The sequence below is a fragment of the Citrus sinensis genome, chromosome 5 (genome assembly GCF_022201045.2).
Source record: "Citrus sinensis cultivar Valencia sweet orange chromosome 5, DVS_A1.0, whole genome shotgun sequence".
Lineage (NCBI taxonomy): Eukaryota > Viridiplantae > Streptophyta > Magnoliopsida > Sapindales > Rutaceae > Citrus > Citrus sinensis.
In genome coordinates this window covers 11,627,782-11,699,870 of record NC_068560.1, presented here as the reverse complement: position 1 = coordinate 11,699,870, position 72,089 = coordinate 11,627,782, and the positions used below count along the sequence as shown (strand labels likewise).

The 72,089-nt window shown below is 34.5% G+C and overlaps 4 protein-coding genes and 2 non-coding genes across 7 annotated transcripts in view; 2 read left to right on the top strand and 4 right to left on the bottom strand.

The window, feature by feature from the left end:
* LOC107175401 (putative disease resistance protein At3g14460) overlaps positions 1–729 on the bottom strand; it is a 2,028-nt gene extending 1,299 nt beyond the window's left edge. The window contains exon 1 of the mRNA XM_015526811.2: positions 1–729. This exon is cut by the window's left edge and continues 1,299 nt beyond it. Coding sequence (XP_015382297.2) covers positions 1–729 — 729 coding nt within the window.
* On the bottom strand, positions 564–4,158 carry LOC102622331 (putative disease resistance RPP13-like protein 1). Of its 2 annotated transcripts, none has more exons than XM_052442514.1 (2): positions 804–4,158; positions 564–707 (listed from the first exon to the last, which is right to left on the bottom strand). In XM_052442514.1, exon 1 carries the CDS (start codon positions 3,378–3,380, stop codon positions 849–851), a length of 2,532 nt encoding a protein of 843 aa, XP_052298474.1. In that variant the 5' UTR covers positions 3,381–4,158; the 3' UTR covers positions 564–707; positions 804–848. The 2 variants fall into 2 exon arrangements, with proteins under 2 accessions (XP_052298474.1, XP_052298475.1); XM_052442515.1 differs by lacking the exon at positions 564–707 and having other exon boundaries at positions 963–1,186; positions 1,312–4,156.
* Positions 4,159–21,376: 17,218 nt separating this feature from the next.
* On the bottom strand, positions 21,377–44,287 carry LOC127902248 (uncharacterized; the record flags this gene model as incomplete). Its single annotated transcript, XM_052441087.1, has 5 exons — positions 44,051–44,287; positions 23,384–23,467; positions 22,462–22,657; positions 21,904–22,260; positions 21,377–21,657 (listed from the first exon to the last, which is right to left on the bottom strand). Coding segments are annotated over exons 1-5 (1,155 nt in total), but the record flags the coding sequence as incomplete, so codon positions are not given.
* On the top strand, positions 25,626–25,729 carry LOC127902886 (small nucleolar RNA R71). Its single transcript, XR_008055522.1, has one exon. It is a non-coding gene; the product is annotated as a small nucleolar RNA R71 (small nucleolar RNA).
* Positions 44,288–44,429: 142 nt separating the features above from the next.
* LOC102609628 (uncharacterized) lies at positions 44,430–44,981 on the bottom strand. Its single transcript, XM_052441086.1, has one exon. It carries the CDS (start codon positions 44,979–44,981, stop codon positions 44,430–44,432), a length of 552 nt encoding a protein of 183 aa, XP_052297046.1.
* A 21,666-nt stretch (positions 44,982–66,647) lies between these two features.
* LOC127902894 (small nucleolar RNA R71) lies at positions 66,648–66,751 on the top strand. The gene has a single exon (XR_008055531.1). It is a non-coding gene; the product is annotated as a small nucleolar RNA R71 (small nucleolar RNA).
* Positions 66,752–72,089: the final 5,338 nt, after the last annotated feature.

Sequence of the window (72,089 nt, the reverse complement as noted above, 5' to 3'; positions counted from 1 at the left end):
GAGCAGTGATTGTGGCAGCGTCACAAGGCCTTGGCAATAACTCAATCCTAGATATTCAAGTTTGCATGACAAATCACAGAGCTGCTGTTGTTCTTGTTCTTCCTCCGCTACCAAGGATTGAAGATTGGGACACCCTCCAATGTGCAGTATTCTGAGAAAGCTTATGTCTTGCAATAATCCATAATGACTCTTCCATATATATGTTTGCTCTTCCATATTATTTATCTCCAATTCTTCTAATTTTGGTAGTTGTGGCTTCAATGGCCCTGCGAGAAACACTTGATTTGATGTATCTCCACAAACCACTAAATTTTGCAATCCAAGATGTTTAGTTGTACTTCTCCACACAACCTTTTTACATCCATCAATTTTGAATTTGCAAAGAGCTGGAAGACTCATAACTGAAACTACCAATTCTTCACAGCTTTGAATGACAAACATCTCCAATGCAGGAAGGCGTTCTGGCAATGTACCTCGCAGTTTAGAACATCTTGAAATATGAAGCTCTCTCAACTTAGGAAACCCTTCAATTTCTTGACTGGATCCACGAGGAATCCATTCTTCCCATTCTTTCATATCTTCAAAATGAAGAGTCTCCAAGCACGGAAAAGGAATTGGAGAATCATTCCCATAGAACTCTAAACTCAATCTTTTTACGCCACTCATTCCACGTACTTCAAGATGCTTTAGAGAGCGTAATTGCCCCACTGACGGCAAGGAAGTACACATGCCACAATATTGAAATTTTAGGGTCACCAACTTTGACAAAGAAGAATCGCCTAACCAAATTGGAAATTTTGTACCTCTATAGCCATTGATACAAAATTCTTCGAGATTTTGATGAGGTTTCAGCATGTCAAGCACACGTGTTTCAGTTTCTGGCACTCTAGAGTCAAAACTGTACGTGCCCATCGAAGCAATAACACTTTAAGATTCTTCTTTCCAGACAAGTGAGCCTCCTTGGCATCACCCACGTGTTTTACATTCTCTAAGTTTGAAATGTCAAGTGTCCCACGAAGATGCATCAAGAATTTCAGCTCCCGTAACCTAGAACCCCTGTCGTTTCCAACAACAAAATTACACAACGTTTGGAGACAAGTCAACTTACCAAATCGTAGTGGCATTTCCTGTAATGAAATTGTATTTGAATTTTTGAGATGATGCAATTTGATGAGATTTCCAATGTCTGCACACAACGTCTTTAGTCGATCACAGTCTTCCAATAGAAGTGTATGCAAATTGTAAAGCTTGGTGATTGATTCAGGCAAATTTCTAATATTAGTTCTGGATAGGTTTAGATACCGTAAATACCTCAAATCACCAATTGAATTTGGTAGCTCATAAATGTAATATCCGCACAAGGAGAAAACCCTCAACTGCTGTAGTTTAAGCAATTGATGAAGAATGCTACAAGCCAAGTATCCACGAGAATTGTTTGACAACATTATTGACAAAAAGGTTCGCAAATATTTGATATCATAGAAGCCCGCAAACCTCTTAACACCATCATATTCTCCACGAATGTATGATAGATGACGAAGATTTCTGGAAATCCTTTGTTGCTTGTTAACCTCCGACGTACCCTCCATTATGAAGTATATTTCCCCCGCAGCCCATCGAGCAAGGTCGTTAACAAGGTCGTGCATCACAAATTTTGATGTATCATTGCTTGATTTTTCGAAAAACGACCTTGAACATAGCTCCTGAAAGAACTGGTGGCCTAACTCTTCCTTTTCCTCGTCTCTATCTTCGTGATCCAAGAAACCCTCAGCAATCCATAACAAAATTATCTCCTCCTCTTCAAATTCATAATCCTTTGGTAACAATGAGCAATATGCAAAACATTGTTTCAAAGGTGGAGAAAGATAATAATAGCTCACTCTAAGGGCTGGTAGAATACCGCATCTATCTTCTGGTAAATCCCATATGTTGCTATTAAGCACGTCTTCCCAGTCACTTGGGCCATGCTTACCACGTAAAAGTCCTCCAAGTGTTTTTGCTGCCAAGGGCAAGCCGTTGCATTTGATTACTATCTTCTTGCCAATTTCCTCTAATGACTTATTTGAACTGAAATCTCTTGAACCCAATGAATGTTGAGTGAATACGGACAAACAATCATCAGTTGACAACCTTTTCAATTGATAAGCTGGAGCAGTCCCCATGATTGCTACAACCTCTTGATTACGGGTTGTAACAATAATCTTACTTCCTGGTGCGCCAGCTTCAAGTGGACGGCTCATGTCAACCCAGTCACTGTAATTCTCATTCCAAACGTCATCTAAAACAAGCAAAAATTTCTTTCGAGATAACTGCTTGTTTAGCTCCTCTTGAAGCAAATTTAAATCACTGTCATCAATAGTCTGCTTAGTAATGCATCTTAGAATTGTTTTTGTTAACCTGATAACATCAAAATCATTAGAGACACACGTCCATGCCTTGAGATCAAAATGATCTTGCACTCGATGATCATTATAGACAAGCTGAGCAAGAGTGGTTTTTCCCAGCCCGCCCATACCTATAATAGGAATAACAGAGAATCCACCATCATTTCTTAAATCATCCCTCAACAACAATTCAACAATTTCCTTCTTTTCAGTTTCTCTGCCATATACTTTGGCTTCATTCACCAATGAGGTTGTGGGTAGCCTTTGCATTGCTTTTTTGGACCCCCCAGCCGAACTTTCTTTCAAATCCAGCAAGTCTTTCTGTGTCACAATTTCTTGAAATCTGTCGTTGATCTCTTTTATTTTGGATATCATGACGTATTCGAACTTAATCGAGTCTAGAGTAAAAGTAGTGCAGCAAGTAGGAATGAGCTTCCGAAACTTAGTTGTGGTGCTTCCACGACTGCTACTGGTTTGATCGTGATCATGAGCAGCAGCAGCTGGTTCTCCAAGAAGCAGCTTCCTCCGGAAAGCCTCAGTTTGAAACTCTTCCAGTAAGTCTTCAACATCGAAAGCCAAATTGTGAAGGTCGCCAAGCCACATCTTGACAGACTGATCAGTTCTCTGCTTCTCCTCAGCATCATCAAGCACCGCCTTAATCTTCACCAACATCCTCTTCCACTTCACTAGATCAGCCTGGATCTGCTCCTGATGTGCAAAGAACTGAAGCCCTTTTGAAGTTAATTTATCGACAAGCAACTCTATGCACGCCTTTAGAATTGCCTCTCCGATGATTGACATTTTTGTTTTTCGGGCAAAGAAAGAAAGAAACAGAATTATGAGTTGTGAATAGCAAAATGAGAAAATTAAACAGGTGAGAAAATGGATAAGCAGAATGAGTTTGTGATTGTAAAGGATTTGTCTAGCAAGCTTAGAAATCCCTTTCCAATAATAAAAGTGAAAAGAGAAACAGAGGCCACCACATTTCTTACTCATAATTTGGCAATTCCGCAATGATATAACTCACTGTTACCAGATTCCAGAAAGGCAGATGTCGGGTCAAGCAAAACGAAAAAGCTTAGTAAAAGTAAACGCGATTAAAATGTTTTCAAAAAAATAGACAAAATTGAAATCACTCTAAAGTGAAAACAAAGACAGTCCATCCACCAATAGCAGGCTTCAGTTGATTACACTAAAGTGAAAACGAAAAAAGACCCCACCACCATCAATAATTTAGCAAGCTTCACATGCTTGTGCGTGTCTGCTTGAGGAACTGGACATGGGTCGATCAAGCATCAATGAAAGAATTAAAAAAGAAAAAAACACATTTTCGACTTGGAGCAGAGAAGTAATTAGTGCTAAAAAGCTACTCCACTAACATTTTCAAAATATTGTTCTTTATAATTCTACAGCAAATAAGACTAATTTTGGGACATTGAAATACTTTCAAACGCAATATTTTGAAAGATTTTAAGGAATCAAGTAAGAGTCATATAAAGAGAAAAGTGAAAAGTGCTAACCATTTTTTAATTTTATTTTTTGGGGAGTAGATGGTAGGTTGGTTGGTCTGCTTTTGTTTTCACTTTTTGTGCAGCAAACGTGTTCTGATTTGTAAAAGAATGCACTTTTCTGATTATTTGCAAGCATTCGGAGGATTTAGAGGTAGCCAATAGACTCGAGCGATCAGCTCAGTGAAAACTCATCGCATAATCCATGTGAGCCAGTTGACTTGGATTAGATCAGAGCGACCAAGAGAAGAATGCTTAATTAGATTTTGCAATCAGTGTAAGAGGAATTCGTAACACTTAAAAGGCCAGTTTGGTAGTACAGTATTTTAAAAATAATTGATACTAGTTGTACTGTAGAAATATTGAGTTGTGAAGAAAATCATTTGAACGTTTGGTAAAATTTCATTTTAGAATTGTTGTGAGTTTTAAAAGCTATACTATGTATTTGGCAAATCTTATTGTTGAACTGCTACAAAGGAACAAATGACTAAAATAGGCATAATATTAAATATAACTTATTTACATATTTATAAACATGTATATATTACTTTTTTATTGTGTATATTAATAATTAATAACTAAAATATTATTTTTTTTATTTTTTTACCTCAATATAATTGATAATAATAATAATCTCTCTAAATTTAATAATTTTATTTCTTAATTGAATAAGGATAATTTTGAATTATTATAATATATGTGAGGATGTATATGGAATTATATTAAGTATAAAACTGATTCACAAAATTAGATTTTGAAAAGTTATTCTTACCTGCTTTTTAAAATATACTATAGGATGAAGTGATTTTACCAATAGTAATTTTTAAAAAATTTACCAAATACCAAAATTAACTTTTAACTTTTCAAAATCAATTTTGAACCTCTCAAAAGCAATCTCAAATGGACACTTATTTTGTGATGAAAAACCGGTGTTATGGATTAAAAGTTTTGAGGTATTAATCATAATATTTATTAAATAATTTTCAAGTGTGAATGTCCACACAAATTTTCGTTTAGATAAGTATTTTTACGGTCTCGCAAAATATTTTTCAGTGTTGTAAAATACATTTGTGAGACCGTAGTAGTGCTTGTCTACATGAAATTTCATGCAGACATGCACACCAGAGGACTCGATATTTATTAGTTGTGGTGATCAATTTATTTAACTTGTCATACTTTCAATTTAGAATGAATAATCAATCGAAAGAGTTAAAAAAAATTCATTGTTTGGAAAAAAAAGATGAAATTTCAATTATAATTGAAAATTTAATTCAGTAAACACTTGTACTTGTAGGGGGTCTTTTTGTTCCTACATTTTGAGGTTAGTGTCCGTTTAGTTCTTATATTTTTAAAAGTACTTCAAAACATTCATACCGTTAAATTATTGACACCCTGCAGTTATTTTTTATTCTTTAGCTTGCTTTATAATATTACCTCTTACAATAATGTTTCTTTTTTTTATTGGACATTAATAAAAAGTTAAAAAATTAAATTACCAATTTAACCCAAAAAATAAAATAAAATAAGAATATATTTTAATTTTTGTAGAAGCTCATGTATGTAACATTTGCACACTTGGTAGTTTGCATACCATTTTTTGAACTTTTAACACGAGATGAGCTTTTCGTCATTCAAAATTCTCACATCTCTAAACCCTATTCAATGAAGTGCTAAAAGATAAACGTATTGGCAATTGGCAAATGAAGTCAATGATAAGTTTGATAGAGCCATTGATTAAATGTCATTAAAAAAAAAAAAAACCCCCCACTAGAAGTTCCCCCCCCCCCCCCCCAAAAAAAAGGTACCACTAGTAAACTAGTTAATAATGCCACAACTTGCACAAAATAAAAGAAACCAATAAACTAAGAGAGGTGGGTTATGTTTGGCTTTGTAGTTCTTAACACTTCAACTTCTCCCCAAAAGCAAATAAAAAGTGGTCGATCAAAGCTGCATCATCATTGTTGCAGTTTTAAGTAAATAAGTTCTCAATTAATATTGTGTAAATGAATTATTTCAGGTTACTATAAAGTGCTAAGGAATTTAAGATATGAAATAATTTTTATTTGCTTCTTATAATGTTGTTTGCATCTGGGTTTGAGAGGGTTGTGTTAGAGAAACTCTTATTTTTTCTTCTGGCTTCTGTCTCATAGGGTTTGGTTGACTTCTTATACTTGTCTTGTACTCTTGTTGAAGTTGTTGCTGAAATAATAGAAAAAATAAAATAAAAGGACGAGCACACTATTATAGTAGTAAATCGAAAAATAAAAGTAAAATTAATTTAAATACCTGCTTGTTTGGTTCTGGCAGAGGATGAACCGACATTGGTTCTCTGATGCTTTTGTCTCTTACCTTTCGGCTGACTTCCACTGGGTCCAGATTGGATTTGACCTCCACTCAAAATAAAAGTCGAAGTTTCAGCGACATTTACTCTTGGCTGGATAGAGACGGAAACTGCTCAAACAAATCGAATCAACAAGGAGAACACTAAAGATAAAATTGGCACTTCATTCTTCTAGTATATATAAGAACAAACTAAGTTTACCAACAGATAGACACAATGATTTTATTTGATTTATTAAGTTAAAAAATGTCTATTGATGTCAACAACGAAAATTTTTAGTACATCTCAAAAGATCTTTTTAGTTGAACTGAACGATATAGACACTTATAAGATTGATAGGCATGTAGTAATACTCATCATTTTCTTTAACTTAGCATCTATAGTAGAAAAGATAAATACTACACTTAACCAGCATGGTCAGAATTTCTTACATATTGACAGACTACAAAAAGATTATTATAGTCATTAGCCATTTCATCAACAAGAGAAATGTCGAGTTTAATAAAAGGAGGAACCCATAAGTAGGGGCGAAGCTAAGAACTTTTACTAGGCTAGACTAGACTAATTTTTTTTTAATTTTTTAAAATAAAAAATAAAGTAATGTTGTTAAATCAAATCATACTATTAAATTAAAACTTTTTGGGTTTGATAAATACCTTGTGAATTAAGTTTATTTAAAAAAATATTATCAACTTCAAAGTTGTGCCTACGATACCCTATGGCCACCAGGCCCATAATCTAGCACCGCTAGATGGTTCTAGTTTATTTTATTTTTTATAATTTTTTAATTATATGATGAAACTTAGTCTTTGGAGTATGGTATCCTTAAGAAATCATAAATAGACCTCAATTTTGTTGTGTGCGGAATGCGTAATGAAGGCAACAAATAATCATAGAAGAATAAAGGACATAAAAATTTTACATGGTTGGACAATATGCTTACGTCCACAAGAGTAAGAGAAAATAATTATATTACTAACAATTATTAGAGTACAATATTTGAGTAGAAACCTCACTTTCTAAAACCTAAATACACCCAGTACTCTCACACATACTTGAAAGGAAAAACCTCCCAATTGCTCACTCTCAACAATTTTACAAATGAATTGTTATTTACTCTCAAATTTTGGGATGCAATGGAATGAATAAAAGCTTTCTATTTATAGGGAAATCAATGGCATTATTGTACCTAACTCCTCTACAATTTGTCAATTTTCATCCCCGTCAATTTGACAAATTTTGCTAACTTTTCCATTTTTCTTCATTCGGTGCAGCATTGTCAAATGTCAAATATTCTACAGCTTGCAATTTTGAATTTGGAAGCCACTTTATTGACTTCTCAACAAACTTTAAAGAATTAAAAGCTAGATAGTGGTAAGTATCTTGTAATCACAAGTTTTACTTGAGAGAGAAAAAGAATTCTAAAAGAAGATGGAGTGTAGAAGAAGTTGGGGAAAATCACAGTGTACTAAAACTGTAATTACTTGCACAAATGATACTCAATGATCTTGTACTAAAACTATTATTTACTTGCACAAATAATTTCCATAATCTTCAATTCAGAATGCAGTCTCTTTTTGGTATAATCAAAAGTAGGTAATTGAGCGTGTTTGTTGTCAGAAAACTGAAAATTATGGAAAAAAAATCTTAAAAGAGATGCAATCAAAACAAAATGAGAGAATAATGCATACACATCACTAGGGGTGTTCGCGGATCAAATTTTACGGATTGAACCTCAATCCATATCCGATCCATATTTTTGCGGATTATAAGTTTTCAATCCAATCCAATCCACAGATTGGTGAAATTCAAATCCAAATCCAAATCCAATCCATACATCTGCAGATCGGATGCAGATTTGACCCAATCTATATCCAATCCACCATTTTGTGGATTGGCTTGCGGATGAAAATTTTTTTTAATTCTGTTTAATACACAAACTAACTAAATAAAATAATTTAATATAAAAATAATTTTACTATCGATCAAAGTTAAAATTAAATAAGATTTAAATTAATTAATTTTTAAATAAAGCTAGAAAATACATTTAAAGTTTTAAAATATAACACACCAAAACGAAAAAAAATATCATTCGTTTAGATCAGTACATGGAAATTAACTATTTAGAAAACTATATTTGTTTATTTAATTATTTTTTATTTTATATTATTATCGGATAAGATATAATATAGTGTTAATATAACTATATTTAACTTATTTATTTACTAGTAAGTTCTAATGTCATATCTACAAGTTTTATTTTTTTGCGGATTCGTAGATTTTTACAGATTTACAGAATTAGATCCATATCCGATCCACCGATTGTGGATTATCAAATTTTCAATCCAATCCAATCCACTAATCTACATATCAAATTTTTACGGATCAGACGGATTGAGCGGATCGGATTGGATTCTGAACACCCCTGCACATCACAGAAATGTTTCATTCTTTTTGAATCTATATATACAAAGCTTGTATTTGACGGCTTACATTTGTTTAATCTGATGGCTATAACATGTGTACTGTCAAAAGCTATATCTGCCATCTTTGTTTGTCCTCGTTGCATCCTTGATCTTATATTATCCTGGCGATTCTTGAATATTCTTCTCAATCTCATGTTCTGAGTCGCCTACTAAGATGATGAATACTCGAGGGTCCTTCCTTGAGACATTTCAGCAAATTCCTGATTCATTCTATCAAACTCCTGCACCACTAATCACTAAATGACGTAAGATAGTTCGGTTTTGAAAAATCAATATAAGTCAATCACCTTAGATTTTCTTAGTCTCAGAGCACAATGGGTGATGATTTGAAGAGAAATATTAATATGCATGCATCCCCTGCATTAGTTAAAGCTAGTTATCATTTTCTTCTTTCTTTTGGGTATTGTTTTAAATTTTTAATTAGTCAAATTCAGCTCCGTGTGTGCTTTTAGCCCAAACCTGTTGAGAAAAATCAGGTTTTTTAATTTTTATAAAACCTTTTGAAGATCGCTCTCATATAATATATAAGAATTCGTATTCTAGAAATCGTACCTTGAAAATCCGAGTTGGCTTTTTCCGCTGAAGTGATTTAGGCTCCTAGATCACGATCCACCACCACCACTCCTGTTAGATCACGATCCGTCACCACCACGCTTGTTAGATCACGAACTGTCACCAATGATCTTCCAGGTTATGACTCAGGTTCGATCTGCACTTGACGTGTGGGCGCCGTTATCACTACCAAAGCAACTAGCACGAGAAAATTTTTCTCTCAACAATAGAGAGAAAAATCTTATTCTCCGATTTGTATAAAGTGGCTTCTTTTTTCTTTAGAGAAAATAAGCCTTATATATCTCCCTTTAGTGAAAACCCTAGGCTCCAAATAATGCCCTAAATAAAACTGACGTTATTTTCTTTTTCAATAAGGGACCCACCTTGTAAAATAACATAAGGCCCCTTATACAAAAGCTAATTAAATGGAGCCTCCCACTAAATGATATATTTAGGCTTTTGACCCAAATAGCTAGTTATCTTACTTATTAGTCCAGTAGTGGTGCAGTCAATTAAATGAGCTAACCCGGGGATCATTTGGGAACATACAATAGTGGCTACAATAATTAGGCCTGTAATTAAACTAGCCCAATTATTTAATTCCAAATCTACTCCACTAAAAGATTGGAACTGACTTCCATAATTGTATGCTCGAATAATAATTCGTCCCAAGCCACATTGATTTCTTTACTGCACAATCCTTTGTACCACATCGTTAATTAAATTGATATCTCAACTGTCCAATCAATTTAATAACATCTTATTCCTTGATCCTTATTGGTTTTCTCTAATGATCATTTTCAACATACTAAATATGTTGACACACTCTGGCCAGAGAATTCTATGATCAAGTGCCGAAAACCCATCAAGAGATGTGTTGTACAAATTCTATATTGTTAATCCATAACTCCAATACTCATAATTGCTCCCACCAAGATACCGGGTAATCTTGACCACAAGGATGTGTCGTGCCCATTGGTAACTCAAATGGAATAACAATTACAATCATGAAATCATAATTAACTCAAGATTAAGATTACAGTAAAATCAACGCCTATGAGATTTAATAAGTCTAACAGTTATTACAAAGTTAATTAAATCTCATATGTGATCCTGTTCAATGTAGTCGTACTACATCAATAAATTCATACATGATTTAGACAAATCATTCAATGAATTTATTACAGTCTATATCTAAATAAAGTGCCCAACTTTATTTATCAACTGCGAACTAAATTTATTTAATCATAAGATAACTTGTATTTATGTCTTCTGTGAATCCACATGGTGATCACATAAATACATATAATATGATTAAATGGACTTTAATACAAGTATTAATGCAATTAAGATATTTGAATAAAATACCTCATTTATTTTATTAATCAGAAAAATAGTTTATTACAATTAAATAAACACATATGCTTTTAAAGAGCATATTTTCCCAACAATCTCCCACTAGCTCTCAAAGCATATCTGGCATATTGCACATGCTCTAGGGCTCTAAGTGCAGGTTATAAAGGTTTCCCACTAATGGCCATTGTAATAAGATCTGCCATTTAGCATCTAATGCCATTTGGGGTACTGTCATATAACCTTTCTACACTATTCCCTTATAAGATGATACTTCCTTTCAATATGTTTTGTTTCTTTTGGTTCCTTGGTTCCTTAGATTGAGCTACCGCACCACCATTATCACATAAATAGTTTAAGGGGTGCAGTTACAACAGGTACCACCTCAAGATTTCGTAGGAACTTGCGGAGCCATATAGCTTCTTTTGCAGCTTCAGATGTAGCCACATATTCAGCTTTAGTTGTTAAGTCTGTGATACAAGATTGTTTCACACTCATCCAACTAATAGCTCCACTTCCCAATGTAAAAACATAGCCGGAAGTTGATTTTCTGGAATCCTTATCTGACATAAAGTCAGAATCAGTATAACCCACTGGAATGAGTTCATCACCAGAATACACAAGCATATAATTTTTAGTTCTTTTCAGATACTTTATAATATGTTTGACTGCAGTCCAGTATTGAGGTCTAGGATTAAATTGATATCTGCTAACCATCCCTACCGCAAAACAGATGTCTGGCCTAGTGCAAAGCATGGCATACACGAGACTTCCCACAGCGTCTGCATAGGGAACTCGTCTCATTCTCTCTATCTCTTCAGATGTTTTAGGTGATTGATCCTTAGAGAATGTAATTCCATGTCTGAATGGTAATAAACCAGTCTTGGAATTTTCCATGCTAAATCTAGCCAATATCTTATCGATATAGACCGCTTGAGACAAGGCTAAAGTTTTATTCTTCCGGTCTCGTAGTAACTTGATACCAAGAATATAACTTGCCTCCCCCAAGTCTTTCATATCAAATTATTTTGCTAACCAAATCTTTATTGTAGTCAATACTCCTATATCGTTTCCAATCAGGAGAATATTGTCTACACAAAGAACTAGGAAGGCTACAAATTTTCCCTGAATTTTCTTGTACACACATGGTTCATCAATGTTCTGAATGAATCCAAGTGATTTAATCGCTTGATCAAATCTGATGTTCCATGACCGGGATGCTTGCTTCAATCCATAAATGGATCTCTGCAACTTACATACCATGTGTTCTTGGCCTTTTTGTATAAATCCATCTGGTTGCTGCATGTAGATGTTTTCTTCAAGATGCCCGTTAAGAAAGGCAGTCTTGACATCCATTTGCCAAATTTCATAATCTAGCACTGCAGCAATGGAGAGTAGAATCCTGATGGATTTAAGCATAGCAACCGTAGAAAAGGTTTCCTCATAATCGATTCCTTTTTTCTGAGTAAACCCTTCGGCTACTAATCTTGCTTTAAATGTTTCCACCCTTCTGTCTACTCCTCTTTTTCTCTTGTAGATCCACTTGCAGCCTATAGGTTTTACCCCATTTGGTGCCTCTACAAGTTCCCAGATTTTATTAGAATACACAGATTCCATTTCTTGATTCATAGCCTTTTTCCAAAATTTAACATCTCTATCTATTAGAGCTTCGTTGTAACTAGTGGGATTTTGTACATGTTCATCTGAGATAGCCATATAGGTTTCTCCTAAAAATATGTATCTCGCAGGTAACCTAGTTACCCTCCCACTACAACAAGGTTCTAAAAGTGATGGTTGTTCAAGGATAATCCTGTGCTGATCAGCTGGTTGTTGTTGTTCTTCCTGTTCTATAACAGGTGTTGAAAGCTGAGCATCAACCTGATCTTTTTTATTTCTCTAATTTTACCTTACTCTTAGGTTATAAGTCATTATAGAGTCTTCCTCAAAGAAAGTAAAGAATATTTCTATAAATACATTCCTATCTTGAGGACTATAATTCAGACTTTCCCTTATTCCTTTATGATACCTAAAACATGCAAGCTTCTGAACACGAATCCATCTTGTCTATCTCTGATTCTAGTAGAAATACTAGTAAACTCCAAATACGAATGTGTCTCAAACCATGTTTGTGACTTTTTCATAATTTCTTGGAGTAGTAGACACCGAGATAGATGAAACTAAGTTCAATAAACTTTGTAGTTTTAAATACTAGTATCTGGAATCAAAAAGGTAAATGATAAACCACTTAGTATATATCTTGTCTTATTCAAAAGAATCTTGTTTCTTCATTTAATTACACTATTGTATTATAGTGTTCATTGACAACCAAATAGTGCTTGAATTCTCCATAGAGATATTCTTTGTTTCGATCATATCGAAGTTCTTTTATGTTCCTGTCTAATTGCTTCTGTCTTATCCACGTACTCTTTTGAATTTCAAAAGCAATGGAATCATGACGCATTTAGACAAACATAAATAAAATGAATATTCATCAACAAGATTGATAGAATACTCATAACCCCTTATAACATGTAAACTGATTAGTCCGTATACATTTGTATGCGCTAAATCATCAAATACATAGTTATGCTTTTAGCTCAAAAAGAGCATCCTTGTCATATTACTTTTCTAAATAAGATTTATAGAGTTACAATGATCAATCTTAATAGGCCAACAAGTCTATCATTAATCATTTTCTTAAAATCTTATTATAGTTTATATGACTTAGGCATAAATATCAGAGGTGATTTTTGGTTAGAAGAAACATTTCTTTTCTTAGATAAATACATATACTTTTTATCATTATATCTTACTTTGAATAGATCAATGGACTTCTATGATATAAATTGTCTTTATAAATAACCAAAATAATAATAAATAGAGGATCCAAAAAATAACAGTGTACTCCTGTTTATTAAAACAAGCCACCGAAATTAAATTCCTCTAATATAAAGACAAATATCAAAACTAAAGTCTTGTAAAATTGATCTAGTCTTTCAATTGATATAAACTAGCATGTCCTCAACTGCTGTTTGATGCTTTCTTCACTTAATCTCTTGGTTTCCTGAAAACCAAATAAATGAATTACAAATAAGATTAGTTATCTCAGAATTCATTATTGTATGATGCAATAGAAATCTGAACTAATTAGGAAGCTTAAAGATTTCCTATACCTGATTTTAATAATCTTAGGACAATCTTTCTTCCAGTGACCCTTCTGTCCACATTTGTAACACTTGCCTTTTGGCTTGCCACTTCTTTTAGTGGACAGTTTGCCGATCCCAACTCTTGCTTGCTCATTCTTGTCTTTCGACTTAAGCCTTGAAGAGAATCCTTTTTCAGGAAGTTTTCTGCTATGATAGAATTCTTCTATAGCATGTAGTTCGTGCATTAATTCAATTAAGGTCATATCTTTATTGTTTAAGATATAGCTGACCTTAAACTCTTTGAATGTATCAGGTAAAGATTCAATCACCATGTTAATCTTTGATTTATCATTGATTTGAACACCATGAATCTCTACCTCATTCAAATAGTCCATCATTTTGAGGACATGATCACGAACTTTTGTGCCCTCTTCCATCTTAGTATCCGTAATACGTTTTAATGCTGCTTCTCTGGCAAAATGGGTATTTTGCCCAAACATCTGATGAAGACAAGCCATTATTTCAGTGGCTGTTTCCATGCTCCGATGTTTCTTATGCAGTTCCACAGAAATCGAAGCCAATATATAGCGCTTAGCCATTTTGTTAGCTTCGCACCATTTCTCATAAGGCTCCCTCTGATTTCTATAATCGTATAACGATGGTTCAGGAGGGCAAGGCTGGGTCAACACATATTTGCTTCCCTTAGCAGTGAGAATATTAAATAGATTGCGTTTCCAATCTAAATAATTTTCGCCAGTGAGTTCATTTTTAACAAAGATAAATAATAATGGGTGGATGGAAGACATTTTCTGAAAAAACAAAATACACATGCATAAATACTTTGAAACAATATTCACAATAAATGACAAAAATGCAAAAAACCATAAATGCATTTTAATTTATTGTAACGATAATCTAGTACTGCTTTGACAAGCTATCCGTTGGGGAAGTCATGTCTACACTTACTAGACCCAATTATCCATTAGATTATTTACTTTCATGTAAAGACATGATAAATAATTATCGTTATCCCTTTGGGCCTAAATTTATTAACAGAGCTTCGTTGGGAAGGTTAATAACAAATTTTAGTTGAGTGTATAACCATTGTTTCAATCTACGTATTTTTCATATCAATAGTCGCCGTTGGGGTGAACAATTGATTGAAAAATATTTCAATTTTATCTTTGAAGAAGTTCATCAAATAAAATATCTAATATATATACCCTCCGTAGGGAGCATCACCGTATCATGAAGTCGAGGTATATATATAATTTTATTATTGAACTAACAATGGAGCCCGTGGGAAAAATTATCTTGAATTTTCCCTCTCCCACTCAATATTTTAAAATTGGTTTTTCCTTTTTAAAACATACATATTGTTAATTGCATGCTTCCTATAATATTATCTAGATGATATCAAATATTATTAAGCATATGCAAATTTCAAACAATATAATGAAATTCATTTTTAATGAATGACATGTATCATTATGCATAGAGTGGCACCACCTATTCTATATGACATGTTATCATGGCATGTAGACATCCAAAACATAACATATAGAAAAACAATTAAATAATCTTAATTCATGGCTTTCCTAATAATGAAAAATACATTAACCCTAAGCCTAATCTTCATTGGGCTTCTTGTCAATGTCCATCTTCCATAAGTTTGTCTTTGTTAATGGACTAGGGGAAATTGGGCTTTTAAATTTATAATTGGTCCAATTTTAATTTTGAAAGGAAATAAATAAAATAAATAGTTTTATTTTTTATTTTTTAATTAAAATAAAACTTTTGGACCAAAAATAAATTTAATATATTTAATTTTGTCTATGCATTTTTAATCCATTAAGCCCAATTGAAATTGGACCTAAAGCTAGGATTCACAAAGCCCAAAACTGTTTTTGGACTTAAATGCAAAAAATTTAAACGTGTCTACCCAAAAGAAAAAATTATGGAGCCATAGGGACCTCAATGATAAAAACCATTGAAACCCTAAATCCATCTTTTTCTCTTTCCTTTCTTCCCCAGCCGCCACCAGCACAAAGGGCAGTGTTGTGCAAATTTTAATGTACTCGCAAGCGCAAGAATCTATTGTAGTATAGACTAATGGTGACGAGTGTCGATCCCACGAGGAGGTGGATTTTAATTATATATAGAATTAATTTTGTAAATGGGTAGTTGGATTTATGGTGGAAATGATTTGGAATATGCTAATAATTAAATTAAATTGGCGAGAATAAATCTTAAAATTGGAATTGCAATTGAGAGAATAATTTGAAGAGAAAATCTATTAAATTGACGTACTTGGGTATCTGGATCCGTATCAACATGCATCATGGGCTAAATAATCCGTATTAATGCCAATTAAATCATGAGGGGGGAATCCACACCTCATGAACCACGCTCTAATCAATATGGTGCTAAGGGCTTATCGTGCCAAATAATAATAACCTTATACTAGAGAGTCGGTGAAACTAAGGCGGTACTAGACAAGATTAGTATTATTTGTCGACGAGAAGTCAAAACATCCACAAAAACTAGAGGGGAAGAGAAAATAAATTTACCAAATTAAGCCCATGACACATGTTGAGACTTCACCTTCAACCCAAGCTTGAAAGAAAATTAGCCACTCATAATTGAACTAGGGGCAAAATGGGAATTTATTAAAATACGAAGAAAATACAAGATGGAGAGGGAATTACAGAAAACAGAGTCCAAATATGGATTCAGAGATATCAAATTAGGGGGGGAGGCCCCCTTTTTATAGATACATGGAGTAAATCATGGCCATCGGATTAAAAACAGTTTGGACGCTCAGGATTGCGCCACGTCATCAGTCAACAGTCCACGGTTTGACCACGCGGATGAACAGTAATACGGTTTGACCCGACTTTGAACAGTAACGCGGTTTGACCCGGATGAACAGTAACGCGGTTTGGTTGAAAATAATCCTGTGTGATGCATGCACCGTACGCGAGATTTTTCGTCCACTGATATGCTGCCACGTCACCATCAACAGTACATAAGAATTTTAGTCCAACAGGATCGTGACACCTCATCAATCAATGCCACATCATCGGTCAATGCCACGTCATCATCCGTCTATGTGAGCAGTGTCGTGAACAGTAACGTATACAGTACCGTACACGTGAATAGTACCGTACATGTGAATAGTGCCATTTTTCCTTTTATGCTCCTCCTAAGGTTTTCGACCGTCCTGAGTTCAAAAGTGATGTCCCTTTTGCCGTCTGATCTCTCCTTTATTGTGAAATGACTATAATGCCCCTAAAATACATAAAATACTTAATTAAAATAAAACACATGTAATTAAATCACAAGAAGGTTAAATACATAAAAGTAAGGGTTGTTAGTAAGACTTAAAATGTAAAATGACGGTTTTCTCCTTTATAAATATGCATTTTTTAACACTCAACACACCCCCCAACCAGCTTATTGCTAGTCCCTAGCAAATAAAGCGAAAACAAAATTCAAATTCAAAATAATTTTTTTTTGTTTTAATAGAAACACTCGTATTTATTCCATCAGATTAATGATAGCAATCAAATAAAAGTATAAGCATTATCTCCAGTCTAAAGCAACATCACACCCACATCAACCATCCACATGAATTAGCCCAGTAGACTTTGTTATAGCTACTCTCAAGAATGACATGTCAAACCCCAAAATCTCACTAAAAGTAGTGACACTCTCACAAATAAATTAATCCCAATAAAAATAGTCACTCCAATTAATGGTAATTGAGAGAGAAAATAATAAAGAAGTGATATCACATGCTCTCACCAAGATGAAATAAATATGCCCTCAGCTTAGAAATAATACGATCTCAAGTCAAATAAAATGTTAGTCAACCCACTTTATTTATCTTTTTTTTTTTTTTTAATTATGCATCACTACATCTTTTTAGCCCATATAACTAGCTTCTACTTCAAACTATAGTTCCCTAAAATCAAGAAGGACTTTTATTAGGACGAAACGTAGGCTAGGGACATGGCTAACAAAGAAGGAAAATAAGGAAAACAAAGTGTATGTTTGAGAAAAATGCAGAGAATTTTTTTTTTTTTTTTTTGAAGTTGCAAGGTGGATTTCACCTATTTTTATTCTTTTGAAACAACAACTTTTGTTTTTGTTTTTTTTTTTTGCTTTTATTTGGCATAACTTCACTGAACAAAATAATTATTTACATTTTCTCAAACATAAATAGGTGATGGAACTTATAAGATATCGGGTAATACTCCAAATCGGAGTGGGTCAAGATGATAAGTTGACAAAGAAAAGGTTTTTTTTTTTTATTTTAGAATTTTTTTAAGGGTTAACTCAAAAGCAATTTAGAGATCGTGTGTAAAATAATAAACTGCTAAGCTGTATAAAGAGTGGGCAAAAGGGTTATTCTCCAAGAAAAATAATAGGCTCAAAAACTCACTTGGTACTTATTATGACATGTTCATTCCTTCAAGCAACTCATATTTGTTTCTGACATCAACATGTAGAGTAGCAAACATAATGTAACATCACTTAAGACCAAAGATAATACAAATACTAAAATTTGAAATTAATCATGTCATCCAATGTTAAAACAAATCACACAATTTTTTTTTTTTTAAACAACATTCTACCCCTCAACCTATTCTAAGCATGAAAGGAAAATATGTATGCAAAAATGTGAAAATGATGCATAAAAACTAATTAGAAAAGTTACACGTAAAATGATAGAAAACGAAAATGTTTTTTTTTTTTTTTTAAAGAAGATGCGTTTCTAGAGGAACTACACTCCATATTCAGCCATCTTCGACACAAAAAGTTAGCAACAGTTAGTTTCTACAACAAAAATTAGTAAAAACTTAACCAAAATTCCACAATTGTCGACTATTCCCTCCCCCCAACCAGAACGAAACATTGTCCTCAATGTTTGAAAGGAAAGAAGTAGAGTTTAGAAGACATCACCTGGGTGGTGCAATACAGAAAACAATATTTACAAGCGGAGAGTTAAATCTAATTTGTACTTCTTACTGCGGCTACTGTTACCATCATTATTTGGGCGCTCCAACACAAAGGTCCAGGGGTCTGGCTCCGGTTTATAAGCTTGTAACATATCAAGTAGCTCATTAGCAGTGTGAGCACAAATAAAAAGCTTTTTCACATTAGAAGGAATGAAATAGTTTTTTATTGCATGGTTAAGAAATGCGATAAAGCCATCATAAAAATTATTGACATTTAACAAACCGATGGGTTTTTGGTGGATGTGCAGATGGGCCCAAGATGCTAGCGTGATAAGTGCCTCTAGTGTTGCAAGATCTCCTGGAAGGAAAATAAAAGCATCAGCATGATTAAGCATTTCAGTTATTCTTTCTTGCATACCTGAGACGACTAACTCTTCTCCAGTTGATGAGTCAGACGAACTGCCCAATGGTTTTAAGACTCTTGGGATGATGCCTAACACTTGACTTCCTCTGATAAAAGCTGCTTCTGAGACCATTTTTGATAACCCTCGATTACCTCCTCCATACACCAAGTGTAATTTTCTCGCTGCTATGCTTCGACCAAGATCTATGGCTGCCTCAACGAACTCTTTATGTTTGCCATATGTAAATCCAGAAAGCACACAAATGTTCTTGAATTGTCTATTGGGAGTAGCTGACATTGTGATACTTCTCAAAAACAATTTGTGAGTGCTTGACAAAAAAGAAATCACATTGAAGAGTCTCGGTGATAGTGGGTCATGGTTGTGTATGAGGTAATATGTCAGTGTCAAATAACGCGTAAAGCACGTGGCTCGCAAGTCAAAAAGAAAACAGTAAAAAGGAAAAAGCAAACAGTAATAAAATTATTAAAGACAATAATGCAAACAATAAGACAATAGTGAAATAAAATAACAATAAAGTAAAAGGATATTTACAGGTAGTTGCGACTGTGGCTCACATCTTCCTCTGGTTTTACGTCCAGAAACGGCTTGAACGCCCTCTATGGGTCGAGGATAGGCTTCCTATCCAGTTTTCTTATAAACTGGCAAACAGGGTCGTTTATAGTCAGATTCCCGAGACTATATCGTGCATGCTCTTTCTGGAATAATGGCCATAACTGGAGAATCGCTCCTTGCACATATCCACTGGGATGCGTTTCAAGAGACAAAAGGATATCATCCAATGACTCTTTATTCAAGCCATCCCTAATGAATTGAATCTTATCTTCCCTGTTATCAGACATCATTCCTAAAGAACATGGGTTTTTATTGCAACTCATTCTGGCACACTTATGACAAGCAACAGAAATTCTTCGAGCTCGTCGTTTTCTTGCATAATTTCCTTTACCACAACCAGGCATGTATGCAATAAATTTTGGAGGTAACTCACCTGCCGATCGTACTTTCGCTTCGATTAACCAACGGATGTCAGCAGGTATGTTATTCCTCATGAGTAATCGCATGCGTTCGGACCGAGCTTTATAGATCGTAAGGAGGGCATTCTGAGGAAGTGAAGGGAATCGCTTGTGAAGTTTCGCTAGAATCTCGTTTCTGTCCATACCTTCGCCTCAGAATATCAGTTATTATGGGAAACTGAAGTAACCGACTTGATTGTCACGGAGTACCGTTATCCGCCACTTCACCGGGGTAACAAACTAAAGCACACAAACAGAAAAACAAATTAAAACACACAAAGAAAATTAAAATCATCCTCTTATTGAATTTACCTCAAGCTCCAACTGGATGTCGTAAACACTTCTCTCAATGTCTCTGAGTTGGCGTTCTAAACCCTCAACATAGGCTACTAACTCTGGTGGTTGTAGAGCCCAAATGCGTTGTGTTTTACAAAATTGAATCTGCCTTTTGAGATGAGTTTTGACACGTTGAAGTGGTTTAAGAATGTTCAGGAGGAACGGTCTAAGTATGAGACTCATGATTAAAAATGATAAGAGAAAACTTAATGGTAAAATAAACACACTTATGCAAAAATAATTTCAATTTGCAAAAGAATAATAATAAAAAAAAAGAAAGAAAAATCAAATCAACGAAAAGAAAAAAAAATCAATTCAAATTTGGTGGGTCACTCAAATTTATTTCGGTGTCTTCTTCATGTGGTTGGTACTCTAGATATGGCTTTAATCTTTGACCATTAACTTTAAACGTGACACCGTTCTTTGGGTCCTTAATTTCAATTGCCCCATGTGGAAAAACAGTATGAACAATAAATGAGCCAGACCAACGAGAGCGTAACTTACCTGGGAATAGGTGCAAGCGAGAATTGAATAAAAGCACTTTCTGACCTGGAGTGAACGATTTTCTCATAATTTGCTTATCATGGAAGACTTTCATTCTTTGCTTGTAAATCTTGGCATTTTCGTATGCATCATTGCGAATTTCTTCAAGTTCTGCCAGCTGTAATCTTCTTTCTGAGCTGGCTTGCTGCATGTCAAAATTGAATTTCTTGATGGCCCAATACGCACGATGCTCGAGTTCCACAGGTAGGTGACAAGCTTTTCCATACACTAGCCTGTAGGGTGACATCTCAATCGGGGTCTTGAAAGCCGTTCTATATGCCCATAAGGCATCATCAAGTCTTAATGACCAATCTTTTCTGTCCGGCCTCACCGTCTTTTCTAATATGTGCTTTATTTCTCGATTGGAGATCTCAACTTGGCCACTGGTTTGCGGATGATACGGGGTCGCCACTTTGTGTGTGATTGAATACTTTGTCAAAAGAGCTTTGAATGCTTTGTTACAAAAGTGGGCACCACCATCACTAATTATTGCTCGAGGGAATCCAAAGCGTGAAACAATGTTGCTTTTCAAAAATGCTATCACCACCTTGTGATCATTGGTCCTACATGGAATTGCTTCCACCCATTTTGATACGTAGTCAACAGCAACCAATATGTATTGATGGCCAAAAGATGGGGGAAAGGGTCTCATGAAGTCGATACCCCATACGTCAAAAATTTCAACCACTAAAATTGGATTTAATGGCATCATGTTCCTTCGTGTAATGCTCCCCATTCGTTGACACCTATCACATGAAGAACAGAAAGTGTAAGCATCTCGAAATATAGTTGGCCAATAGAAACCACATTGCAAAACTTTAGTAGCTGTTTTCTTAGCACTGAAATGGCCTCCACAAGCTTGTTCATGGCAGAATGAAAGGATATTCTGAATTTCATTTTCTGGGACACATCGTCTAACAATTTGATCAGCACAATACTTGAACAAATACGGGTCATCCCAAAAGAAATTCTTTATCTCTGCAAAGAATTTAGCCTTATCTTGCTTGGTCCAATGCTCTGGAAGTTGACCTGTAACAAGATAATTCACGATGTCAGCATACCACGGTAATACTTCCACATTCATCAATTGTTCATCAGGGAATGACTCATTTAATGGTAATGGCTCTGTAGTTGTGTCAAAATGGAGACGAGAGAGGTGGTCCGCCACAACATTTTCTGTCCCTTTCTTATCTTTGAATTCCAAGTCAAATTCCTGCAAAAGTAACACCCAACGAATTAGTCTGGCTTTTGCATCTTTCTTTGTGAGAAGATATTTAAGAGCAGCATGATCCGTGAATATAATTATTTTACAACCAATGAGATATGATCGAAAATTTTCCAATGCAAACACTACTGCTAGCATTTCTTTTTCAGTAGTTGAATAGTTCAACTGTGCATCATTTAATGTCATACTAGCATAGTAAATAACGTGGGGAATTCGATCAACTCTTTGTCCTAATACTGCTCCTACTGCATAATCAGATGCATCACACATTAGCTCAAATGGTAAGCTCCAGTTTGGGGCCTGAATGATGGGTGATGATGTCAACAACTGTTTTAATTTTTCAAACGTCATAAGACATGAATCATTAAAGATAAAAGGTACATCCTTAGCAAGTAAATTGCATAAGGGTCTAGAAACTTTGCTAAAATCTTTAATGAAACGTCTATAGAAACCAGTATGCCCAAGGAAATATCTTACTTCTCTGACTGTTTTGGGTGGAGGAAGATTAGAAATGAGATCCACCTTGGCTTTGTCAACCTCAATACCTTTGCTCGAAATGATGTGACCGAGAACAATACCTTGTTTTACCATAAAATGACACTTCTCCCAATTTAAGACTAAGTTCTTCTCGATACATCTCTGCAGAACTAGCGTTAGATGATGTAAACATTGATCAAACGAGTTACCAAAAACAGAAAAGTCATCCTTAAAGACTTCAAGGAATCGTTCAACCATATCAGAAAAAATGCTTAACATGCATCGTTGAAATGTAGCAGGTGCATTGCATAATCCAAATGGCATTCTCCTATACGCAAATGTGCCAAAAGGGCAAGTGAAAGTAGTTTTCTCCTGATCTTTTGGTGCTATGGGGATCTGATTGTATCCTGAGTAGCCATCTAAAAAGCAATAAAATTCATGACCTGCTAATCTATCAAGCATTTGATCAATAAATGGTAAAGGAAAATGGTCTTTACGTGTGACAGAATTCAACTTCCTATAATCAATGCATACACGCCATCCTGTAGTCACTCTAGTGGGTATCAATTCATTATCGGCATTGGTAACTACAGTAACTCCTGACTTTTTGGGGACAACTTGTACAAGACTGACCCATGAACTATCAGAAATTGGGTAAATGATACCTGCTTCTAATAGCTTAAGGACTTCTGTTCTAACAACTTCTTTCATATTAGGATTTAACTGACGTTGCATTTCCCTAGTAGATTTAGCATTTTCATCAAGGTGAATGTAATGCATGCAGTCTACTGGGTTTATACCTTTTATGTCCGCTATGGTCCATCCTAATGCTGCTTTGTGCTCTTTTAAAACATCCAACAACTTACCTTTTTGTTCGTCATTTAGGGATGATGAAATGATTACCGGCAGAGTACTTTCTTCTCCCAAAAATGCATATTCCAATGTTTTGGGCAATGGTTTGAGCTCGAGTTTCGGTGGTGATTCTGATGATGGGATGAGTTTTTTCTCTGATGGTGCTAGTTGCTCAACTCTTGACTTCCATTTATTAGTGTCCATGGATGGTGCTGAGTCAAGTAGGGCGTTGACCTCATCGACCGATCTGTCAATATCAAAATCCAAACCAAAGTGAGTTAAACATGTTTGTAAAGGATCATCACTAAGGTTTGAAAGAAAAGTGTTATCAACTATTGTTTCAATTAAATCCACATCAACAATTCCATCATCTGCACTGTGAGGTTGTTTGGCAATGTTGAAGATGTTCAGCTCCATAGTCATGTTGCTGAAAGACAACTGCATATTTCCAGTCCTGCATTGAATGTGAGCATCCGCAGTTGCCAAGAAAGGTCGGCCTAGAATAATGGGGATGTGCTTCCTCGAATCCTGTATTGGTTGAGTGTCAATTACAATAAAATCAACAGGAAAATAAAACTTGTCTACCTGGATAAGCACGTCCTCCACAATACCACGAGGTATTTTCGTGGACCGATCTGCAAGCTGTAACACCACTGGAGTTGGGTGTAATTCTCCCAATCCAAGTTTCACGAATACAGAGTAAGGCAAAAGATTTACACTAGCTCCTAAATCCAACAAAGCATTCTCAATTGTGTGGTTCCCTATGCTACATGAGATAGTGGGGGAGCCTGGGTCTTTGCATTTTAAAGGAATTTTATGTTGGAGTATAGAACTAACGTTTTCTGTTAAAAATGCCTTCTTTTGAACATGCATATTTCTCTTTTTAGTACAAAGGTCTTTAAGAAACTTGGCATAAGATGGAACTTGTTTAATAGCATCAAGCAAAGGGATGTTAACACTTACCTGTTTGAAGATTTCAAGAATCTCACCTGTGGATTTTCCCTTTTTTCCTTTCGCTAACCTCTGAGGAAATGGAGCTTTCGGAACATATTCTCGTGAGTTGTTTTCGTCTTTCTCCTCTGGTGATGAGTCATCAATATTCACAGGTACAATTTGATTTTCTTTTGTCACCGGCATCTCCACTTTGTTGTCGACTTCTTTTCCTTTTCGTAAGGTCATGACGGCTTTGACCTCTCCATGTTGTTGTGGTGAACTGGTACTTGCTTCATGTACTCCTTTAGGATTAGGCACTGGTTGACTTGGAAACTTACCTTTCTCAACGGTCATTGCCAAGGTCTGAACTGAAGAAGCAAGTTGTCCCACCATCTTCTCGAGGCTTGAAACTGATTGGGCTTGTGAGTTGAAGCCCGCTCTCAATTCATTTCGTAGTCCATCAATGGTGCGGTTCTGTTGCTCAATCGTAGAGTGAGTAAGATTCTTGAGATTCTGGAATGAATCCTCCCATGGTCTAGGTTGAGAGTAGTTCTGGTTCTGATTGTATGGTCTAAATGGGGGCTGGGAGGCTTGAGGAATTTGCGGAATTGGTTGCATTGGTGGAGCTGGAGCTGCTGGTCCATTCTGTTGGAATCCTTGAGACCATGAAAAATTGGGGTGGTCTCTCCATCCAGGATTATATGTGTTGGAGTATGGGTTGTAATTCGATGGTTTTCTTATTACACCTATGGCATTGGCTTGATCTGAGTATGAGTCATGGTCATGTGATTCTGTTGATTTAGCAGTCGATAACGATGCTATTTGTCGAGCAAGACCTTCAACCATCTCCTTAACTTCTTTGATTCCTGAAGTTGATTCGCCAATTTGAACCTCATTCACTCCTTTAATTCTTCTAGTAGTCCTGAGTGATCGACTCCGTTGTTGGGAATTATCTGCTTGTCGCTGGAAGAATTCCCAAATTTCTGATGCACTTTTTGACATTAGCTCTCCTCCACTAGTTGCCATTAGCCATTCTTGAACATTCGGTAGTAATCCCTCCAAAAAGTATTGACATTGGTGCCATTTCTCGTACCCATGATGTGGACACTTCAAGAGTAGTCCATTGAATCGCTCCCATGTTTCGAAAAATTGCTCGTCCTCTCTCTGGGTAAACTCCGAGATTTCCCTGCGAATAGCATTGGTTTTATGCACTGGGAAATATTTATTCAAAACTTTAGTTACCATTTGTTCCCATGATGAAATGCTATTGGCAGGCAATGTATTAAGCCATGAACGAGCTCTATCCTTTAAAGAAAATGAGAATAATCTGAGTTTAACATCATCATCTGAAAAATTTTCATATTTAAAAGTTTGACAAATGGCATGAAAATCATTCAGATGATTATATGGGTCCTCATTTTCTAGGCCATAAAATGTGGGGAGACAATTTAGCACACTAGGTTTTAATTCAAAGCTCCTAGCAGCTACATTTGGGTATCTTATACATGATGTGCTCAAATTTGCTAAAGGACTGAAATAATCCTTAAATGGCCTCTCCTGTGGTTGCAAATCCATTTTATTTTTTACTTGTTTGTGTGTGCGAAGTGTTTTCTCAAGTTCAAGGTCTATAGGTTCAAGATTGGGTAATAATGACCTTCGACCATGCATGCAAAAAAAATAAAAAATAAAGATGGGAACAAAATAAATAAAAATAAAGAAGAGGGAGAAATTACGATACTAACCTTATTGCGCTATTACAAACTTTCTATAAAAATACACAAAAACAAATACGTAAAATAAATTAACTAAAAAGAGTTAGTAAGATAAACAAAAATTACAAAGAAAAAAAAAATAACTTGAAAATTAAATTACAGAAATTTAAAGAAGAGAAAAAGAAAAGAAATTACTAACCTCTAAATGCGGATTCACTTTTTTTTCTTTTTCTTTTTTTTTAATAATAATAAAAATACAAGAAAACAAATAAAAGAAATTATTCAAAAAAAAATTAATTCTATGAATTAAAATTACTTACCTCCCCGGCAACGGCGCCAAAAACTTGTTGTGCAAATTTTAATGTACTCGCAAGCGCACGAATCTATTGTAGTATAGACTAATGGTGACGAGTGTCGATCCCACGAGGAGGTGGATTTTAATTATATATAGAATTAATTTTGTAAATGGGTAGTTGGATTTATGGTGGAAATGATTTGGAATATGCTAATAATTAAATTAAAATGGCGAGAATAAATCTTAAAATTGGAATTGCAATTGAGAGAATAATTTGAAGAGAAAATCTATTAAATTGACGTACTTAGGTATCTGGATCCGTATCAACATGCATCATGGGCTAAATAATCCGTATTAATGCCAATTAAATCATGAGGGGGGAATCCACACCTCATGAACCACGCTCTAATCAATATGGTGCTAAGGGCTTATCGTGCCAAATAATAATAACCTTATACTAGAGAGCCGGTGAAACCAAGGCGGTACTAGACAAGATTAGTATTATTTGTCGACGAGAAGTCAAAACATCCACAAAAACTAGAGGGGAAGAGAAAATAAATTTACCAAATTAAGCCCATGACACATGTTGAGACTTCACCTTCAACCCAAGCTTGAAAGAAAATTAGCCACTCATAATTGAACTAGGGGCAAAATGGGAATTTATTAAAATATGAAGAAAATACAAGATGGAGAGGGAATTACAGAAAACAGAGTCCAAAAATGGATTCAGAGATATCAAATTAGGGGGGGGAGGCCCCCTTTTTATAGATACATGGAGTAAATCATGGCCATCGGATTAAAAACAGTTTGGACGCTCAGGATTGCGCCACGTCATCAGTCAACAGTCCACGGTTTGACCACGCGGATGAACAGTAACACGGTTTGACCCGACTTTGAACAGTAACGCGGTTTGACCCGGATGAACAGTAACGCGGTTTGGTTGAAAATAATCCTGTGTGATGCATGCACCGTACGCGAGATTTTTCGTCCACTGATATGCTGCCACGTCACCATCAACAGTACATAAGAATTTTAGTCCAACAGGATCGTGACACCTCATCAGTCAATGCCACATCATCGGTCAATGCCACGTCATCATCCGTCTATGTGAACAGTGTTGTGAACAGTAACGTATACAGTACCGTACACGTGAATAGTACCGTACATGTGAATAGTGCCATTTTTCCTTTTATGCTCCTCCTAAGGTTTTCGACCGTCCTGAGTTCAAAAGTGATGTCCGTTTTGCCGTCTGATCTCTCCTTTATTGTGAAATGACTATAATGCCTCTAAAATACATAAAATACTTAATTAAAATAAAACACATGTAATTAAATCACAAGAAGGTTAAATACATAAAAGTAAGGGTTGTTAGTAAGACTTAAAATGTAAAATGACGGTTTTCTCCTTTATAAATATGCATTTTCTAACACTCAACAGGCAGCGACTGTTCATGCATTTCCGACGCCGATTTGACCATCACCGCCACGCCGGGAAGCCTCGAAACGACGCCCTCCGCCAGCCGCAAACGTCCGCAAGCTTCCAGCCTCCGCGCGCAAGATTCCAGCCTCCGCGCGCTTGCTGCTGGCCTCGCTCGCGTGCGTGCTGCTGGCAGCGTTGCTTCCAGCTGCAGCACATGCAGCGCGCGCTGCTGGCCTTGCTGGCCGTGCGTGCCGCTGGCCATTGCTGGCCGCGCGCGCTGCTGCAGCGTGCCCTGGTTTGTTGCCGCTGTCAGAATTTCCGGCCTCCATCGCTTTGATCTGCCATCCGTGATTGATTTACAAATTTCCTAGGCCAATTTTGGCTTACAAAAATTCTATAACGGTAAAATAAATCAAGAGGGAAACATGGTGATAAAAAACCACCCCTCTTGTTACAGATCCAAAAGAAAAATACAACGAAAAATCTAACCATGAATTAAGACAAACTATAACATGCTTTATTCATATATTAAATAAATAATAGATATCTGAATAAATTGTACCACTCTAATACATAAATTTCAAGAATGATTTCATACAATATTCTTATATATTAATATGAGATGGCTCTGATACCAATTGTTGGGAAAAATCAGGTTTTTAAATTTTTATAAAACCTTTTGAAGATCGCTCTCATATAATATATAAGAATTCGTATTCTAGAAATCGTACCTTGAAAATCCGAGTTGGCTTTTTCCGCTGAAGTGATTTAGGCTCCTAGATCACGATCCACCACCACCACTCCTGTTAGATCACGATCCGTCACCACCACGCTTGTTAGATCACGAACTGTCACCAATGATCTTCCAGGTTATGACTCAGGTTCGATCTGCACTTGACGTGTGGGCGCCGTTATCACTACCAAAGCAACTAGCACGAGAAAATTTTTCTCTCAACAATAGAGAGAAAAATCTTATTCTCCGATTTGTATAAAGTGGCTTCTTTTTTCTTTAGAGAAAATAAGCCTTATATATCTCCCTTTAGTGAAAACCCTAGGCTCCAAATAATGCCCTAAATAAAACTGACGTTATTTTCTTTTTCAATAAGGGACCCACCTTGTAAAATAACATAAGGCCCCTTATACAAAAGCTAATTAAATGGAGCCTCCCACTAAATGATATATTTAGGCTTTTGACCCAAATAGCTAGTTATCTTACTTATTAGTCCAGTAGTGGTGCAGTCAATTAAATGAGCTAACCCGGGGATCATTTGGGAACATACAATAGTGGCTACAATAATTAGGCCTGTAATTAAACTAGCCCAATTATTTAATTCCAAATCTACTCCACTAAAAGATTGGAACTGACTTCCATAATTGTATGCTCGAATAATAATTCGTCCCAAGCCACATTGATTTCTTTACTGCACAATCCTTTGTACCACATCGTTAATTAAATTGATATCTCAACTGTCCAATCAATTTAATAACATCTTATTCCTTGATCCTTACTGGTTTTCTCTAATAATCATTTTCAACATACTAAATATGTTGACACACTCTGGCCAGAGAATTCTATGATCAAGTGTCGAAAACCCATCAAGAGATGTGTTGTACAAATTCTATATTGTTAATCCATAACTCCAATACTCATAATTGCTCCCACCAAGATACCGGGTAATCTTGACCATAAGGATGTGTCGTGCCCATTGGTAACTCAAATGGAATAACAATTACAATCATGAAATCATAATTAACTCAAGATTAAGATTACAGTAAAATCAACGCCTATGAGATTTAATAAGTCTGACAGTTATTACAAAGTTAATTAAATCTCATATGTGATCCTGTTCAATGTAGTCGTACTACATCAATAAATTCATACATGATTAAGACAAAGCATTCAATGAATTTATTACAGTCTATACCTAAATAAAGTGCCCAACTTTATTTATCAACTGCGAACTAAATTTATTTAATCATAAGATAACTTGTATTTATGTCTTCTGTGAATCCACATGGTGATCACATAAATACATATAATATGATTAAATGGACTTTAATACAAGTATTAATGCAATTAAGATATTTGAATAAAATACCTCATTTATTTTATTAATCAGAAAAATAGTTTATTACAATTAAATAAACACATATGCTTTTAAAGAGCATATTTTCCCAACAAAACCGATATCAGATTTAAGTATTTTTGCCAGAATGGATGGAACCAAAATTCTATGGGATCTTCAGTTCATGCAGAAGTGGTCGAATGCTCTCGGCAATCAAGCAAATAGAAGCTTGTTTGATTGGTTGTTCTTCATGTGAAATTCTACCTAATGGCTATCCTTGTAGTTGGTTGGTTTAAATTCTTCTCGTTTCTTTGAATTTTTTATTTATAATGTCTTGTATACGAAATTCAGAATTTCGGATGATGATAATCTTTATTCAAAACATATTAGGTAACATGTGGCATTTTATGTTCTTGCAGGGCCATTTCTTGATATGGCAGCAGCATTCTTGATCATGGCATCACAAGCAAATGCTTTTGATTTGCTTAGTTTGCTTGTTCTTTCTGATATTTTTTGGCATTGTGGGATATTGTTTCTCTTTTAATTTTCTGTTTTTGTTGTTATGGGATTTGGAGACAGTGTACATGTATGAAGATGACGTAACCAAGTGCTTTTGATAAATTCCTCTGGTCGGTTACTTCACTAACCATTAATGAGCAAACCCTCCCATTAATGAGTAAACTCTTCTACATAATTAAAATAGGGGAAAAGGCCACCAATATCCCTAAGGTCTGCTTAAACAGTTACACGGATCTTTTTTTGACTATTATATCCTTAATTACAACAACCCAATAATTGACTTTAAATAAATTTCTACAATAAATACAAATTAAACTTAAAATAATTTAATATATGAAATAAGATAAAATTTATAAAATGTTTTGAACATTAGACAAGTTATTTTAACATTATTAGTCTGTTACATTCTTTAATAATAATAAAATTTATTTGACATATTCATAATATTAAAATAATTATACTTAACATTCACAATAATTTATATTATTTTATTTACAAAATCTTTTTAATTATGTCTATATTAGTATAAATCTTAAAGTCAATTTTTGGATTAATAGATTTTAATTAATAAAATCCATTGGGATAGACTAATAATAACTTAATATTAAAAATAATTTTCATTATATATGCTATTTTATTAATTATAATTATTGTAATATTTTATTTTTATCATATGAGATTTTTTTTTATTTTTATCTTATTACCATACTTATATTTACTTGGGTTGTTATAATCAAAGGGTATAATAGTCATTTATGAAATAAAAAGAGCCTTTGTAACCATTGCTGAAACTAAGGGGGTCTGTGTGATCATTTAAGTAAATCTTGGAAGTGTGGGTGACTTTTCCCTTAAAATAATTTCAATTTTATGTCTACAAAAGTAAATAACTCTCAAATATATTATTTGATAATCACAAAAACAACAATTCACTCCAATAAATCTCATAGCAAATACACAATGTATATTGCAAGTCTTTTTAGGACTATTTCAAAGAGAAAATATGAAGGACATATAATTGAATTTTATCTATGATAAAGAACTCTAACGAAATTCATATACGTATTGCAGTACCCGTTACAAATTCATTTGTTTCTTCTTTTCCTTTGATCAATAGCTAATTACACCCTAGATATTTCATTTGATTTTAGTTAATTTTCTATAGAGTTATGTTGTGGGTAAAAGTTTTGGTACATGAAATCAGTAGGTGAAGAGAATTTTTCAAAAGCATACATCAAAGTAATGCTCAAAGTGACGAAATCAATATAAATATTGATTGTCTCAAGTTAGATTATACAAAGATGAAATAATGCTAATCTAGTAAATTCAATCATAATAATTTGATTTCCATTATATTAATTATAATTATGTCCAATCATGCTATTTTAATAAAGAACACTCAAGCATTTATATAGGTTCAGCTTATGAAGTTAATTACAAAACAATCTCTGACAAAGCCTATGAAAAGATCATATTATAAGTCCAAAGTTAGGCTTCCCGATCAAGCAACTATCAATCCAATTGTGTATTGTGTTATCGTTGAGCTCTTATGTCAATTATGGCCAAATAGTGCTTTGGCCGACAATGAGATATATGCAAACATAAGAGTTGCGAATGAGGTATGTACTGTTTTTATGTGACAAGCTATGTACTTTGTTTTTATGGTCATTCTCTTTGTAGTTTTCGGACAAACTATGATGTGAATTTCAATCTAACGGGTATCTGAATCCTTTTAGTTAGTTGGGATTGTTGATTTATATATTGTTATCAGGAGAAAAAATTATGCATGCATGCAAAACTAAAGTGCAGCATAGGGCAGGGAGCATGCATGGTAAAATGGAACATGGAGCAGGAAGCATGCAAATTAAAATGGAGCATGGAGCCGTAAGCATGCAAATTAAAGTGGAGCATGGAGCAGGAAGCATACATAGCAAAATGGAGCATAGAGCACGAAGCATGCAAATTAAAGTGGAGCATGGAGTAAGGAGTATGCATAGTAAAATAGAGTATGGAGCAGGAAGCATGCAAAATAAAATGAAGCAGTGAGCATGCATGGTAAAATAGAGCATGGAGCAGGAAGCATACAAATTAAAGTAAAGCATGGAGGAGCATGCAAAGTAAAGTGATTGCAAATCTATAAAGAAAAATCAGGAAACTTGGAAACCCAATTTAAAAAGGAGATAAGCATAGAATTCAGATAAAACTCTAATTAAGTGTTAAAACCGATAAAAACAAGGAGTTATCCACGACTTAGGATACTGAAAAATTATATTATAAATTGAGAGCCCTTGAATGCTTTATAAAGGCACAAGAAAATTCATGAGAAAAGGTAGATGTAATTCTCATTGTATAGTGAAAGTTACTCTTTCTACTTCCGTGGATATAGGCCAAGTACTGAACCACGTAAATTTTGTGGTTCTTAAATCGTCTCGTTTATTTAATTTTCTAGTTGACCAAAAATCAACGTCAATAGATTGGTGTTGTTTGTGGGGACGATTTAATTAGTCGCAATTCAAGTCAAACACCACCAAATCGTGAGTCAATGAAGCCAACGTGGCCATCGCAGCCACAGATTACTGCAGGTCCCAAGACCCCAAGGAGGTAGTGTAGCAACGTTGGCCTGCAACCGCCGCTTGCTCAGCAAGTGGCCGACTTGACACAAAACATTAATATGATGCTCTAATACATAGAGAACCAAAGGAATCGTGGTCCTGCCCCAATAGTTGAAGAACAACAGCTACAACATCATGGTTAACAACATGGTCATGATGGAGAAAAATCTCGAGCAGGCTCATAAGTTAGGAGCCATGCAAGCCATGCTAATCATGAAAGTCGTGATCGTTCACAAGTACTGAATTCTAGAGACCTGCATGAAAGGCTGAATGAGAGACGTGAATTCAAAGGGCATGAGGAAGTCAAATCTAGTGCTAACTTAGCGGGCTTGGAAGCAGAGTTAAAAAAACTCAAGAAGAGGATGGATGATATTGAGAAAGTTCCGACTGGACTACATTTGGAAAAGGTAGAACCTCTTTTTACTATGGATATATTGGACACGCCACTTCCTCCAAAATTCAAGATGTATAATATTCAGAGTTTATAATGATGACAATCTTGATGATCATGGCATCACAAGCAAGTGCTTTGATGCTATATACAATATCACATTTCTTTTACATAGTGTTCCTAATGACATAAGAACCTTTTGAGATGCTAAAACAAACCCCTCTGATAATCCCAAAAGGAGTTGATCGTCATCAAACTCTAGTCCTGGCAAGAGCAAAATGGAAAGAAACACCACCAGCATAGGTAATCACACTCGACATTCTAGGGATAAAGAAAGATAACGTGAAGATTGAAGTTGAAGAGAATAGGGTACTAAGAATGCGTGGGGAAAGGAAGAGCAGTGATTATAACGAGGAAGTTGAAGGAGAGAAATGACACAGATCTTAGAAAACAAATGACAAGTTTTAGAGGTAGTTTATGATGCCAATGAGTGCTAACTTGGAACATATTAAGGCTCATTTAGAAAATGGGTTTTAAGGATCACAGTGCCAAAGTTTGCTGAAGAGAAGAAGAGGCATCCTAAGGTTATTAACATTGATTAAGAGTCTGGTAATTCTCCTGGTGAAGATATTAAGGCCACCAAGGCTCGAATGTAATTAATGAAATAAACTGGCCAATGTAAGAACATATTATGCTTGAAGATTCTAGAGTTATTGAAGAGATATTGACTGTTCAAGATCCAACCATTGAAGTAAGTAAAACTAAAGAGTTTATCCAAGATTTCAAAGTTGAAGATTTAGCATGGAAAAGCAATCTTTACTAGCTTCATCATTGAAAGAAAAGAATGTCGCAAAAGCTTCTCTTGAAGTGATTTCAAATGAGCTTGATTGATCTAATGAGAAGGTGCTATTTATTCTTGATATGAGTTTTTTATCTAATGATATGGCTAAAGTTATGCAAGAATCTCATGTTGAAGAGACAATAATTCTTGAGGAAGATGATAAAGTTGATATGGCTTTACCAGTTGAAGTTGAATCTAAGCAAATTGTTATTAAAGAAAATCTTTTTGCATTTATTGATATGGTTATGCCTACCTACATTAAAGATAAGAAAGTTTTACTCCTAGAAGACTTGTTCAAAAGGAGAAATTGAACAGAGATTGCATTGAGTAAAATTTGGAGAAGCACAAAATTCATTTGAGCATTGTTTGTTCATGGAAATCTTCATCTTCTCAAAATATCAGTAACAAGTTCAAGAAACAAATGAAGTATGGGCATTTCGAGTTTCAAGGAAGATTGATGTGAAAGGCTACAATTTCTAGCTCCAAGATTAATTGCTACTCCACTTTAAGTTTCAGCCACTAAATAATCTTTTGTTTTTAGTATAACTCAAGGACGAGGTTTTTTTTTTAAAAGAGGAGCAGACCGATGTAGGAAGCATAGAGGGTATAGTACATTAGAAACTACAATATTTGAATCAATTTAGTATTTAGCATTTTATTGAGATTTATCTTGTTTTATTAAGCTTATTTAGGTAATGTTTGTAATTGTAGTTTAATTAGGATTTGCTTTATATTTTCTTGTTCAAGTCATAATCCTTTTCTTATAAAGAGTCATAAGTCTATTAGAAATACGATAATCCTAACAAGCATAAATAGCCTTGTTATGCTTATTTCATTATACAATATTTTCATTAATAATATTTTAGATTATTCCATTTCGGTTTATCTTTGTCGTTAATTCAACATTTTTTTCTCTTTGACGACTATTTTTTTCTCTTTGACGACTATTTTTTTCTTGAATTTTTAGAACTACACTAGAACTGTTGGGATTTTGTGCTATTTAAACCATATTGATTTATTTATAAAAACATTCTTTGATTAATAAAATACTTGAGATATCTTTCAGATATTCTAATTACATAAGTATTTTGAATAAGGTCCGTTTAATTGTATTATATGTATTTATGTGATCATCATATAGATTCATAGATGACATAAATACAAATTATCTTATGATTAAATAAATTGAGTTTGCAGTTGATAAATAGAGTTGGGAACTCTATTTATATTTGGACTGTAGTAAATTTATTGAATGATTTGTTTTAATCGTGTATGAACTTACTGATGTAATTTGATTACATTCAGTTGGATCACATATGAGATTCAAGAAGGAGATTATTGCAGATCAAGGCATACTTTGTGAAAGGTTGGATCATTAACATAGGTTAAACTAATCATAGATTTTAGGAATTGTGGTTAAAATGATGTGCATAAACTGAATGAGTGACAAACAAGTATAACTTTTTATTTTAGATCAACAAAATTCACCTCTAAATAGACCACTTATGTTAGTGACATGGTGTCAAAAAAAAAAAGTATAAAAGGGACAAGTAATGCAGGTATAGAGTAGATGATTCAATTGAAGTACACTACTATATTGTGACTTTAACTATGAATATTAAGAATGATTTTGTTTAGTCATTAGTCTAGCATGCAAGTAAATCAATATTTAATTTGATTATTGTTCCCTATACAGAAATTAAATCTGAAGCGCCTTCGTGATTTGGTTAATTTGTTGTGGCTGATTTAAATTGCAAGATATATTGTACAATTGGTGTAATTTTGCATGGCATATTACTAAGGCAAGATTTTAGCCTCCCCCCCCCCCCCTTCATCTACCTAGTTCACAGTTTATAATTTTGTACTCTCTCATATATTATTATCTTATTTATTCATATACAGAATTCCCATGAAAACATTCAGGATCGACGGTGGAAGGCTAACTAAGAATTGAATTGTACTAATTGTTATTGCTGATTTAGGCATTGCTTTTGGTGTTGAAAATGATTTGACGCTCAAAGTGTAGAGTGAATTTAGATAAATATATAGCTTCATGAACATGATCTTATTTCTTTATATAAGGCTGAGCGTACCTCCCCCTGATTGTTGTCAAATAAGGATATTTGACACAAGCATATTTGATACTTTTTAACTGTCAAATATATCCTTATTTGATAGTTTTTAATTGTCAATTATTTCATTTTTTTCGTGTATAGTGAATTTAGGAGTGGCAAAATGATCAGCCTAAGTTTTGGCCTAATTGACTTGATATATGGCCCAATTAAATTCAGGTCAGGGTTCGGGCCCTACCTAACCCGACCAAACCCATTCTAAAGTTAAAAAAAAAATTTGATTTTATTCGTATAACTTTATAAGACATGGCTTCGATTTATGTTTATTTTATTATTTATATAATTATATGACTAAGACGTTAGTAATTTGTATGATTAAGTTAAATTTTAATATATATGAGAGGTTATGTCCTTTTTTAAAAAATTTGAATTACTTAAATATAAAAAATCTAAAAAAGAAATTATAAACTTTGATCTTGGACAAAAGCCCGCCGCCCGACCTTGACCCGATCAGGTCGGGCTGACCCATTGCCATCCGTAAGTGAATTGGTGTCCTGCTAAGTTTTATCCTAACGTGTTGTGGGTTGACCCGATTTGGAACGTTTGCTAACGTGCCAGGTCAGGTTTAATTATAATATAACAGGTAGTAACGGGCATATATTCCCTAAACTGAAAATAAAACTCAAGCGAACTGAATATGACTTTGAACCTTCAAAACGGACTGAGATCGAATTCATAATTCGGATTGGATAATTATTTTTTTTTCATTTTCGATCGAAAGTGAGTGGACGATAAATAAATTCCCTATATCTAGAGTCTGAGCCAAAAAGAAAACTTATAATTTAAATTCACTACCATAAAAATAAGAGAAAAAGGACTAAGATGAGTAATTACTAGGGCAGAGCTCTAATGTCTTTGATGGGATCAATCCAGTGTGTTTGTTCTTCCATTATGCATGGACAGATAATTATGGAAAGAGTGGAAATTGATTTAGGATATTACACTGTACAGCTGCGTATTGGGTGTAACATCCAGCAAATTTTATTTCAAACTTCAAGACTTTATTTAGGTAAATGTTCGTTTTTGATGAAGAATGCTAATTGTTCTTCTACTTTTCAGCTATTTCATATCATTAAAATTTGTTTGAATTTTAAGTTTTATTATATGAAAATAATATTTTACTTTTAAAAAGTTAAATTTATCAGTTATTGGGTAGTTTTTGAAAATATAAATACTAACTGGTTAATTTATTCAAACTTAAGGACTATAGGGGAGTTACCCCACACTTCGATTAATGCTCTTAATCTTGGTACTTCATAAATTTATGAATTATGGTCCCATTCGGATTGAGGTTAAAATGCTAAAAGATACTTATTTCGTAAGTTTTTCTCTTTTGACAATATTTCTAAAGTAAGTAGGGGGTTGTTAAAATAAGTAGTTTATTAAATAAGTCACCCAAACTTTTTTTTCAAGCTACTATTATAAACTTGAGGTTTTAATAAAAAGACAATTATGTATTATTTTTTCATAAAACCTAATAAATAAATTATAACCTTAAATATCATATAACCATAACTACAATACCGTATAGTCTATACATATTCACCAATATGAAAGTTTTGATCTTATAAGTTAATATATTCGTTTATTACCTTTACTTTTTTTTTTCAATCATAAGAATCAATAAGACTAGCATATGATTGTTTAAATTTTCTTGATGAGCAATGAATAATTTTCATATGAAAGCTAACCATGAATTCAAATAGAATTTCATTACCACGGTTGAAAAAATTATTAAACTAATTGTAAAATAAAACTCACATTATATACATGCTTTGTTTTTCAAACTCACAACATTCGGCAACTTATTTCTTCTACATAGTAGAAGCATCTTATTTTATTAGTTACTGCAATCTCAAACTGACTCTATAATTTATTACTTGGGGAAGTGTAAATCAATCAATGATAATATTGAAAGTTACAAATGTATGTTAACTGATTATATTTTCTAAAATATACAACAACAGCAATAATAAAATATTTATCCACTTCGTAAATGAAATTATTACCATAAAGAGTGTGTGATCTATGGTGTGACCCATGTTGGCAGAAAACATAAAACTAGAGAACGCACAACATAATTTTTACACTCCTCTATTTTCATAGAACATAAAATGGACTAACAAAAACAATTCAGAAAAGGCAATCGCTAAGTAGGAGCGGAGCAAGCAATTGTGTACCATTAATGTTTCTAACCCTTAAGTGTTATTTAATTAGGCTTATTATAACCGTTGGAACAAAAACGGGTTGAATGTGACGGTTATAATGGTAAAAAGTGGACTACCAGACAAGGTACCAAACGCGCTCCAACAGCGGTTCTAGCCCCCACAAAAGCATTGTGGGGGCTAAATGTTCTTAATATGTAAAAATCATTCTCCCTTGCGAAATGCGAGTGGAGGATGGACATCCCTCCTCTGTGAGAGGTTATTTGTCTGGGCATGTACTTCACAGAATTCAATGTAATAATGTAAGTCCCAATCATGTATATCTGATTGTAATTATCAGTGTAATATATCTGCTATAATAGCAGTTGTTGTAAATATCTGTGTAATGCAGTAATCTGATGTTTAATTAGTATTAAAAAAAAAAAGGCGCTCCAACAGAACCTTCTATTTTTCCTTGTTTTATTGTTCTTTAGCTACGAAGTTATAAATGATTTAAAGTTACACAATCAAATAAAAGAGTTCAGTTCGATAATTTCATCCATTTCAGTTCGCATAACTCGTTATAAATACATACGTAGTTATATTCCACAAATTTAAAATAAGGATAAAAAAGAAGAAGAAAGATTACAAAAATACAAGAAAAAGAAATAATGAAATGAATTTCCTCCCCAAGTACCCACCAGTTCCAGCTACGCCGCAGTGGAAATGCCCGACAGCCAATCGCTTACATAGTTGGGAGGAAATTAAGTTACCATCACAGTAATTAAAAAAAAAAAATGTAACAACAATACTGTTATAGCATAGAGAAATGAACATATATATATGGCATTGTCATCATCATGGAAGACTTTCTCTTATGATATTAACTCATGTAATTAAACTAGAAGTTTAAGAGTATTTAGTGTTTTAAAAGAAGGGAAAAATTAAAGATAGATAGAAAAGTATGTACGACAATGATTAAGTTGGATTTTGTTTCTACATACTATTTCAATAAATTAATTTCCACCGAAAAAAGTTTTTTAAAATTTTAAATCCTTTAAATTATCACATATATCTTGTATGTTCACTACAATCGTGCAGGTCCTGAACATCATTTTTAGTTGTTGGCACATAGATAATTAAAATATAACTATTCATATTAGAAAAGCTATTAACCAGCAACACAAATAAAGAAGTAACACAAGATAAAAAAATAAAATGAGAGAACAATATATTACAGAGTGATTTTATTCATTCCAAATGTGTGTACAAAACGAAAAGATGAGCTCTCCTTTTATAGTTACATAATCACTCCATGAAATTAATGGAAAAATTATGGATCATAATTCCTTGTGAGATAGGGAAGCTACAGGTTGTGGGGAGACTAAGAGATATATTTTATGAACATCCACATTTATTTTAATAAATTCATAACACTCCCTCTTGTATGTTTATTACAAAGAATATACCTCATTAAAACCTTTACAAAAAAAAATCATTAAGGAAAAAAAATTAGTAAAGGAAAAATAGTACATTATTCATTGATATCTTGAATAATTTTGGAGATATAGAGTTGCCACATTAAAACCTTACTAGGAAAAACCCTATGGGATAAAAACCTAGTGAGGAAAAAGAGTACAATAAATAAAATTTCTTCCAAAATAAATTATTTTCCCCAATAAGTATACTCCCCCTCATCTTGACATAGATTCTTCAAGATTTGGAGAAAAAGCTTTGAGCTGACGCATCCCAATTTTGTGTACCAACTTTTTTAATGTCGCCGTTGGTAGAAATTTTGTAAATAAATCTGCAAGATTATCACTTGAGCATATTTGCTGAATATCTATATCACAATTCTTTTGAAATTCATGTGTATAAAAGAATTTAGGTGAAATACGCTTGGTCCTATCACCTTTTATATAACCACCTTTAATTTGAGCAATGCATGCTGCATTATTCTCATTTAATATTGTGGGGTTATTTTTAATTGATGACAATCCACATGTTTCTCAAATATGTTATATCATTCATCTTAACCAAATGCACTCATGACTTGCTTCATGAATAACAAGTATTTCTAAATGATTTGAAGATGTTTCAACCATTGTTTGTTTCATTGATCGCCATCATACAGTACTATTACCAGAGGTAAATAAATAACCCGTTTGAGATCGGACTTTATGTGGATCAGATAGATATCCAACATCTGCATATCCAATTAGTAGTGACTTTAATCAATTTGAATAAAATAATCCCTTGTCAATTGTTCCACGGAGATAGCAAAATACATGCTTTACACCATTCCAATGCCTACAGTTGGTGCAAAACTATATCTTGCTAATAAATTAACTGAAAATCTAATATAAGGTCGATTACAATTTGCAAGATACACGAGTGCATCAATTTCACTTAAATATGGTACTTCAGGACCAAGAATTGCTTCGCCATCTTCTTTAGGACGAAATAGATCTTTTTCTACATCAAGTGATCGTACCACCGTTGGAGTGCTTAATGGATGGGCTTCATCCATATAAAAATGCTTCAAAACTTTTTTAGTGTATGTTAACTGATATAAGAGTATTCCAGTTGGCAAATACTCAATCTATAAGCCAATAAAGAATTTCATTTTTCCAAGATCTTTCATTTCAAACAAGCTGTTTTCGAAAGCTCTTCAGGAATTCCAATAAGATTTAAATCATCAACTTATACTGCAACTATTGCAAATCCAATTTCAGATTTTTTAATAAAAACACAAGGACAAATTGGATTATTTACACGTCCTTCTTTCAATAAATAGTTTGCTTAGGCGATTGTACCACATATGCCTAGACTGTTTTAATCCATACAAGGATCATTGTAGTTTTAAAGAATATAAACTACGAAGTTTTAATTTGTTTGCTTTTGGCATTTTAAAACCTTCGGAAAATTTCATATAAATATTTGTATCAATAGAACCATATAGATATGCAGTCACAATATCCATAAGACACATATCAAGCCCTTCAGAGGCTACGAGACTAACTATATCAAGCCCTTCAGAGGCTACGAGACTAACTAGAAATCAAAATGTAATTGCATCCATAATAGGAGAATATGTCTCCTCATAATCAATGCCCGGTCTTTGAGAAAAACCTTGTGCAACTAACCTTACTTTATAGCTCACAATTTCATTTCTCTCATTTCGTTTTCGAACGAATACCCACTTATAACCAACAGGTTTGACATCTTCAGGTGTCAAGACTACTGAACCATTTTGTGTATGAGTGTGTGCAACAAAATACTCAACGTCAATTCCAATAGACATACAATAATCATTAAATGACCAGCATTATCAAGTCTAATTTTTTTAATAGGAAAATCAGGAAATTGTGCTCTTAATCTAATGATTTGAGCAAGAAATTTAGCAAATGCAACACCACAACTGGAAAGTAGAGAGACATGTGACGATCTAGTTGATGCATCTATTAAAACCAAGAAATAACGAAATGGTCCACAACTTGGATATATAAGGCCATATATATCCCCTTGGATTCTTTCTAAAAATTTAGGAGATTTAAGACTTACTTTCATTAGAAATGACTGAATTATTAATTTGCCTTGAGAACAAGCCGCACATAGACTTTGAGTTGGCAAAAAAATCTTCTGGTTCTTTAATCGATGTCCATATGAATTTTTTATAATATGACGCATCATGATTGATCCAGGATGCTCCAGTCGATCATGCCAAAGTTTAAAAATCTTTGGATCAGAGAACTTCTGGTTCATTGTAAAATTTATCTCTATGTTCTTATATTTGTATGATACAACCCAGAAGAAAGAAAAGGTAGTTTCCAATACATGCTTCTAGCATGAAATAGTTGATGTAATATAAAGAAATTCAGAATTACCTTCACTAGATGTTTCAATGTGGTATCCATTTTGACGAATATCCTTGAAACTAAGTAGATTTCTACTGGATCTACTGGAGTATAAAACATCATTTATTTGTAATTTTGCACCATTTGGTAACATGATATTAGCTCTTCTGGAGCCTTCAATTAAATTAGTAGAACCACAAAACATTAGCCTTAGCTAATATTAAATTATGGAAATATTTTTTATTTCGTAGAATTGTGTGTTGTCGCATTATTCACCAAGTGATTATTCAAATTCATTATATATCTTCACGCACAAATATAAAATAAGTCAATTGACCATGAAGAATATTCAGGTAGTATAAAGAAAACATTATAGAAAATGTTTTTATTAAAGAAATTGAAAAGTTACACACCAATTTATCATAAAAACACACAAAAACAATAAATACTCTTTCAACATACACTTAAACACACCATAGCTATAAAGAAACACATCAAGCTTTAAAAAATAATAGCAGAGCTGGACATGCATGCATCTGTACAAGGGGGCTGTTCCATGCACAATACCTTCTAAAATTCCCACATGAAAATAATCATTTAGCTACAGATTATGCAAATGCACAAGTGACGTTGACATGCAAGAAAAGGCTTGCTACTTGTAGATAATCGTGTAAAACGTGTGTAAAATTATTTTAACGCTAAACTTTTTAGATTGATGAATCAATTTAAATTTGCAGACACATCATATGATTGCTTTGCAACTGCCAGGCAAGATCTGCAAATTATGCTCATCAATGCTTTTAAATATGATTGTCACGTAATAGAATACAAGATTCCGATACTTGGCCGTTGCATGTTTTTCTATATAATAGGAAAATGAAATTCGATCTAACAGAGAGACAAGTAGCACGTTTTTTTACCACTCAAAAGCCTTCGAGATCTAAGTCTACCATGTGAAGATCATCAACAGTTGCTTATGTTGATCTTCTTTGATCTGTACACAACTGGAATCTTGACGATTCCGTGTACACATATGCAGATGATTCGTGCAAATCAACAGACAGCGAGAGCATTTTGCGTTACCTAATGGGTGTGAAGATTGAGTCTACCATGCATGTGAATCTCCTTAATTGGTATTATTCTATCATCTACCAAGAGACAAGTGGGATCTTGACAACTTAATTTATGATGTCTAATTTTTGAATTGCTTTGAAGTCCTTGTTGTTGGCAGTATGTGTGTAAAACTTGATCCATAGGTTTTACAATAAGATTAATTCTTTTGCTCTAAATTTAAAATTTAACCCATTTATATGTTGAATCATTCATTCGCTCCTGAGATTAAAAAGATGATAGTAAATAAAAAATTAAATAAAAAAATTGAAGATATTCGGGAATATATCACATAATACTTTGTGTTTGTATTGAAAATTATATGATTGGACTGATGTACTAGTGTAATTCTCATTTACAAGTATGAATTAGGCAAAAAAAATTTGTAATCTAATTGTTGAGGATGTTGAGAAGGGAGACTCGAGCTTTGATCAAACGCCTATACAATGATTCGAGTCCTTCTTCAAGATCTTGAATGCTGGACTCCAATTCTTTAAGCTGGTTTTGCAAGCAAAAGATGTTACCAGATCTAATAGTCTTGTGACCAATGAGTGCAGCATCCACCTTGTCAAACTCATTAATGTCTTTTTCGTCTTCTTCGCATGCTATTCTTTTGGGGCGGATTAGCTTTGAAACCAATGAGAAGCCGCTTAACATTGATCCAGTCCTTGGCCCTCAGATAAGGGACAGTAAGGATTCAAATGCAGTGATGGTGACCCCTTCAACCTCTTTCAACATGCTAACACGTTCCTCATTGATCGAAGCCGACCTTTTATTTTCCATGCCCAGTCCTTGGCCCTCAGATAAGGGACAGTAAGGATTCAAATGCAGTGATGGTGACCCCTTCAACCTCTTTCAACATGCTAACACGTTCCTCATTGATCGAAGCCGACCTTTTATTTTCCATGCCTTTCAAATTCCACAAGGCCTTATGGATTGTCTTTTTCACTGCCTTCCTAGAGGCTAAGTACTTCTTAATCTCAATTTTAAGCTCAGTTTCGTCGCCCTTTCGTCTGCGCAAAACTGATTGAAGTCCTTGTACGGATTCCTTAGATTGCAGCAATGCATTCTGAGCAATGCTGCAAGTATCCAAGATCCTCAAAGATCCATTCAACAGCTCATCAACCAATTTCCTGTTATTGCCTTGTGATAAAGCTTGTTGAATGAGGGGCAGTTGAAAGATTTTATCAACACAATCATGTAAATCTTGAAGGCCATTTGCGTTATGGCCTATAGTTGAAGCAGCTTGAGAGTCTGACCGTAATCTGCTCAAAGTCTCTTCAACTTCTGAAGTGAATGGGTGTGATTGAGTCGGTAAACTGTTTGATCGAACATGGTAGAAGGCTGCCATTTTTTCTCTTGCTGTGAATGAGAAAGCTACAAGTTGAACTGGTATTGCCCTCATTTGGTTACCATATGCACATTATATATATCAACAGATGAGGGGGACAAGAGGAATCTTATCTTCTAAAAATATCAATTAGCAACATGATTTCGATCTTGATCTAAACATTATATCATCTATTTTTATGCATTGTCTCCTCCCCTAGGTGGTCAGTTAATATTGATCTGTAAAATTACTGCCTCTGCAACAATATACAAAAATTGTTCCTGTAGAAAGAACAAGATTCTGTAACGCTCGTGCATTCTTGTAGTTTATTAATTTAATGAAGAAATGAAATTAAAATAAAGGGCTATGCTCAAGATTATCATGTTATGCTAATTAAAAAGAATGCATGAACACTAGTCATTATATAAAGATCTTGTATTATAATTTATGTATCAGATGCATGCATAGACATTATCTCCTAGAGAAGCACAGAACCAGCTGGATCGATAAGAGGCTTCACCTTCGTATATAATTGAAAAAAAGATGAATGGCACGGAAAATTAATTAATTAGTATCAATCTTGCTCAATTTTAATTTATGGAAAGAATTGGCAGCGTGTTGGAGACATGATGATTTGTCTTCTTCTAGCTAGGACAAAGAAACAGGGTTGTGCTTAAAATGTCACTTGAGGTGGAGTGCCCGCTCTTGAATGTTCATTAAAATTGCCACAGTCCTTCATCCCCAGGCCAAAGTCACTATCCCATGATTGTTGAACAAGAGGGCAGGCAAGATCAACAAACATGACTCTATAATATCAGGAAAATGTTAATGAGATTGTAAGTGACTGCTGCAGTATTTGATTGTTACCCTAGCAGGCTTTAAGTGCTGAATAAAATCCCAAGTCACCTCAAACTTTATTTTGAAACTTCAAAATATTGATCCACATCACAACCCCAAAATTTGCAGCTTGTTTTGCAAATCTTCCAGTTTTCGGCATGAGTAGTATAGTTATTTTCTAGATTATTCTTCTATTGTTTTTTTTTTCCTAGCTTAGAATGTAAAGTTTCAGAGGCTATATACGTACTTTGGTACTAATGGAATAAAGGCATGAAAAAATGCTATCACTGCAATATTTCCAATTTCTTTTCTTCTTCTATGTCAGTTTCTTTTCTCGGCTACAAATTCTACATACCACAGATTTTATTTGATCTACATAGAATGTTAAACAATACTCACTAGCCGTACATTTTGAATGTCTCAAGCGTACAGTAAAAAAATCATGATTCTAGCTAATACAATGTACGGTAAAACCTTTTGACAGCCATAATGTTATCAAATCAAATGCATGGACATTGATATTAAAAAAAAAAGAAAGAAAGAAAGACATAGTTTTAAAAAAGCTAATAATTATATCTACATAGGGTTATAAATATGCTAAATCATCTTAAATGTCTACAAAATAAACCATTGTCTCAAATAATGTTAGGAAAACTATACAGATATTATGTAATACACAAATAATTATCACTATACAGAGGCAAGTTTCATAAGACTTTATCTAAAAAAATTACAACTTATTACAATGTGGAGGCAAGTTTCTTTAGAAGGGCATCAGGTGCTCTTAAATCGGCACTATGAGGTTATAGTCTAAATAAAGTGATGCTATGCTTACATACTTGCAATGCTTTGTTTTATCCCAACTGATATGTCATCAATAGTAATTCATTGTTGGAATTAAAATAATATGATTTAATAATTATTTATCATTTGAGCTAGTCTGATATATTATTTGTCACATTAATTAAAATATAAACTAAGTATCACAATTAAGTAACCGTAGCATCATTGATCTAAGCACTTGTATCTAGAGGCAAAGCGGTGCCGATCGCTGGACTAAAATAACGTTTAGCTTTATATAATTTTTATCCTTTTAAATTTTGCATGTAAGCATCACGTACGTTCATTTTTTTAACCCTCGATCGCTTGATCATTGGCCTTTATATATAAAGCCTTAATGTAATAGCAGAGAAAACTTTCCAACCCTCTATATATATAGAATGCAAGAAATCAAATACGAAGAGCACTTAGTATTGAAAATTGTATTAAGCACTATTTTTACACTGCTTTTAGCGTGAGAATCAAATTCCGAGAGAACCTTGCACTGCTTTTAGCTTTGATAGAAGCCTATCACAAACGAATATCTAATAAAATAATTAAATGATGCATTAAAAGACATAACAAACAAAATCTCAGATTTTTTTTTTCCTCATTTTCATTTCTTTAGTTGTTAGCCAAAATAAAATTTGTCTATTGCCTCAGCCATGCTGCACTAAACTTGTTAAAATAACCCACGAAAAAGCACTGAGCTATGTGTGTGTGTGTGTGTGTGTGTTTGTGTTATATTAAAGAAGCAGCTGCAAAATTTGTATAACCATGAATCAAATTTGTGATATTTTGGATGGTTTAAAGCCAATAATAGTGCTGGTGGTGGTTCAAATTGCATATGCTGGGTTGAATATTTTCCACAAACTAGCTGCAAATGATGGAATAAATTTGAAGATCCTTGTCGCCTATACAATGATGCTTGCTACAACTTTCGTTGCCCATCTTTGAAAGGTTAATTTAATTATTTGCTCATAATTACATTATTCTTTTAAAATTTTATATCTTAAGCCCTTTGATGTATATGAATTCAAACTAAAGGGACCGACATTTCGTTTTCAGAAAAAAGTTCGTATAACTTGTACTTTGCTATGTTGCTGAAGCCAAACCAACATTAGTGTTTATGTCATCTAAAGCCATTAAGTTTTCACATGTGTAACACGTGATTTTCAAAATTGTAACAGCATGATGGCACTGTTGTTTTACAGAATTGTAACAGCATGATGGTACTGTTGTTTTAATGTCACTTCAACATACACATGGAGTCACGTGTGCTTGGTAGTAATCGCTGTTAATTTTGGCGAGAATCTGTGTAACATATGTGAAAAAAATGAATGAAAATGAGGCGGTTAAGGATTTTAAAAGTAAAAGAAAAGAGCTGGAAAACAGGGTAAACACATGCACGTGTGAGAAAGTGAAGGGAAGCTGCCAAACCGACCTAACTACAGACCAAAAAACTTGATCCGACCCGCAAACGTGACCCGGTCATATCTTGCGATTCCAACCACCCCACCGGTCAAGTTTGGTACCAATTTGAAGCTTGAAGACCGGCCATCATACCCAGCCGTCATTGTTGTCGAAAATCGACCGGAACGCCGCCGTTTAAGGCTTGAAAAACCGTGGCCAAAACCCATCACCACCGCCGTTGATTCTATCGGAATTTGACCACGCCACCACCTCAGTTTTGTTCCCCATGACTCCTTCTTCCACTTCCGACCATCCATAGCCACCGGGAGTCACTGTTTCACCGCCGGTCAATTGTGGGAAATTCGCGGTTGTCGAGCTAGATTCCAGCGTTGTTCCCGCGCGTTGGAGCTCACTGTTGTGCAAATTTTAATGTACTCGCAAGCGCACGAATCTATTGTAGTATAGACTAATGGTGACGAGTGTTGATCCCACGAGGAGGTGGATTTTAATTATATGTAGAATTAATTTTGTAAATGGGTGATTGGATTTGTGGTGGAAATGATTTGGAATATGCTAAATCTTAAATTGAATTGGCGAGAATAAATTCTACAATTGCAATTGAAATGGCGAGAATAAATTGAAGAGAATTCTATTGAAATGACGTACTTGGGTATCTGGATCCGTATCAACATGCATCATGGGCTAAATAATCCGTATTAATGCCAATTAAATCATGAGGGGGGAATCCACACCTCATGAACCACGCTCTAATCAATATGGTGCTAAGGGCTTATCGTGCCAAATAATAATAACCTTGTACTAGAGGGCCGGTGAAACCAAGGCGGTACTAGACAAGATTAGTATTATTTGTCGACGAGAAGTCAAAACATCCACAAAAATTAGAGGGGAAGAGAAAATAAATTTACCAAATTAAGCCCATGACACATGTTGAGACTTCACCTTCAACCCAAGCTTGAAAGGAAATTAGCTACTCATAATTGAACTAGGGGCAAAATGGGAATTTATTAAAATATGAAGAAAATACAAGATGGAGAGAGAATTACAGAAAATGGATCCCAAAAATGGATTCAGAGATATCAAATTAGGGGGGGGAGGCCCCCTTTTTATAGATACATGGAGTAAATCATGGCCATCGGATTAAAAACAGTTTGGACGCTCAGGATTGCGCCACGTCATCAGTCAATAGTCCACGGTTTGACCACGCGGATGAACAATAACACGGTTTGACCCGACTTTGAACAGTAACGCGGTTTGACCCGGATGAATGGTAACGCGGTTTGGTTGAAAATAATCCTGTGTGATGCATGCACCGTACGCGAGATTTTTCGTCCACTGATATGCTGCCACGTCACCATCAACAGTACATAAGAATTTTAGTCCAACAGGATCGTGACACCTCATCAATCAATGCCACATCATCGGTCAATGCCACGTCATCATCCGTCTATGTGAACAGTGTCGTGAACAGTAACGTATACAGTACCGTACGCGTGAATAGTACCGTACATGTGAATAGTGCCATTTTTCCTTTTATGCTCCTCCTAAGGTTTTCGACCGTCCTGAGTTCAAAAGTGATGTCCGTTTTGCCGTCTGATCTCTCCTTTATTGTGAAATGACTATAATGCCCCTAAAATACATAAAATACTTAATTAAAATAAAACACATGTAATTAAATCACAAGAAGGTTAAATACATAAAAGTAAGGGTTGTTAGTAAGACTTAAAATGTAAAATGACGGTTTTCTCCTTTATAAATATGCATTTTCTAACACTCAACACTCACCGCCGGTACCATTGAATGCAGCTTGGCCAAAAGTGTCTAACCCGTCCTTCCCGGCAAGCGTTGACTAAATTCCAGTGATCGTTGACCGGCAAGGGCATTTCGGTAGTTTCACACTCTGAGGGCAATTTTGTAATTTCTGAGCTTGTGGATATTTTAGCAATTCCTGAAATTGAGGATTGGGTGTAATTACGATTCTGAGGGTAATTCGGTGGCTTACGATTTTGAAGTATTTTAACGATTTAAGGATTCGAGGGTATTTTGGTAATTCTATCGATACGGGAGTTGTAAATTATGGATAGATGTTCGTTTCAAGTTTATTGCATAAATTTAGTCATAATTCTGATTTACGGAAAATAATTATATCGTTTCCTTGATTTAGGAGGATCCGCGAGCGAGAATCGGTCCACGGACGTGGACGATAACCGAGCGTGAACACCGTCACTGTGAGTGGAATATACAAAACCTATTTTCATACTTAATTATGATAGTAAAGCATGTTTGCTAAATAAGTATTTTAAATATTTTGATTTAGTGATTTCCTCGAAATAGATTTTATTCACACATTGGTATTTTATTAAAATGTTTGGTTAATGATTTTGCATATCGACTTTGAATAAGCATGATAGTATTTTAAAGATAAGAAAAGTGGATTCAAATGTGGTATGATTTAAAATATGGTTAAAAGGTATGTGAATATGAGTATAATGATTGTTTTTTAAATCATTAGACAATACGTCATTGTCCGTCCGTTGAGGTTCGGATATGACGAGATTATTTCCTTGGGTACTTGTTTGGTGATGATTTTCAGATTTGTGTATTCTATATGATATTGTGATATGATTTCCATGGTTATTTGGTACGATGTTATATATGTTTTTCATGGTTAGTAATATGATTTAAATGTTAAATGGTTTACTATTGATTTCTTGCATATGGTTTGATGAAATCGAGTTTGGAAATTATATGATTATTTCTTTTAAAATAAGAATTAATTTTTAAAAACTATTATCCACTCACTGATCTCACTGGGTTTTATACTCACCCCATTTTTATTATATTCCCCCCCCCCACCAGGAGGTTGCAGGTACACCAGACCGATCTGGCGACTGTAAATATATTTTGAGTCTTGGCCATGTGATGGTGTTAGAAGATATATATGTTTTTGTTAGGACATCTTGGTTATCTCGTTCTTTTGGGATTGTATAATTTTGTTAGATTTTTCTTTTGAGATTAAGAATAAATTGAGATATTAATATTAGTTATAATATTATCTTTTGAGATTGTGGAGATATCTTGAGTAAAACTTAGCATTTTGGTTGAGGATGTTGAACTTTGGAGTTTGTTGTGTATTGAATTATTTTGGGAGTATTTGTTTTACATATTTTCATATTGGGAGTGATATATATATAAAGTAGACTCTGCCGAATTTTCGGCAGAATCCTTACTAATTAGATTATTATCAATCTAGTTTGGATGGGTTAGATAGACTCACCCTGAGGTTCGGGGCAAGTCGTTTCACTCTGCAACAACTAACAAACCTAGAAACAGTCTTTATAAATGCTGGTTTTGGTGCATTCTTCTCATATCTAATTGTGAGAATTGAGATAGAAGTAGAGAGAGAATGTTAATTACATGTATTCTCTATATCCATCTCATGTTCTCTGTAAATCTTTGATTCAATTTAGAGAAAGCTGAAGCTTATTTCCTCAGTGGATGTAGGTACCTTCAATAGGTGCTGAACCACCTAACTATTGTGTGTTTGTCTTGTTTTGTTTATGTTTTTGATCGATTATTAGCGTGTGCATATTTTGATTTGTTGATCTTGCATCTTGCAAGTAGAATTAGGTCATGGGGTGAATTTGATTTGATTTATAAAGGTTGCATTCACAACAAAATGGTAGAATTAGAGAAGTTTACTAGCCAAAACGATTTTAATATGTAGAACATTAAGATAAAAGCTCTATCAATCACTCAAGGTTTGAGAGATGCCATTGAACTAGCCACAAGACTGAGGGAAAAGAGGCTTCATCATCAAAGACCATTGAATAGGTAGTAAAGATTGATAAAAAGGTAAGAAGCACAATTATTCTTAGCCTTGGAGATTCTATAATCAAAGAAGTTGCAAAGAAAGATATGTTGCTGTGTTGTGGGCTAAACTTGAAAACTTTTATATGACAAAAGATCAAGAAAAAAATGCTTTCATTAAGGATGGTTGAAGGATAATCTCTTTATGAACATTATTGATGAATTCAATAAGGTTTATGATTTTTGGAAACAATTGATGAAGGTCTAAGTGATGAGAGTAGAGCACTCTTGTTGATTAGTTCTTTGCCAAAATCATATAAGCATTTTTCGGAAGCCTTGTTGTATGGGAGGTAAACTCTTTCTTTAGAAGAGGTTAAGTCAACCTTTAGAACAAAGAAATTGAAAGACAAGCAAGAAAATTCAGAAAGTGAATCCAGTAAAAGTTTAATGGCTAGAGCCAAATCTGAAAAGAGGGAGAAAAAAGAAAGAAACAGGGGAGATCAAAGTCAAAACAAAAACATTTAAAGTGTTTTCAGTATCACAAGGAAGAGCATTTCAAGAAAGATTGTCGTAATAGGAAATCCAAGATTAAAGATTCACGGGATAAAGCTAGAGATGCAACCATAGCCACAAAAGAAGTCAATGTTGAGATTACTGGGGTAACTATAGCCTAAAAAAGGCTTCAAAGTCAGTGGGTTCTAGACTTAAGTTGCACTTTTCACATGTGTCCAAATAAAAACTACTTTACTCCATATTAGTCATGTGATGGTGTTATGATTTTGATAGGAAACAATTCAACATGTAAAGTAGTTGGTATTGGGACTATTAGCCTTAAAATGTTTGATAATGTGTTAGAAAATTAACTCAAGTTAGGCTTGTTCCTGGATTAAAAAGATGCTTGATCTCTATAGGGATGCTAGATTAAGCAGTTTGTATTATTAAAGCTAAAAAGGGACACTAAGGATTGTTAAAGGCATGGCAATAAAAGGTAGCAAATTGAATGGCTTGTATGTGTCAAATGGACAAATAGCTATAAGGGAGGCAATCATAACAAATAATAAAGACAGGTCAAAGTTGTGGTATTTGAAGTTGGGGGATATAAGTGAAAGGGGCTTTAGAAGAGCTTTAAAAGCAGGTAGTGTTTGGGAAAGATAAGACAGGACCCTTGGGATTATGTGAAGATTGTATTTAGGGAAGGCTTCCAAGATAAAGTTCGAAACTGCAGTTTCTACTGCCAAAAGAAAAATTAGGCTAAATACACTCTGACTTGTGGGAACCTGTACAAGTGACAACATCTTTAAGTGGCTACAAGTTTTTTTTTTCTATATTGATAACTTTTTTAGAATGGTTTGGGTTTATATTTTTAAATCCGAAGATGAGGTGCTTGAAAAGGTCTAAGAGATGGAAAAGTTTAGTTGAAAATCAAGCAAACTCAAAGGTAAAGGTTTTAAGAACTAATAATGGCTTAGAATATTGTAATAAGTTGTTTGAATAGTATTGTGAAAAAAAATAATATTGCATTTTGAGGCATAAGACAATGACATATACACCTCAGCAAAATGTTTTTGTTGAGAGGATGAATATAACATCAATAGAGAGGGTAAGATGTATACTGCTTTGCTTAGAGTTGCCAAAAATCCTCTTAGCATAGTATTTAGCAGTGGTTGTTATCTGGTGAATCGGAGTCCATCAACTGCTATAGACTCTAAAACACCAATGGAGTTATGGTCAGGAAAGTAGTTGACTATTCTAAACTCAGAATATTTGGTTGTTTGGCATATGCACATGTCAAGCAAAACAAGCTGGACCTAAGGGCATTGAAATGCATACTTCTAGAGTATCTTGCAGTGTTAAAGGCCATAAGTTATGGTGTGTTGAACTTAAACTACCATAGTTCATAATAAATAGGGATTTAACCTTTAATGAATTTGAAATACTGAATAAATCAAGAAGCTTGCTAGTAATAAGCATAAATTCGAAATTGTAATTGATAGAATTCAATTTGAAATAGTCTTATAAAATAGAGAAGGCTGAACCAGATGTTGAAGGAGAAGTAAAAATTATTGCTGATGAACTTAAAGCTATAGATGAATCTGAATCAACAGAAAGTAAACGTGACACTTACCAATTGGTAAGGGATAGAAAAAAAGAGTCATCAAACCACCTAAAAGATATGTAGTTGCCGATCTGATTTCTTATACATTAACTGCTACTTATGAAGTAAATGATAATGAACTAAGAACTTATAAATAAGTCATTACTAGCAAAAATAAGCCATAATGGCATAGAGCAATTGATAAAGAGATTGCATCTCTAATGAAGAATCAAACTGAAAATTAATTGAAAAATGAGAAAGAAAAAAGGTAGTAAGTTGAAAATAGATCTTCAAGGTGAAAGAAGAAATACCTGATATTGAAATAAGAAGTTATAAAGTTAGATTAGTGGCAAAGGGCATTACTCAAAGTTAGATTGGTGGCAAAAGACATTACTCAAAGGGAAAGGATTGACTTTACTAAAGTTTTCTCTCCATTAATAAGGCATGCTTCCATTAGAATCACTTCTTCAACTTGTTGCGGTTTATGACCTATATCTTGAACAAATAGATGTTAAAACAGCTTGCTTACATGGTGAATTACAAGAAAAAGTTGTAATTTCAGCAGTTTGAAAGGTAATACCTAGTAAAGAAGATCTGTTTGCTTATAAAGTCTCTATATGGGTGGAAATAGTCACTTAGACAATGGTATCTAAGGTTCAATAGCTTCATGATTAAACATGCATATAATAGATGAAGTTATTATTATTCTATGTACTTTAAAAAGATAAGTGAAGGAAAAATGATATATCTCTTGCTGTATGTGAATGATATGTTGATAGCATGTCATGACCGAGAAGAAATTGATTAGTTAAAAGGTCTTCTAAGTAGTGGGTTTGAAATAAAGGACCTTGGAGTTGCAAAAAAGATCTTTGGGATGAAAATAGTCACAAACAAAATGAAAAAGGATATGCTTTTAACTTGGCAAAACTATATCAAGAAGGCTTCATTTAGGTTTTGCATGCATGATTACAGACTTATTCAAACACTATTGGTCAGTCATTTGAAGATATCAAGTGAATGGTGTCCTCAAACTGATGTAGAACAATAAAAGCTTATCAAGATTCCTTACTCAAAATGTTGTTGAGAGCTTTATGCATGCATGGTAGTTACCAGACTAGATATCTTACACGTTGTGAGTATGGTAATTTGGTCTATGACAAATCCTGACACTGATCACTAGAGAGCAGTTTAGTGAATAATAAGTATTTCAGAGGCACTTTAGAGTGCGGTTTGACATATAATGGATCCAACGAAGAAGGACACACTCTGATTGGCTATGTGTAGTCTAATTTTGTAGGGATCTCCATAAAAGGAGATCTCAAATAGGCCATTTGTTCACTTTGGGAGGTTGCATTGTCAATTGGAAAGCAACATCATAGATTGTGGCTACCTTGCCAAAAGCAGAGGCTGAATACACAGCAACTGCAGAACCTTTCAAGGAGCCCATTTGGTTAAAGGGAATGATTACTGAATTGGGAGATAAACAAGAGACAACAGCAGTGTATTGTGACAGTCAAAAGTGTTATTCATATTAGCGAAAACTAAACACATCATGAAAAAACTAAGGTAGCGTTTACTTTTTGGATTGGATTGGGAATCTTGGGGAGTGAGAATCCTAGGATTGAGAGTGTGGAGTGGGAGTGGGAGTAGGTTGTTTACTTACACTGGAATGGAAGCATGGAATGGAGAGCAGAATCCAATTTATGTGTTTACTTTGTCTTGGATTGGGAGTAAATAGTTTCAAATTACAATTTTATCCTTATTTAAATAATTATAATTTTTAATTACAAAACTAATAAAAAATATATTTAATGAATAATATTTATTTTATTATATTTGTAAATTTATTATAATTATTAATATTCTTAATTATGAACAATAAATTATTAATTGTAATTTTAATATAAAATGAAATGTTATTTTATTTTATTTAATATAATTATATTAAATTTATTATTATATAAAATAATAATATAATATTATTTAGTACAAAATTAATATTTTCTTAGAATAAAGTATTTATTATTATTATTAAATAAATATAGTACTATTATTTTTAAAATAAATATAATAATATTATATTTATTAATTCTCTATTAATATAATAATATTATTTTAAAATAATTTTAACTTAGAATCAATTTAAATTATTATTTAGTTAAATATAATATTATTATTTAAATAAATATAATATTATTTATTTTATTTTATTAATTATAAAACATAAAATAAAAAAAAGGTAGAAATGGGAGAGGTGGGAGTGGATTCCCACTCCCACTCCCACTCCCCACTCCAAAAATGGGTGGGGCCCACGGAGTGGGACTTCCAATCCCTCTCCATTTTAAGTAAGTAAACGCTGGAGTGGGAGGAATCAACACTCCTCACTCCCACTCCAGCAAGTAAACACAACATAAATATATTGATATAAAGTTGCATTTTGTGAGGCTTGTTGCGAAGTTGCTGAAGATATACATAGAAGAAAATCTAGTTGACATATTAACCAAGGCTGTACCATCTGCCAAGTTCAATCTCTGTATGAGCTTAACATGATTTTGTAGGTTTCAAAAAGTTCTAAATGTTGAGAAAGAAAGCTTCTAAAAGTAGCTAGAGCATTGAGATCAAGGTGGAGACTGATTGATATGAATTTAAACTAAAACTATCGCCATTCTATTTTGAGAAAAGGAGTTTGATAAGCCATGACATTCACAAAGTGTAGTACATGTAGGAAGTGTTGTGCAAATTTTAATGTACTCGCAAGCGCACGAATCTATTGTAGTATAGACTAATGGTGACGAGTGTCGATCCCACGAGGAGGTGGATTTTAATTGTGTATAGAATTAATTTTGTAAATGGGTTGTTGAAATTGTGATGGAAGTGATTTAAATTATCCTAAAATTAGAATTGAGATGGCGATAATAAATTCTAAAATTGGAATTGCAATTGAGAGAATAAATTGAAGAGAAAATCTATTAAATTGACATACTTGGGTATCTGGATCCGTATCAACATGCATCATGGGCTAAATAATCCGTATTAATGCCAATTAAATCATAAGGGGGGAATCCACACCTCATGAACCACGCTCTAATCAATATGGTGCTAAGGGCTTATCGTGCCAAATAATAATAACCTTGTACTAGAGGGCCGGTGAAACCAAGGCGGTACTAGACAAGATTAGTATTATTTGTCGACGAGAAGTCAAAACATCCACAAAAACTAGAGGGGAAGAGAAAATAAATTTACCAAATAAAGCCCATGACACATGTTGAGACTTCACCTTCAACCCAAGCTTGAAAGAAAATTAGCCACTCATAATTGAACTAGGGGCAAAATGGAAATTTATTAAAATATGAAGAAAATACAAGATGGAGAGGGAATTACAGAAAATGGATCCCAAAAAATGGATTTAGAGATATCAAATTAGGGGGGGAGGCCCCCTTTTTATAGATACATGGAGTAAATCATGGCCATCGGATTAAAAACAGTTTGGACGCTCAGGATTGCGCCACGTCATCAGTCAACAGTCCACGGTTTGACCACGCGGATGAACAGTAACACGGTTTGACCCGGATGAACAGAAACGCGGTTTGGTTGAAAATAATCCTGTGTGATGCATGCACCGTACGCGAGATTTTTCGTCCACTGATATGCTGCCACGTCACCATCAACAGTACATAAGAATTTTAGTCCAACAGGATCGTGACACCTCATCAATCAATGCCACATCATCGGTCAATGCCACGTCATCATCCGTCTATGTGAACAGTGTCGTGAACAGTAACGTATACAGTACCGTACGCGTGAATAGTACCGTACATGTGAATAGTGCCATTTTTCCTTTTATGCTCCTCCTAAGGTTTTCGACCGTCCTGAGTTCAAAAGTGATGTCCGTTTTGCCGTCTGATCTCTCCTTTATTGTGAAATGACTATAATGCCCCTAAAATACATAAAATACTTAATTAAAATAAAACACATGTAATTAAATCACAAGAAGGTTAAATACATAAAAGTAAGGGTTGTTAGTAAGACTTAAAATGTAAAATGACAGTTTTCTCCTTTATAAATATGCATTTTCTAACACTCAACACACCCCCCAACCAGCTTATTGCTAGTCCCTAGCAAATAAAGCGAAAACAAAATTCAAATTCAAAATAATTTTTTTTTTGTTTTAATAGAAACACTCGTATTTATTCCATCAGATTAATGATAGCAATCAAATAAAAGTATAAGCATTATCTCCAGTCTAAAGCAACATCACACCCACATCAACCATCCACATGAATTAGCCCAGTAGACTTTGTTATAGCTACTCTCAAGAATGACATGTCAAACCCCAAAATCTCACTGGAAGTAGTGACACTCTCACAAATAAATTAATCCCAATAAAAATAGTCACTCCAATGAATGGTAATTGAGAGAGAAAATAATACAGAAATGATATCACATGCTCTCACCAAGATGAAATAAATATGCCCTCAGCTTAGAAATAATACGATCTCAAGTCAAATAAAATGTTAGTCAACCCACTTTATTTATCTTTTTTTTTTTTTTAATTATGCATCACTACATCTTTTTAGTCCATATAACTAGCTTCTACTTCAAACTATAGTTCCCTAAAATCAAGAAGGACTTTTATTAGGACGAAACGTAGGCTAGGGACATGGCTAACAAAGAAGGAAAATAAGGAAAACAAAGTGTATGTTTGAGAAAAATGCAGAGAAATTTTTTTTTTTGGAAGTTGCAAGGTGGATTTCACCTATTTTTATTCTTTTGAAACAACAACTTTTGTTTTTGTTTTTTTTGTTTTTGTTTTTTTTTTTGCTTTTATTTGGCATAACTTCACTGAACAAAATAATTATTTACATTTTCTCAAACATAAATAGGTGATGGAACTTATAAGATATTGGGTAATACTCCAAATCGGAGTGGGTCAAGATGATAAGTTGACAAAGAAAAGGTTTTTTTTTTTTTTTTTAAAGGCTCAAAAGGGTTAACTATGGATATTTAATAAAAGGGATGGCTTGAAAGGCTCAAACGGATCAAAGATGGCCTCTCCATCGTCTTTTAGGGCTCTAAATAATCTTCCATATCTACTAGTTAGATGGGCCTCCAAATGTAGCAACACACTCTTTTTTCTTTTTCTTTTTCTTTTTCATTTTCCAATTTTTTTAAGGGTTAACTCAAAAGCAATTTAGAGATCGTGTGTAAAATAATAAACTGCTAAGCTGTATAAAGAGTGGGCAAAAGGGTTATTCTCCAAGAAAAATAATAGGCTCAAAAACTCACTTGGTACTTATTATGACATGTTCATTCCTTCAAGCAACTCATATTTGTTTCTGACATCAACATGTAGAGTAGCAAACATAATGTAACATCACTTAAGACCAAAGATAATACAAATACTAAAATTTGAAATTAATCATGTCATCCAATGTTAAAACAAATCACACAATTTTTTTTTTTTTTAAACAACATTCTACCCCTCAACCTATTCTAAGCATGAAAGGAAAATATGCATGCAAAAATGTGAAAATGATGCATAAAAACTAATTAGAAAAGTTACACGTAAAATGATAGAAAACGAAAATATTTTTTTTTTTTTTTTTTAAAGAAGATGCGTTTCTAGAGGAACTACACTCCATATTCAGCCATCTTCGACACAAAAAGTTAGCAACAGTTAGTTTCTACAACAAAAATTAGTAAAAACTTAACCAAAATTCCACAATTGTCGACTATTCCCTCCCCCCAACCAGAACGAAACATTGTCCTCAATGTTTGAAAGGAAAGAAGTAGAGTTTAGAAGACATCACCTGGGTGGTGCAATACAGAAAACAATATTTACAAGCGGAGAGTTAAATCTAATTTGTACTTCTTACTGCGGCTACTGTTACCATCATTATTTGGGCGCTCCAACACAAAGGTCCAGGGGTCTGGCTCCGGTTTATAAGCTTGTAACATATCAAGTAGCTCATTAGCAGTGTGAGCACAAATAAAAAGCTTTTTCACATTAGAAGGAATGAAATAGTTTTTTATTGCATGGTTAAGAAATGCGATAAAGCCATCATAAAAATTATTGACATTTAACAAACCGATGGGTTTTTGGTGGATGTGCAGATGGGCCCAAGATGCTAGCGTGATAAGTGCCTCTAGTGTTGCAAGATCTCCTGGAAGGAAAATAAAAGCATCAGCATGATTAAGCATTTCAGTTATTCTTTCTTGCATACCTGAGACGACTAACTCTTCTCCAGTTGATGAGTCAGACGAACTGCCCAATGGTTTTAAGACTCTTGGGATGATGCCTAACACTTGACTTCCTCTGATAAAAGCTGCTTCTGAGACCATTTTTGATAACCCTCGATTACCTCCTCCATACACCAAGTGTAATTTTCTCGCTGCTATGCTTCGACCAAGATCTATGGCTGCCTCAACGAACTCTTTATGTTTGCCATATGTAAATCCAGAAAGCACACAAATGTTCTTGAATTGTCTATTGGGAGTAGCTGACATTGTGATACTTCTCAAAAACAATTTGTGAGTGCTTGACAAAAAAGAAATCACATTGAAGAGTCTCGGTGATAGTGGGTCATGGTTGTGTATGAGGTAATATGTCAGTGTCAAATAACGCGTAAAGCACGTGGCTCGCAAGTCAAAAAGAAAACAGTAAAAAGGAAAAAGCAAACAGTAATAAAATTATTAAAGACAATAATGCAAACAATAAGACAATAGTGAAATAAAATAACAATAAAGTAAAAGGATATTTACAGGTAGTTGCGACTGTGGCTCACATCTTCCTCTGGTTTTACGTCCAGAAACGGCTTGAACGCCCTCTATGGGTCGAGGATAGGCTTCCTATCCAGTTTTCTTATAAACTGGCAAACAGGGTCGTTTATAGTCAGATTCCCGAGACTATATCGTGCATGCTCTTTCTGGAATAATGGCCATAACTGGAGAATCGCTCCTTGCACATATCCACTGGGATGCGTTTCAAGAGACAAAAGGATATCATCCAATGACTCCATATTCAAGCCATCCCTAATGAATTGAATCTTATCTTCCCTGTTATCAGACATCATTCCTAAAGAACATGGGTTTTTATTGCAACTCATTCTGGCACACTTATGACAAGCAATAGAAATTCTTCGAGCTCGTCGTTTTCTTGCATAATTTCCTTTACCACAACCAGGCATGTATGCAATAAATTTTGGAGGTAACTCACCTGCCGATCGTACTTTCGCTTCGATTAACCAACGGATGTCAGCAGGTATGTTATTCCTCATGAGTAATCGTATGCGTTCGGACCGAGCTTTGTAGATCATAAGGAGGGCATTCTGAGGAAGTGAAGGGAATCGCTTGTGAAGTTTCGCTAGAATCTCATTTCTGTCCATACCTTCGCCTCAGAATATCAGTTATTATGGGAAACTGAAGTAACCGACTTGATTGTCACGGAGTACCGTTATCCGCCACTTCACCGGGGTAACAAACTAAAGCACACAAACAGAAAAACAAATTAAAACACACAAAGAAAATTAAAATCGTCCTCTTATTGAATTTACCTCAAGCTCCAACTGAATGTCGTAAACACTTCTCTCAATGTCTCTGAGTTGGCTTTCTAAACCCTCAACATAGGCTACTAACTCTGGTGGTTGTAGAGCCCAAATGCGATGTGTTTTACAAAATTGAATCTGCCTTTTGAGATGAGTCTTGACACGTTGAAGTGGTTTAAGAATGTTCAGGAGGAACGGTCTAAGTAAGGTACTCATGATTAAAAACGATAAAAGAAAACTTAATAGTTAAACAAACACACTTATGCAAAAATAATTTCAATTAGCAGAAGAATAATATAAAGAAAGAAAAAAAAAATCAAATCAACGAAAAGAAAAAAAAATCAATTCAAATCTGGTGGGTCACTCAAATTTATTTCGGTGTCTTCTCCATGTGGTTGGTATTCTAGATATGGCTTTAATCTTTGACCATTAACTTTAAACGTGACACCGTTCTTTGGGTCCTTAATTTGAATTGCCCCATGTGGAAAAACAGTATGAACAATAAATGGGCCAGACCAACGAGAGCGTAACTTACCTGGGAATAGGTGTAAGCGAGAATTGAATAAAAGCACTTTCTGACCTGGAGTGAACGATTTTCTCATAATTTGCTTATCATGGAAGACTTTCATTCGTTGCTTGTAAATCTTGGCATTTTCGTATGCATCTTTGCGAATTTCTTCAAGTTCTGCTAGCTGTAATCTTCTTCCTGAGCTGGCTTGCTGCATGTCAAAATTGAATTTCTTGATGGCCCAATATGCACGATGCTCGAGTTCCACAGGTAGGTGGCAAGCTTTTCCATACACTAGCCTATAGGGTGACATCCCAATCGGGGTCTTGAAAGCCGTTCTATATGCCCATAATGCATCATCAAGTCTTAATGACCAATCTTTTCTGTCTGGCCTCACCGTCTTTTCTAATATGTGCTTTATTTCTCTATTGGAGATCTCAACTTGGCCACTGGTTTGCGGATGATACGGAGTCGCCACTTTGTGTGTGATTGAATACTTTGTCAAAAGAGCTTTGAATGCTTTGTTACAAAAGTGGGCACCACCATCACTGATTATCGCTCGAGGGAATCCAAAGCGTGAAACAATATTGCTTTTCAAAAATCCTATCACCACTTTGTGATCATTGGTTCTGCATGGAATTGCTTCTACCCATTTTGATACGTAGTCAACAGCAACCAATATGTATTGATGGCCAAAAGACGGGGGAAAGGGTCCCATGAAGTCGATACCCCATACATCAAAAATCTCAACCACTAAAATTGGATTTAGTGGCATCATGTTCCTTCGTGTAATGCTCCCCATTCGTTGACACCTATCACATGAAGAACAGAAAGTGTAAGCATCTCGAAATATAGTTGGCCAATAGAAACCACATTGTAAAACTTTAGTCGCTGTTTTCTTAGCGCTGAAATGGCTTCCACAAGCTTGTTCATGGCAGAATGAAAGGATATTCTGAATTTCACTTTTTGGGACACATCGTCTAACAATTTGGTCTGCACAATACTTGAACAAATACGGGTCATCCCAAAAGAAATTCTTTATTTCTGCAAAGAATTTAGCCTTGTCTTGCTTGGTCCAATGCTCTGGAAGTTTACCTGTAACAAGATAATTAACTATATCAGCATACCAAGGTAATACTTCCACATTCATTAATTGTTCATCTGGAAATGACTCATTCAATGGTAATGATTCTGTAATTGTGTCAAAATTGAGACGAGAGAGGTGGTCCGCCACAACATTCTCTGTGCCTTTCTTATCTTTGAATTCCAAGTCAAACTCCTGCAAAAGTAACACCCAACGAATTAGTCTAACTTTTGCATCTTTCTTTGTGAGAAGATATTTAAGAGCAGCATGATCTGTGAATATAATTATTTTACAACCAATGAGATATGATCGAAATTTTTCCAATGCAAACACTACTGCTAGCATTTCTTTTTCAATAGTTGAATAGTTCAACTGTGCATCATTTAATGTCATACTAGCATAGTAAATAACGTGGGGAATTCGATCAACTCTTTGTCCTAATACTGCTCCTACTGCATAATCAGATGCATCACACATTAGCTCAAATGGTAAGCTCCAGTTTGGGGCCTGAATGATGGGTGATGATGTCAACAACTGTTTTAATTTTTCAAACGCCATAAGACATGAATCATTAAAGATAAAAGGTACATCCTTAGCAAGTAAATTGCATAAGGGTCTAGAAACTTTGCTAAAATCTTTAATGAAACGTCTATAGAAACCAGCATGCCCAAGGAAAGATCTTACTTCTCTGACTGTTTTGGGTGGAGGAAGATTAGAAATGAGATCCACCTTGGCTTTGTCAACCTCAATACCTTTGCTCGAAATGATGTGACCGAGAACAATACCTTGTTTTACCATAAAATGGCATTTCTCTCAATTTAAGACCAAGTTCTTCTCGATACATCTCTGCAGAACTAGTGTTAGATGATGTAAACATTGATCAAACGAATCACCAAAGACAGAAAAGTCATCCATAAAGACTTCAAGGAATCGTTCAACCATATCAGAAAAAATGCTCAACATGCATCGTTGAAATGTAGCAGGTGCATTACATAATCCAAATGGCATTCTCCTATATGCAAATGTGCCAAAAGGGCAAGTGAAAGTAGTTTTCTCTTAATCTTTTGGTGCTATGGGAATCTGATTATATCCTGAGTAGCCATCTAGAAAGCAATAAAATTCATGTCCTGCTAATCTATCAAGCATTTGATCAATAAATGGTAAAGGAAAATGGTCTTTACGTGTGACAAAATTCAACTTTCTATAATCAATGCATACACGCCATCCTGTAGTGACTCTAGTGGGTATCAATTCATTATCAGCATTCGTAACTACTGTGACTCCTGACTTTTTGGGGACAACTTGTACAGGACTGACCCATGAACTATCAGAAATTGGGTAAATGATACCTGCGTCTAATAACTTAAGGACTTCTGTTCTAACAACTTCTTTCATATTAGGATTTAACCGACGTTGCATTTCCCTAGTAGATTTAGCATTTTCATTAAGGTGAATGTAATGCATGCAGTCTACTGGGTTTATACTTTTTATGTCCGCTATGGTCCATCCTAATGCTCCTTTGTGCTCTTTTAAAACATCCAACAACTTACCTTTTTGTTCGTCATTTAGGGATGATGAAATGATTACCGGCAGAGTACTTTCTTCTCCCAAAAATGCATATTCCAATGTGTTGGGCAATGGTTTGAGCTCGAGTTTCGGTGGTGATTCTGATGATGGGATGAGTTTCTTCTCTGATGGTGCTAGTTGCTCAACTCTTGACTTCCATTTATTAGTGTCCATAGATGGTGCTGAGTCAAGTAGGGCGTTGACCTCATCGACCGATCTGTCAATATCAAAATCCAAACCAAAGTAAGTTAAACATGTTTGTAAAGGATCATCACTAAGGTTTGAAACAAAAGTATCATCAACCAATGCTTCAATTAAATCCACATCAACAATTTCATCATCTGCACTGTAAGGTTGTTTGGCAATGTTGAAGATGTTCAGCTCCATAGTCATGTTGCCGAAGGACAACTGCATATTTCCGGTCCTGCATTGAATGTGAGCATCCGCAGTTGCCAAGAAAGGTCGGCCTAGAATAATGGGGATGTGCTTCCTCGAATCCTGTATTGGTTGAGTGTCAATTACAATGAAATCAACAGGAAAATAGAACTTGTCTACCTAGATAAGCACGTCCTCCACAATACCACGAGGTATTTTCGTGGACCGATCTGCAAGCTGTAACACCACTGGAGTTGGGTGTAATTCTCCCAGTCCAAGTTTCACAAATACTGAATAAGGCAACAAATTTACACTAGCTCCTAAGTCCAACAAAGCATTCTCAATTGTGTGGTTCCCTATACTACATGAGATAGTGGGGGAGCCTGGGTCTTTGCATTTTAAAGGAATTTTATGTTGGAGTATAGAACTAACGTTTTCTGTTAAAAATGCCTTCTTTTGAACATGCATATTTCTCTTTTTAGTACAAAGGTCTTTAAGAAACTTGGCATAAGATGGAACTTGTTTAATAGCATCAAGCAAAGGGATGTTAACACTTACCTGTTTGAAGATTTCAAGAATCTCACCTGTGGATTTTCCCTTTTTTCCTTTCGCTAACCTCTGAGGAAATGGAGCTTTCGGAACATATTCTCGTGAGTTGTTTTCGTCTTTCTCCTCCGGTGATGAGTCATCAATATTCACAGGTACAATTTGATTTTCTTTTGTCACCGGCATCTCCACTTTGTTGTCGACTTCCTTTCCTTTTCGCAAGGTCATTACTGCTTTGACCTCTCTATGCTGCTGTGGTGAACTGGTACTTGCTTCATGCACTCCTTTAGGATTAGGCACTGGTTGACTTGGAAACTTACCTTTCTCAACGGTCATTGCCAAGGTCTGAACTGAAGAAGCAAGTTGTCCCACCATCTTCTCGAGGCTTGAAACTGATTGGGCTTGTGAATTGAAGCCTCCTCTCAACTCATTTCGTAGTCCATCAATGGTGCGGTTCTGTTGCTCAATCGTGGAGTGAGTAACATTCTTGAAATTTTGGAATGCATCCTCCCATGGTCTGGGTTGAGAGTAGTTCTGGTTCTGATTGTATGGTCTAAATGGGGGCTGAGAGGCTTGAGGAATTTGTGGAATTGGTTGCATTGGTGGAGCTGGAGCTGCTGGTCCATTCTGTTGGAATCCTTGAGACCATGAAAAATTGGGGTGGTCTCTCCATCCAGGATTATATGTGTTGGAGTATGGGTTGTAATTCGATGGTTTTCTTATTACACCTATGGCATTGGCTTGATCTGAGTATGAGTCATGGTCATGTGATTCTGTTGATTTAGCAGTCGATAACGATGCTATTTGTCGAGCAAGACCTTCAACCATCTCCTTGACTTCTTTGATTCCTGAAGTTGATTCGCCAATTTGAACCTCATTCACTCCTTTAATTCTTCTAGTAGTCCTGAGTGATCGACTCCGTTGTTGGGAATTATCCGCTTGTCGCTGGAAGAATTCCCAAATTTCTGATGCACTTTTTGACATTAGCTCTCCTCCACTTGTTGCCATTAGCCATTCTTGCACATTCGGTAGTAATCCCTCCAAAAAGTATTGACATTGGTGCCATTTCTCGTACCCATGATGTGGACACTTCAAGAGTAGCCCATTGAATCGCTCCCATGTTTCGAAAAATTGCTCGTCCTCTCTCTGGGTAAACTCCGAGATTTCCCTGCGAATAGCATTAGTTTTATGCACTAGGAAATATTTATTCAAAAATTTAGTTACCATTTGTTTCCATGATGAAATGCTATTGGCAGGCAATGTATTAAGCCATGAACGAGCTCTATCCTTTAAAGAAAATGGGAATAATCTGAGTTTAACATCATCATCTGAAAAATTTTCATATTTAAAAGTTTGACAAATGGCATGAAAATCATTCATATGATTATATGGGTCCTCATTTTCTAGGCCATAAAATGTGGGGAGACAATTTAGCACACTAGGTTTTAATTCAAAGCTCCTAGCAGCTACATTTCGGTATCTTATACATGATGTGCTCAAATTAGCTAAAGGACTGAAGTAGTCCTTAAATGGCCTCTCCTGTGGTTGCAAATCCATTTTATTTTTTACTTGTTTGTGTGTGCGAAGTGTTTTCTCAAGTTCAAGGTCTATAGGTTCAAGATTGGGTAATAATGACCTTCGACCATGCATGCAAAACAAATATAATAAAAAAATAAAGGTGGGAACAAAATAAATAAAAATAAAGAAGAGGGAGAAATTACGATACTAACCTTATTGCGCTATTACAAACTTTCTATAAAAATACACAAAAACAAATACGTAAAATAAATTAACTAAAAAGAGTTAGTAAGATAAACAAAAATTACAAAGAAAAAAAAAATAACTTGAAAATTAAATTACAGAAATTTAAAGAAGAGAAAAAGAAAAGAAATTACTAACCTCTAAATGCGGATTCACTTTTTTTTCTTTTTCTTTTTTTTAATAATAATAAAAATACAAGAAAACAAATAAAAGAAATTATTCAAAAAAAATTAATTCTATGAATTAAAATTACTTACCTCCCCGGCAACGGCGCCAAAAACTTGTTGTGCAAATTTTAATATACTCGCAAGCGCACGAATCTATTGTAGTATAGACTAATGGTGACGAGTGTCGATCCCACAAGGAGGTGGATTTTAATTGTGTATAGAATTAATTTTGTAAATGGGTTGTTGAAATTGTGATGGAAGTGATTTAAATTATCCTAAAATTGGAATTGAGATGGCGATAATAAATTCTAAAATTGGAATTGCAATTGAGAGAATAAATTGAAGAGAAAATCTATTAAATTGACGTACTTGGGTATCTGGATCCGTATCAACATGCATCATGGGCTAAATAATCCGTATTAATGCCAATTAAATCATAAGGGGGGAATCCACACCTCATGAACCACGCTCTAATCAATATGGTGCTAAGGGTTTATTGTGCCAAATAATAATAACCTTGTACTAGAGGGCCGGTGAAACCAAGGCGGTACTAGACAAGATTAGTATTATTTGTCGACGAGAAGTCAAAACATCCACAAAAACTAGAGGGGAAGAGAAAATAAATTTACCAAATTAAGCCCATGACACATGTTGAGACTTCACCTTCAACCCAAGCTTGAAAGAAAATTAGCCACTCATAATTGAACTAGGGGCAAAATGGATTTAGAGATATCAAATTAGGGGGGGGAGGCCCCCTTTTTATAGATACATGGAGTAAATCATGGCCATCGGATTAAAAACAGTTTGGACGCTCAGGATTGCGCCACGTCATCAGTCAACAGTCCACGGTTTGACCACGCGGATGAACAGTAACACGGTTTGACCCGGATGAACAGTAACGCGGTTTGGTTGAAAATAATCCTGTGTGATGCATGCACCGTACGCGAGATTTTTCGTCCACTGATATGCTGCCACGTCACCATCAACAGTACATAAGAATTTTAGTCCAACAGGATCGTGACACCTCATCAGTCAATGCCACATCATCGGTTAATGCCACGTCATTATCCGTCTATGTGAACAGTGTCGTGAACAGTAACGTATACAGTACCGTACACGTGAATAGTACTGTACATGTGAATAGTGCCATTTTTCCTTTTATGCTCCTCCTAAGGTTTTCGACCGTCCTGAGTTCAAAAGTGATGTCCGTTTTGCCGTCTGATCTCTCCTTTATTGTGAAATGACTATAATACCCCTAAAATACATAAAATACTTAATTAAAATAAAACACATGTAATTAAATCACAAGAAGGTTAAATACATAAAAGTAAGGGTTGTTAGTAAGACTTAAAATGTAAAATGACGGTTTTCTCCTTTATAAATATGCATTTTCTAACACTCAACAGGAAGGTCATGGGAAGATGGACGTGTTGTTAACTATTTATTTGCAATATAAGCAGTTGTTTTCCTTAATTATAGCGATTGTGAATCTTAAGTTTAGGAGTAGTAGTTAAACGATTGTATTTTAATGTAACACTCCAATATATTATTTATCTTTAAAAAAATACTTAAAAACACAGTTACTTTTAATATAATTATGAATTCTAAAAGTTTACCACAATCCAACAAAACTTTATTACAGAAAAGTAAGAGTCATATAGAGATTTCTTAGTTTATTTAAAAACATAATTATTACATAAAGTCAAGATACTTATTTTTATTAACACAAAGCTGAGCCCATCATAAAATCCCAAGGTCGGTTATGCCCATATGCACTTCATCTTGGTCAGGACTTGGCGCCAGCCTGCCCTACTCATCGTTACTTGCAATGTAATGACTTAGTGAGCTAATGCCCAGTAAAATAACACTTTAATGCATGTATAAATTATGATGCATATGGATGACCATATTAAGCTCTTAAAATAAACTTAGAAAATACAAAACAACTTTGTTTGGGCCCTAGGTATGTTGCACTACAAGGCTGGTACTTTTACTCTTTAAACAATATGTCATTGGGCCTCATTAGTTGATCTTTTGGGCGTTACGTATCACCGTCCCCAAAAGATTTCTTTTAACTTAGCTTTGAGGGCTTGCCCTCTTTAGAAATTTGCCACCTGGTAGTACAACCACTTATTTTTCATAAATTTATTTTCTGAAACGTCTTCTTCATAATGTAGTCCATGATATGCATGCATCCAATGCAACTTATAACATTTGAAATTCCTCGATGTATAACAAAATCAACACACAGCATTATTTAAAAACAAGAGTCTTTAGTATAGGCAGCACAGCCAACCATAGCATAATTAAGTATAAGTATCACATATTAGGCGACAGAGCCGACCATGACATCGCATATTAGGCGGCAGAGCCGACCATAGTATCACATATTAGGTGGCAGGGCCGACCATATAAAGATTTAGAATATAACGAATTACACTATAATAGCCATCATAATATAAAGGGATTGTTAAAACTGAACTTAAGTATAAAAATAATTTTGTCCTTACATTATAGTTGAGGTGTTACTTACCTCTTGATCTCGACTTCTCTAGACCTTTCTAAGTTAAGGATTCCTCTACTCTTGTTATTATGACTTAGAATAGAAGGGAATGAAATTTCTAGGTTGCATTGAAAATGAGAGGTGGTGGGGGGTATTTATAGGATTTCTTAAGGCTAATGGATGGCTAGGATTTTTCCACCATAACTCTTAATCAATGGTTGAGATTAACCTTCATAAATAACTTACTAAATTCTAAAATTCTTTAACTTTCTCTACACTTCTTCTTACATCATCGCTTATGTCATTGCTTACGTCATCATTTCTTATGTCATCATTCCTTAAAATTAAATATTATAAAATATTGTTAGCTTAAAAATAAATTCTACTATATTTAAGAAAATTGTACCTCACATTAAATTTGATCCTATTTAATAAAGGGGACGACAAGTATTTATCCAAACTCAGTAGTCTGTTCTCACCCTAAGAGAATTCCATTTTATTAACAATTATAGTCAAGCTTTGATTGGGACCTATCAATTGGTATCAGAGCTGCGTTATCTTGTTTAAAAACTTTATTGTTCTCATGGCAACTAACAAAGAAAGGATATTGGCATTAATGAAAAACTGCATCAGCTCGAGGAGACCATCAATCGTATGTCTGAGGCTTTCTTTTCAAACAAAGAAGGGTCCAGCCATAACGTCAATAATCACCCTAGCAATTCTTACAAGGAGAATACCAAGGAGGAAGTTGGTGGAAGTCTAATGATTTTCTCATAAAAAATGGCTAAGCTTGAATTTCCAAGGTACACTGGAGATGATCTTGCGGAGTGGTTTAGCAAAGTTTCCTAATTTTTTGAATACCAGGGAACAACGGAGGCACAAAAGGTTGCATTGGTGTCTTTTCACCTTGAGGGAGAAGCCAATCAATGGTGGCAGTGGTTGCGACGAGCTTACCAAGAGGAAGGAAGTTTGGTGACATGGGAAACCTTTGCTGAGGAATTATGGGCTCGTTTTGGTCATACTGAATGTGAAGATTTTGATGAGGCTTTATCTAGAGTAAAACAAACCAGTTCCCTTCGCGATTACCAGAAGGAGTTTGAAAGGCTTGGTAACAGAGTTCATGGCTGGACACAGAAAGCTCTTGTGGGAACATTCATGGGCGGACTAAAATCGGAGATATCCGAAGACATCCGCATGTTCAAACCAAGAACGCTAAAGGAAGCCATCAGTTTAGCTCACATGAAAGATGACCAGCTATCAGAACAAAAGAAAATCCTTCTACCACCAATGGAATCTCCAACAATAGGGCCCGTGAAGCTGCTAACTGTTAGCCTAAAGGGCCTACACATTATGTAATTTTGATGATAACAAACATGTGTCTTAAGTAATTTTATCAATATTGTATTTCATATTTCATTAGTTCTTGCAGGATAATATTTATGATGAGGTGAATCACGCGAAATCAAGATCAAGACACTCAACGGACAACGGCACGTTCAAGAATAAAGTTTAGAGCTCAATGGACTAATTATTGCGACAAATTCTTGTAAAGCCAGTATGATTTAATTGATGCATGATTTAGCATTTGATAAGCTCAAGAATTTATTTAAATAATTACTTTTCGTAAATTAAAAGGTTTTATATTTATAAGATAAGGTGTTTTATGGATTTGAGTAATTTGGATTAAAATGAAAAAAAGTTTTGCAATCCTTGATTTTAATAAAGATTTTTAAATTTCAGAATTGGATCTTTTTGCAAACATTTGAAATATTTTGGGCCATACTATAATTTATGAAAGTTTGAGGACCCGAATGTAATTCAAATATTTGAAATCTAAAATTGGACAGAGAGTGATCGGCTAACCGCCTGAGGCTAGCGGCTTGTCGCCTGAGGAAATCTTATATTTTCAAATTTTGGACTAAAGTGAAAGGTTTTGAAAACTTTGAAAAATATGGGTATTATGCTAAATTTTGAAAAGTACTTCTTTGAAAAATACTATTATAGTTGGGGCCATATCATAATTTTAAAAAGTCTTGGGAATGACAAGTATTATTTAGAAGTTATGAAATTGGACCAGTTGGCA

What these genes read in the sequence shown, in the direction of transcription:
- LOC102622331 (XM_052442514.1), bottom strand. Translation starts at nt 3,380, where the DNA reads ATGAGTAAGAAATGTGGTGGCCTCTGTTTCTCTTTTCACTTTTATTAT.
- LOC102609628 (XM_052441086.1), bottom strand. Translation starts at nt 44,981, where the DNA reads ATGGCAGCCTTCTACCATGTTCGATCAAACAGTTTACCGACTCAATCA.